The following is a 72089-nucleotide window of genomic DNA, read 5'->3' on the forward strand; positions in this document are numbered from 1 at the left end:
ACTTTTGATATAAAAATTTTCCTTTATGCATACTTCTATGCATGAAAATTAAAAATGATAAAAGTAACACTTTTGATATAAAAATTTTCCTTTATGCATACTTCTATGCATGAAAATTAAAAATGATAAAAGTAACACTTTTAATATAAAAGAATTATCCTTTATGCATACTTCTATGCATGAAAATTAAAATTTGATAAAAGTAACACTTTTATGTTAAAATAATAATCTTTTATGCATACCTCTATGCATGAAATCCAAATATGATAAAAATAACACTTTTATGTTAAAATAATAATATTTTATGCATAGCTCTATGCATGCATATCAATAATGCATAATATAAAACAATTAATCTAGGATGATAATTCCTAGAATATGGTAGGAAGTCCTCTTTTTATGATTTGGATGAAATTATTTTATGCATAATTTTTATAAAAATTTTGCCATAGCTCCGCTGCTGCTATGACTGATAAATCTCAATTTTTCTAAGGGATAAAGCTTATCATTAACAAAATAAATAAAATGATCTCTAATTGGATCATTAATCCATAATGGATTGAATCATCAATTAACATAAACTAAAAGCATAGAAAAAAGCCATTAATTTGGCCTCAAGCATAGCTTAATCTTGGGTTAAGGAAAAGCTTTATGAAAAGCTTGATTTGGATTGAGACTGGGTCATGAGTATGACCATTTCTTGAGTGAGATAGAGAATTTACATAAAAACCATTAGAATTTAAACATAAATGAAAATTAACTTCAATAGCATTTATTAAATTATGTAACTCTTCACTACTATTCACCAATTAACTTCAATAGCATTTAAAAAACCATACCAATTAAGCTTCTCAAGCTTGAGAGGGGTTGAGAAGAGAGAAACATTGAGAAATTATAGAAAAGATCAATATTCACTAATTACCTTACAAATTGCTTGATTCTTTGTTCACGGTAGAGGCCCCCAACCAATCAATTGGTTAAGTATGTTGATGGAGCCACTAATGGGGATTGAAGAAAGAGGGAAGCTCCAAAAACTAGTGAATTATTAAATGAATTCACAGTTCTTGGCTTAGGTGGAGTAGAGTAACGATGCATAAACACTATCTATTTTTTAACAAGGGGGAGGCTTCTATTTATAGGAAAAATTGAGCTCCTAACTAAACAAACTGATTCTAGAATTTTCTAAATCAGTTTGGTCAATATTTGACCATTTTTAGGTCAGTTAAGCTAACTTTTTGGAACTAGACTTGAATGAGGAGAGAGGAGAGATGAAATATCTCAATTTTTATGAGTTTAAAACTCATTCAAGCATGTGAAATATGCACCTCCTTTAAAGAACTCCCCTTCCTTACATATGTGTCATAATGGAATCATTTTAATATTGCTCATAGTTTTTTTACTAATAAACCTTGTACATTTTCAACTCTTCATCTTATGTGAAATATGCACCTCCTTTAAAGAATTCTCCTTCCTTACATATGTGTCATAATGGAATCATTTTAATATTGCTCATAGTTTTTTACTAATAAACCTTGTACTTTTTCAACTCTTCATCTTATGTGAAATATGCACCTCCTTTAAAGAACTCCCCTTCCTTACATATGTGTCATAATGGAATCATTTTAATATTGCTCATAGTTTTTTACTAATAAACCTTGTACATTTTCAACTCTTCATCTTATGTGAGCATTTACTCATTTTTGGATACCCAAAATATCTCATATTTTTAATATTGCTCATATTTTTTTACTAATAAACCTTGTACATTTTCAACTCTTCATCTTATGTGAGCATTTACTCATTTTTGGGTATCTTCTTTTACAAAATGGATTTATCTCCTCCCTACACATGGATTGATGCTATTGGCCCATAGGAACCTTAATTGGACCATAATCCAAAAATTTCTAAAAATCTAGACCCTTAGGCTAAGGTCCTTTATACCCATTTTCAATTAATTCCAATTGCACATTGGAAAGTTCTTTTTGAATTTCTGTTTCAGGGGAACTTATTTTAATAAGATGAGTTATTTTTCTATCCAAAAATATTCATAATCTGAATATTCTCTCTCTAGAATATTTTCTCTCTCTAGGTTAAAACAGTTAGAAACAAGGTCTTTATATTTCTGAAGAGGGATTGATTACAGGGGAAGATACTAGACATCAAAAGAGGGTTGGGGGAGGAATCTTACATTCTACCCCACTTAAAAAATGCGAGATGTCCTCATCTCGCAAACTGGGATAATTTCGCAAGATGCACGAATATGAGACTTAGAGAAAAATTTTAATCAAGGTTAACCACCAAGAAAAGTCTTAAAGAGAGCAAGATTCAAAATAAGAACAAGATTTAAACTTTATTCATTCTCGGAACTTATACAGTAAGGATAGAAGAACTCTTTACACTTCCATAAGCCCGTCCATCATATGATCACAAAAGCAGCACTCACAAGCTGCGCAAGTATAGGGTAACTCATCTATGGGAATGATTCTGCTGGTTATTGCTGCACCTATCTCAGTGGTATGAGGTGATCTAACAAAAGGACCTCTGAGAGGTAAGCCAAAAACAGGGTAAAGGCATATCTTCTCATGAGGAAGAAAACACGCCAGTAAGAAGAGCCACTCAGAAAACCCAAGATGTCTTGATCTCATGACGCAGTAGTATCGAGAACCCAAACCCAAAGCTTCAATAACCATGGCCAAGCGGACATTGTTACGAAAGTGCCTGCTGACCCCAAGGTGTTACCCTAGTTATGTTTTGATAGGTCCGCCATTTGGTCTGAGCTACAGAAGTTCCCAAGTGAGGGAAAAGTGAGCGCTCATACTGTTCTATAAAATCCTTCTTCACAGACTCGCTTGCGTCTTGAAGGTGAGAAATCATCATGGATAAAACTAATTCTTGTTGCCAAGCCATGAAGGAGATTAAGAAAGAAGGAGATTGATGGGAGTAAGATTACTGTGAGCGATAAGTAAAGTTACGACTTATATAAAGGAAGGAGCTAGCGTAACCTAGAAGCCAACAGTATCTTGCCACTAAAGTTTTACCGTCTTTCCATGATTTGGGTTTAGCACATATTTCTATGAAATACATTAAGAACTTTGAGATGAGGAGATAAAAGAAGCTCGTAAGCTAAGTCACCTACTCACAATATCTGGGGGATAACTTCTTATACTCCCCAAGAGATAAAGAACTTCTTTTTGGGCCGTACTCGAATGAAAACCAAAACCGTGGTATCCAAAACACTGATTTTCACTTCTGAACTCATTGTTCTGAATCCTTAAAACAGGTAGGACTCCTGAGAAGTATTCTAGGAAAAGGATCTTCTTTTTTTTTTCTTTTTTCTTTTTTTTTTAAAAACAGAATCTTTCTTTTATTTTAGAGAGGGAATAATTATAAGATCAAAAGGGAGATTCTTACTCCTATATACCTCGAAGGTTGGGGAGGAATCTTACATTCTACCCCACTTAAAAAAGTGCGAGATGTCCTCATCTCGCAAGATAGAGGATAACTCTTTTTCTTAAGATCCAATTTTATTCTGGGGTTCCTTATATTCTGGTCAACCCAACAGAATACTGGGATAAATATCCCTTAGAACTCATCAACAATTCATTCAGATTATATCATTCATATCTTTAACATAATGGTCCATTAGACCGAAAAATTTTCTTCTGAACATTCCTCCACGGGAATTTTAGTCAAGTAAGTTCCCAATTTGTCATCCCTTAACTTGATCTAACGGTCAAGTATTAATAGTAGCAATCTGACAGCACAATCCACTAATCTCATAGTGATTTGCTGAAATCATTATCATCATTCCAGTTATGAATATCATCACAGGGACTCGTCCCATTCATCCTCATTGAGGTTTCGCTCAGCTTATTACATTTCAACCAAATTTCAAGGATCATCATTTTTCAATCAGAATCCAATTCAATTCATCAATTCTCAAACAGAATCCAATTCAATTCATCAATTCTCAAACAGAATTAAAAATCATATCAACCACATTCGAAATCATCCTCTGGATAGCATTAACGCTTATAATTTCAAGTCTTAGATTTACTCGTATATACTGTCAGTAAAGAGCTGCAGTATACTCTCAGTATATACGGGTAGTCACGGCCCTTGGAATTATAAGGTAAATACCATCATGTTTAAGCCTCAAGCAAGTTAGGGATTCTATATAATTGTGGTACTTCCATCTGAAGACCCAATTACCAAATTACAAATTTTAGTTTGAATATCAAATTGTATGACTTATATCACACAATTACAAACTTCTTGTATTTCTTGATAAATTTTTGACATATTTGTCTTCTCAGTTGATCTTTATTAACCAAATGCTCGGATACCAACTGTGAGATCCCTGTCCCCACCATGCGACGGATTCGGGGTACTAGCAACGGAAGTAGCACTTCATGCGTGAGGTAGGGATCCACACTCGGGGCCTCGCCCACGGATATCCGGACAAGAGACTAATCCGTCGGTTTGTCCAAAACCGAAACCGGAAAAACTTCCTTTACCCGGAAAGAATGGGCGATTCCACCAGGATAACTCTTTACTCTATCGTAGTCAAGATCATTACGGATCAACTAATCTGACTGCACCTTTAACGGTACTTGGTCAATTCAAGGAAGAAACTTGCACTTGGATCATTGGGATCAACGCTTTTTTCCCCATCAAGAGGCACAGCCGTTGATTCCTATCCATAGAACAATTTCTATCCGGGATTTACTTCATCTATCGTAATAATAGAAATTAAATCTCGATTTATGGATCCATCAGTCCAGCCTAACCCCATTCGATCCCACGGGTTAGCCAACCGCCCAACCACTGTAGTGATGGGATCCAATTTGGAATTTGGTTAGGTTTTGTCCCGGGTACCAAGGAAAAGAGTTCCGAGGCCCCCTAGCCGGAAGTTCATGCAAACATAAAACTAGCCACACCACTTACACACCCAATATGAAATTGCCTTTTTCTTAGCATCACCTAACTTTAAAACATAAAAATAGCCATTTACACACCCAATATGAAATTGCCTTTTTCTTAGCATCAGCTAACTTTAAAACAATCCTTTAATGAAACCATAGTACCACTGATCACAATCTTCCAATTTATCCGGTTGATTCATAATTTCCCATCAATCCTTTATCAGAGTATCTATGGCATCATTGGCAACTAGAACGCTCACCACCTGTCCACACAGGGGCCTTTTCAATAGTTCCTAGCCCATAATACTCGGCAAGATAATCACTTATAAAAATCAAGATGGACTCTCATTGAAGATCAGCAAGATCAACCAACAGATCCATATAAAGAGCCATGGACTCATCCATTGAAGACCAGCAAGGTCAGCAACCAGATCCATGCTCGGTTTCACAAAACAACTCTTACTCCTTGTTCCAATATCTTCCTCGACGCACGTGTGGGTATCCCAGAGCCCGAGCACCGTATGGTCAGCACCCTCTAGGATCCTTTGCAGGTGACCTAGCGCTTCACTCATAGGCCGCTTCCTTGGTCCCTCATCCACCGTACCGGAAGCTCACCATTTTAATCAAACCGAGGCTGGTCAAGACCTCGGTCGACCTTGCTACGCAAGACGTCCTCCATTGACTCTCCGTCAGCAGTTGCAACTTTATCAGTTAGGTCTCCACGACCTTAATCACAAGACGGTCAAAATGCTTTCCCAGCATTCTTGACATAAAACAGCCATTTACAAACAGCATTTACAAACAGTTTACAAATACAATTTCTATATTAACTCTCATTTTTCCACATTTCCCTCATTAATCCACATTACTTATTCCACATTCCATTTATATGTGTACTCATCCAATCACATCATTTTCCATCTCTTCACTTCAGATTCCTTCACATCACATATCATATATTCACATCCATATCCACATCCATATCCACATCCATACATCCACATCCACATCCACATTCACATCCAGACATCCACATCCACATCCACATTCACATCCATACATCCATATCCACATCCATACATCCACATCCACATCCACATCTACATTCATACATCCATACCTCCTTATCCACATCCATACATCCACATCCACATCCACATCCACATTCACATCCATACATCCACATCTACATGCTTACCTCCATTTTCACATCCTCATTTATACATCCACATTCATACATACACATCCATACATCCACATCCACATGCATACATCTACTATCACTTTCTCATTCATACATCCACATCCACATACATACATACATCCACATCCACATTCCCATTCACATCTATACATCCACATCTACATCCACATACATACATACATCCACATCCATATTCCACATTCACATCTATACAGCCACATCTACATCCACATTCACATCTATACATCCACATCTACATCCACATTCACATACATCCACATCCACCTTCCCATTCACATCTATACATCCACATCTACATCCACATACATACATACATCCACATCCATATTCCACATTCACATCTATACAGCTACATCTACATCCACATTCACATTCATACATATACATCTACATGTATACATCCACATCACATTCATACAACCATATTACATCCATTCTCGTCCTAACACATCCCATATGCATCTTAACACATCCTAACTCATCTTAACACATTCTATCACATCTCATACACATCTTATCACATCCTATCACTTTCCATACGTATCTTATCAAATCTTATCACATCTCATACACATCTTATCACATCTTTTTACATCTCATACACCTCTTATCACATCCTATCACTTTCCATACGCATCTTATCAAATCTTATCACATCTCATACACCTCTTATCACATCTTATCACATTTCATATCTTTTTTTTAGCAAGAGAATTCTTATATTTCATATAAGATTTCTCTACACATTTATTTATGTATAAATTCCATTTAAGGAGACTAACACTTTCGAAATTAAAATCAATCTTTTATGCATCTTCTTATGCATAAATTCAATTTGGTAGGAAATTACACTTTTAGAATAAAAGAATTTCTCTTATGCATCTAAGTTATGCATAAAATCCATTTATGAGGAAAATCGCACTTTTAGTATAAAAAGAATATCTTTTATGCATACCTATATGCATGAAATCCAATATGATAAAAGTAACACTCTTACAATAAAATAATCAACTTTTATGCATACCTCTATGCATGAAATTCAATTATGATAAAAGTCACACTTTTATAATAAAATAATCAACTTTTATGCATACCTCTATGCACGAAATCCAATATGATAAAAGTAACACTTTTGATATAAAAAATTTTCCTTTATGCATACTTCTATGCATGAAAATTAAAAATGATAAAAGTAACACTTTTGATATAAAAATTTTCCTTTATGCATACTTCTATGCATGAAAATTAAAAATGATAAAAGTAACACTTTTGATATAAAAATTTTCCTTTATGCATACTTCTATGCATGAAATTAAAAATGATAAAAGTAACACTTTTAATATAAAAAAATTATCCTTTATGCATACTTCTATGCATGAAAATTAAAATTTGATAAAAGTAACACTTTTATGTTAAAATAATAATCTTTTATGCATACCTCTATGCATGCAATCCAAATATGGTAAAAGTAACACTTTTATGTTAAAATAATAATATTTTATGCATAGCTCTATGCATGAAAATCAATAATGCATAATATAAAACAATTAATCTAGGATGATAATTCTTAGAATATGGTAGGAAGTCCTCTTTTTATGCTTTGGATGAAATTATTTTATGCATAATTTTTATAAAAATTTTACAATAGCTCCGCTGCTATGACTGATAAATCTCAATTTTTCTAAGGGATAAAGCTTATCATTAAGAAAATAAATAAAATGATCTCTAATTGGATCATTAATCCATAATGGATTGAATCATCAATATAAATAAACTAAAAGCATAGAAAAAAGCCATTAATTTGGCCTCAAGCATAGCTTAATCTTGGGTTAAGGAAAAGCTTTATGAAAAGCTTGATTTGGATTGAGAATGGGTCATGAGTATGACCATTTCTTGAGTGAGATAGAGAATTTACATAAAAACCATTAGAATTTAAACATAAATGAAAATTAACTTCAATAGCATTTATTAAATTATGTAACTCTTCACTACTATTCACCAATTAACTTCAATAGCATTTAAAAAACCATACCAATTACGCTTCTCAAGCTTGAGAGGGGTTGAGAAGAGAGAAACATTGAGAAATTATAGAAAAGATCAATATTCACTAATTACCTTACAAATTGCTTGATTCTTTGTTCACGGTAGAGGCCCCCAACCAATCAATTGGTTAAGTATGTTGATGGAGCCACTAATGGGGATTGAAGAAAGAGGGAAGCTCCAAAAACTAGTGAATTATTAAATGAATTCACAGTTCTTGGCTTAGGTGGAGTAGAGTAACGATGCATAAACACTATCTATTTTTTAACAAGGGGGAGGCTTCTATTTATAGGAAAAATTGAGCTCCTAACCAAACAAACTGATTCTAGAATTTTCTAAATCAGTTTGGTCAATATTTGACCATTTTTAGGTCAGTTAAGCTAACTTTTTGGAACTAGACTTGAATGAGGAGAGAGGAGAGATGAAATATCTCAATTTTTATGAGTTTAAAACTCATTCAAGCATGTGAAATATGCACCTCCTTTAAAGAACTCCCCTTCCTTACATATGTGTCATAATGGAATCATTTTAATATTGCTCATAGTTTTTTTACTAATAAACCTTGTACATTTTCAACTCTTCATCTTATGTGAAATATGCACCTCCTTTAAAGAATTCCCCTTCCTTACATATGTGTCATAATGGAATCATTTTAATATTGCTCATAGTTTTTTACTAATAAACCTTGTACATTTTCAACTCTTCATCTTATGTGAAATATGCACCTCCTTTTAAAGAACTCCCCTTCCTTACATATGTGTCATAATGGAATCATTTTAATATTGCTCATAGTTTTTTACTAATAAACCTTGTACATTTTCAACTCTTCATCTTATGTGAGCATTTACTCATTTTTGGATACCCAAAATATCTCATATTTTTAATATTGCTCATATTTTTTTACTAATAAACCTTGTACATTTTCAACTCTTCATCTTATGTGAGCATTTACTCATTTTTGGGTATCTTCTTTTACAAAATGGATTTATCTCCTCCCTACACATGGATTGATGCTATTGGCCCATAGGAACCTTAATTGGACCATAATCCAAAAATTTCTAAAAATCTAGACCCTTAGGCTAAGGTCCTTTATACCCATTTCCAATTAATTCCAATTGCACATTGGAAAGTTCTTTTTGAATTTCTGTTTCAGGGGAACTTATTTTAATAAGATGAGTTATTTTTCTATCCAAAAATATTCATAATCTGAATATTCTCTCTCTAGAATATTTTCTCTCTCTAGGTTAAAACAGTTAGAAACAAGGTCTTTATATTTCTGAAGAGGGATTGATTACAGGGGAAGATACTGGACATCAAAAGAGGGTTGGGGGAGGAATCTTACATTCTACCCCACTTAAAAAATGCGAGATGTCCTCATCTCGCAAACTGGGATAATTTCGCAAGATGCACGAATATGAGACTTAGAGAAAAATTTTAATCAAGGTTAACCACCAAGAAAAGTCTTAAAGAGAGCAAGATTCAAAATAAGAACAAGATTTAAACTTTATTCATTCTCGGAACTTATACAGTAAGGATAGAAGAACTCTTTACACTTCCAGAAGCCCGTCCATCATATGATCACAAAAGCAGCACTCACAAGCTGCGCAAGTATAGGGTAACTCATCTATGGGAATGATACTGCTGGTTATTGCCGCACCTATCTCACTGGTATGAGGTGATCTAACAAAAGGACCTCTGAGAGGTAAGCCAAAAACGGGGTAAAGGCATATCTTCTCATGAGGAAGAAAACACGCCAGTAAGAAGACCCGCTCAGAAAACCCAAGATGTCTTGATCTCATGACGCAGTAGTATTGGGAACCCAAACCCAAAGCTTCAATAACCATGGCCAAGCGGACATTGTTACGAAAGTGCTGCTGACCCCAGGGTGTTACCCTAGTTATGTTTTGATAGGTCCGCCATTTGGTCTGAGCTACAGAAGTTCCCAAGTGAGGGAAAAGTGAGCGCTCATACTGTTCTATAAAATCCTTCTTCACAGACTCGCTTGCGTCTTGAAGGTGAGAAATCATCATGGATAAAACTAATTCTTGTTGCCAAGCCATGAAGAAGGAGATTAAGAAAGAAGGAGATTGATGGGAGTAAGATTACTGTGAGCGATAAGTAAAGTTACAACTTATATAAAGGAAGGAGCTAGCGTAACCTAGAAGCCAACGGTATCTTGCCACTGAAGTTTTACCGTCTTTCCATGATTTGGGTTTGGCACATATTTCTATGAAATACATTAAGAACTTTGAGATGAGGAGATAAAAGAAGCTCGTAAGCTAAGTCACCTACTCACAATATCTGGGGGATAACTTCTTATACTCCCCAAGAGATAAAGAACTTCTTTTTGGGCCGTACTCGAATGAAAACCAAAACCGTGGTATCCAAAACACCGATTTTCACTTCTGAACTCATTGTTCTGAATCCTTAAAACAGGTAGGACTCCTGAGAAGTATTCTAGGAAAAGGATCTTCTTTTTTTTTTCTTTTTTCTTTTTTTTTATTTTTACAGAATCTTTCTTTTATTTTAGAGAGGGAATAATTATAAGATCAAAAGGGAGATTCTTACTCCTATATACCTCGAAGGTTGGGGAGGAATCTTACATTCTACCCCACTTAAAAAAGTGCGAGATGTCCTCATCTGGCAAGATAGAGGATAACTCTTTTTCTTAAGATCCAATTTTATTCTGGGGTTCCTTATATTCTGGTCAACCCAACAGAATACTGGAATAAATATCCCTTAGAACTCATCAATAATTCATTCAGATCATATCATTCATATCTTTAACATAATGGTCCATTAGACCGAAAAATTTTCTTCTGAACATTCCTCCACGGGAATTTTAGTCAAGTAAGTTCTAAAATTCCTCCACGGGAATTTTAGTCAAGTAAGTTCTTAATTTGTCATCCCTTAACTTGATCTAACGGTCAAGTATTAATAGTAGCAATCTGACAGCACAATCCACTAATCTCATAGTGATTTGCTGAAATCATTATCATCATTCCAGTTATGAATATCATCACAGGGACTCGTCCCATTCATCCTCATTGAGGTTTCGCTCAGCTTATTACATTTCAACCAAATTTCAAGGATCATCATTTTTCAATCAGAATCCAATTCAATTCATCAATTCTCAAATAGAATTAAAAATCATATCAACCACATTCGAAATCATCCTCTGGATAGCATTAACGCTTATAATTTCAAGTCTTAGATTTACTCGTATATACTGTCAGTAAAGAGCTGCAGTATACTCTCGGTATATACGAGTAGTCACGGCCCTTGGAATTATAAGGTAAATACCATCATGTCTTAGGCCTCAAGCAAGTCAGGGATTCTATATAATTGTGGTACTTCCATCTGAAGACCCAATTACCAAATTACAAATTTTAGTTTGAATATCAAATTGTATGACTTATATCACACAATTACAACCTTTTTGTGTTTCTTGATAAATTTTTGACATATTTGTCTTCTCAGTTGATCTTTATTAACCAAACGCTCTGATACCAACTGTGAGATCCCTGTCCCCACCATGCGACGGATTCGGGGTACTAGCAACGGAAGTAGCACTTCATGCACGGGGCAGGGATCCACACTCGGGGCCTCGCCCACGGATATCCGGACAAGAGACTAATCCATCGGTTTGTCCAAAACCGAAACCGGAAAAACTTCCTTTACCCGGAAAGCATGGGCGATTCCACCAGGATAACTCTTTACTCTATCGTAGTCAAGATCATTACGGATCAACTGATCTGACTGCACCTTTAACGGTACTTAGTCAATACAAGGAAGAATCTTTCAATATGAAATTGCCTTTTTCTTAGCATCAGCTAACTTTAAAACAATCCTTTAATGAAACCATAGTACCACTGATCACAATCTTCCAATTTATCCGGTTGATTCATAATTTCCCATCAATCCTTCATCAGAGTATCTATGGCATCATTGGCAACTAGAACGCTCACCACCTGTCCACACAGGGGCCTTTTCAATAGTTCCTAGCCCATAATACTCGGCAAGATAATCACTTATAAAAATCAAGATGGACTCTCGTTGAAGATCAGCAAGATCAACCAACAGATCAGCAAGATCAACCAACAGATCCATATAAAGAGCCATGGACTCATCCATTGAAGATGTACTCTCGTTGAAGATCAGCAAGATCAACCAACAGATCCATATAAAGAGCCATGGACTCATCCATTGAAGATCAGCAAGGTCAGCAACCAGATCCATGCTCGGTTTCACAAAACAACTCTTACTCCTTGTTCCAATATCTTCCTCGACGCACGTGTGGGTATCCTAGGCGACCCAGAGCCCGAGCACCGTATGGTCAGCACCTCTAGGATCCTTTGCAGGTGACCTAGCGCTTCACTCATAGGCCGCTTCCTTGGTCCCTCATCCACCGTACCGGAAGCTCACCATTTTAATCGAACCGAGGCTGGTCAAGACCTCGGTCGACCTTGCTACGCGAGACGTCCTCCATTGACTCTCCGTCTCAGCAATTGCAACTTTATCAGTTAGGTCTCCACGACCTTAATCACAAGACGGTCAAAATGCTTTCCCAGCATTCTTGACATAAAACAGCCATTTACAAACAGTTTACAAATACAATTTCTATATTAACTCTCATTTTTCCACATTTCCCTCATTAATCCACATTACTTATTCCACATTCCATTTATCTGTGTACTCATCCAATCACATCATTTTCCATCTCTTCACTTCAGATTCCTTCACATCACATATCATATATTCACATCCATATCCACATCCATACATCCACATCCACATCCACATTCACATCCAGACATCCACATCCACATCCACATTCACATCCATACATCCATATCCACATCCACATCCACATCTACATTCATACATCCATACCTCCTTATCCACATCCATACATCCACATCCACATCCACATCCACATTCACATCCATACATCCACATCTACATGCTTACCTCCATTTTCACATCCTCATTTATACATCCACATTCATACATACACATCCATACATCCACATCCACATGCATACATCTACTATCACTTCCTCATTCATACATCCACATCCACATACATACATACATCCACATCCACATTCCCATTCACATCTATACATCCACATCTACATCCACATACATACATACATCCACATCCATATTCCACATCCATATTCCATATTCACATCTATATTCCACATACATACATACATCCACATACATACATACATCCACATCCATATTCCACATTCACATCTATACAGCCACATCTACATCCACATTCACATCTATACATCCACATCTACATCCACATTCACATACATCCACATCCACCTTCCCATTCACATCTATACATCCACATCTACATCCACATACATACATACATCCACATCCACATTCCACATTCACATCTATACAGCCACATCTACATCCACATTCACATTCATACATATACATCTACATGTATACATCCACATCACATTCATACAACCATATTACATCCATTCTCATCCTAACACATCCCATATGCATCTTAACACATCCTAACTCATCTTAACACATTCTATCACATCTCATACACATCTTATCACATCTTATCACTTTCCATACGTATCTTATCAAATCTTATCACATCTCATACACATCTTATCACATCTTTTTACATCTCATACACCTCTTATCACATCCTATCACTTTCCATACGCATCTTATCAAATCTTATCACATCTCATACACCTCTTATCACATCTTATCACATTTCATATCTTTTTTTTAGAAAGAGAATTCTTATATTTCATATAAGATTTCTCTACACATTTATTTATGTATAAATTCCATTTAAGGAGACTAACACTTTCGAAATTAAAATCAATCTTTTATGCATCTTCTTATGCATAAATTCAATTTGGTAGGAAATTACACTTTTAGAATAAAAGAATTTCTCTTATGCATCTAAGTTATGCATAAAATCCATTTATGAGGAAAATCGCACTTTTAGTATAAAAAGAATATCTTTTATGCATACCTATATGCATGAAATCCAATATGATAAAAGTAACACTCTTACAATAAAATAATCAACTTTTATGCATACCTCTATGCATGAAATTCAATTATGATAAAAGTCACACTTTTATAATAAAATAATCAACTTTTATGCATACCTCTATGCACGAAATCCAATATGATAAAAGTAACACTTTTGATATAAAAAATTTTCCTTTATGCATACTTCTATGCATGAAAATTAAAAATGATAAAAGTAACACTTTTGATATAAAAATTTTCCTTTATGCATACTTCTATGCATGAAAATTAAAAATGATAAAAGTAACACTTTTGATATAAAAATTTTCCTTTATGCATACTTCTATGCATGAAAATTAAAAATGATAAAAGTAACACTTTTAATATAAAAAAATTATCCTTTATGCATACTTCTATGCATGAAAATTAAAATTTGATAAAAGTAACACTTTTATGTTAAAATAATAATCTTTTATGCATACCTCTATGCATGAAATCCAAATATGATAAAAGTAACACTTTTATGTTAAAATAATAATATTTTATGCATAGCTCTATGCATGAAAATCAATAATGCATAATATAAAACAATTAATCTAGGATGATAATTCCTAGAATATGGTAGGAAGTCCTCTTTTTATGCTTTGGATGAAATTATTTTATGCATAATTTTTATAAAAATTTTGCCATAGCTCCGCTGCTATGATTGATAAATCTCAATTTTTCTAAGGGATAAAGCTTATCATTAACAAAATAAATAAAATGATCTCTAATTGGATCATTAATCCATAATGGATTGAATCATCAATATACATAAACTAAAAGCATAGAAAAAAGCCATTAATTTGGCCTCAAGCATAGCTTAATCTTGGGTTAAGGAAAAGCTTTATGAAAAGCTTGATTTGGATTGAGAATGAGTCATGAGTATGACCATTTCTTGAGTGAGATAGAGAATTTACATAAAAACCATTAGAATTTAAACATAAATGAAAATTAACTTCAATAGCATTTATTAAATTATGTAACTCTTCACTACTATTCACCAATTAACTTCAATAGCATTTAAAAAACCATACCAATTAAGCTTCTCAAGCTTGAGAGGGGTTGAGAAGAGAGAAACATTGAGAAATTATAGAAAAGATCAATATTCACTAATTACCTTACAAATTGCTTGATTCTTTGTTCACGGTAGAGGCCCCCAACCAATCAATTGGTTAAGTATGTTGATGGAGCCACTAATGGGGATTGAAGAAAGAGGGAAGCTCCAAAAACTAGTGAATTATTAAATGAATTCACAGTTCTTGGCTTAGGTGGAGTAGAGTAACGATGCATAAACACTATCTATTTTTTAACAAGGGGGAGGCTTCTATTTATAGGAAAAATTGAGCTCCTAACCAAACAAACTGATTCTAGAATTTTCTAAATCAGTTTGGTCAATATTTGACCATTTTTAGGTCAGTTAAGCTAACTTTTTGGAACTAGACTTGAATGAGGAGAGAGGAGAGATGAAATATCTCAATTTTTATGAGTTTAAAACTCATTCAAGCATGTGAAATATGCACCTCCTTTAAAGAACTCCCCTTCCTTACATATGTGTCATAATGGAATCATTTTAATATTGCTCATAGTTTTTTTACTAATAAACCTTGTACATTTTCAACTCTTCATCTTATGTGAAATATGCACCTCCTTTAAAGAATTCCCCTTCCTTACATATGTGTCATAATGGAATCATTTTAATATTGCTCATAGTTTTTTACTAATAAACCTTGTACATTTTCAACTCTTCATCTTATGTGAAATATGCACCTCCTTTTAAAGAACTCCCCTTCCTTACATATGTGTCATAATGGAATCATTTTAATATTGCTCATAGTTTTTTACTAATAAACCTTGTACATTTTCAACTCTTCATCTTATGTGAGCATTTACTCATTTTTGGATACCCAAAATATCTCATATTTTTAATATTGCTCATTTTTTTTTACTAATAAACCTTGTACATTTTCAACTCTTCATCTTATGTGAGCATTTACTCATTTTTGGGTATCTTCTTTTACAAAATGGATTTATCTCCTCCCTACACATGGATTGATGCTATTGGCCCATAGGAACCTTAATTGGACCATAATCCAAAAATTTCTAAAAATCTAGACCCTTAGGCTAAGGTCCTTTATACCCATTTCCAATTAATTCCAATTGCACATTGGAAAGTTCTTTTTGAATTTCTGTTTCAGGGGAACTTATTTTAATAAGATGAGTTATTTTTCTATCCAAAAATATTCATAATCTGAATATTCTCTCTCTAGAATATTTTCTCTCTCTAGGTTAAAACAGTTAGAAACGAGGTCTTTATATTTCTGAAGAGGGATTGATTTACAGGGGAAGATACTGGACATCAAAAGAGGGTTGGGGGAGGAATCTTACACTTGCACTTGGTCCATGGAATCACCTCTTTGCCGCGCTGATCTCCTCCCACAGAACAAGGTCTTCTCAGGATTTAATTGGTCAGAAAGTTTTTGTGTTTAGGAACTAGAATTGGTTACGAAGTTTTTGCTTGATTCAGATCGAGAGATGGACAAGTAGGTTTACTGTCCATCCCTCTCGTAGTCTAACCAATTTCATTTGGTTTAGTTCTAACAAGGATTTCCTTCAGATAAACATCAAGTTTTGGGTAAATATCAATTTAGTGATTTTTTCAATTAAAATATCCAAAGATATTCCTTATGCTATATAATTTCTCGACCTTAATTCATTAGGTAGAATTATGGTGGAAATTCATCTTTTGACACTAAGATTTAATTCAAATCCATCTTTTCTTAAATATCATAAAAATCCTTCTTTTAACTAAATACTAATACCTTTTTTTGAATAAAATAAAATCCCTCTTTTCCTCATTTAATGAGTGCAATCCAATTATCATGGGAATTTCTCTTTTACCATAAATTAAATCTATCTAAAATTCTTCTTAAAAATTACATAAAAATATCCATTAATTCCATTAAGCTAGAAATTTCACTTTTCTCAATCAAATGATTGAATTCCAAATATGGTAAGAATTCTTCTTTCATCATTTAAATTTATCTATGCAAAAAGATAAATTTAACTAAATTTTCTCTAAAAAATTAAATAAAAATCTCCATTAATTCCTTTACACTAGAAATTCCACTTTTCTCATTTAAATGGTTGAATTCCAATTATGGTGGGAATTCCTCTTTCATCATTTAAATTTATCTATGCAAAAAGATAAATTTAACTAAATTTTCTCTTAAAAATTAAATAAAAATCTCCATTAATTTCTTTACACTAGAAATTCCACTGTTCTCATTTAAATGGTTGAATTCCAATTATGGTGGGAATTCCTCTTTCAAAATTTAAATTTTTCTATGCATAAAAATAAATTTAACTAAAATTCTTCTTTAATTTTGAAATAAAATATCCATTATTTTAGTATTCCAAAATTTTCTCTTTCCTCATTGGAATACATGGAATTCTATTGTTATAGGAATTTCTCTTTTATCATAAAAATGAATTACTAGAAAGTCTCCTTTTTCCTAATTAACTATTTATGTATAAACATAAAAATCAGTTTTTCCATGGTTATGATGAGAATTATTCAATTAACCTAGGATGATTAATCCTAGAATATGGTCGGAAGTCCTCTTTTCATACTATGTATGAAAATGATTTATGTGTTAATTTTTTAGAAATTTTTCCATAGCTCTGCTGCTATTACTGATAATTTTTAATAATTTTAAAAACATAACGTTTTAGTTATACTATATGATAGAATAACTATTATTTGGATCAATATCCAATTATGGACTTGATTCCTAAGTTTTTCATAAATTAAATAGCATAAAAGCATTAAAAGCCACTTCTTTGGCCTCTAATTTGACAAGCATAGAAATTACTTTTAGATTTGAGAATTGCTTCATGAGAAGCATCATTTGAATATAGAATAGGTCGTAGGAATGACCATTCTTTGGGGGAGAGAGATATATGCTTAAAAAATATTTTTAATTTAAGCATAAATGCAAACTTTATAAGATTTATCACTAAAATTCATTAGAGAGCTCCAATTGCATTGAAGAGCCATTCAATTGAATGCTTCTCAAGCTTAAGAGATGTTAAGAAGTGAGAAACATTTAGAGTGCGCAGACTTATGGCATAGACTATGAGGAGACATTCAGCCCGGTTGCAAGAACTGTGAGAGCAGTCATTGCTATGGCTGCAACGAAGGGTTGGTCTTTACTTCAAATAGATGTAAAGAATGCCTTCCTGCATGGTGATTTGCAAAAAAAAGAAGTGTACATGATGTAGCCACCAGGTTATGAGAGTGATGCACATCTAGATTTTGTGTGCAGGTTATGTAAAGCCTTGTATGACTTGAAGCAGGCACCCAGACCATGGTCAAACAAGATCGGGGAGTATCTTGTTACCATTGGATTTTAGATATCCAATGTAGATTTTTCACTATATGTGAAAAAAACAGATAGAGGAATCATGCTCTTAGTCATCTATGTGGATGACTTGATTATCACTGGTGATAGTGATGCAGACTTATATAATGTCAAGATGCTTTTGAAGGAGAAGTTTGAGATGAAGGATTTGGGTGAGCTGCGGTATTTCTTGGGTATAGAGATGGTGAGATCACCTCATGGCATTTTGCTATTGCAGAGGCAAGTATGACTTGGACATGCTGTCCAAGTATGGTATGACAGGCTGTAAGCCTATTTCAGTGCCATTGGAGCATAACACAAAGCTTTTCGCAGATAGAGATGAGCTTTTGGAGGACCCCACTACATACAGGTGCATAGTGGGTAGTTTGATCTACATGACCATTACAAAGCCAGTAGACTTGAGCTATGCTGTTGGACTTGTGAGTCAGTTTATGCAGGCCCCTAGGAAGCCACTTGGATGCGGCTAGACGGATCCTCAGGTACATAAAGTCCACAGTTGATTATGGACTTTTCTATGAGGCTGGTACAGAGATACAGTTGCATGGGTACATAGATGCTGATTGGGTTGGTAGTATTAGAGACAGGAGATCTACTAGTGGTTTTATGTTCTCATTTGGGAGTGTTGTTGTGAGTTGGGGTAGTGAGAAGCGGCCAACAATTGCCTTGTCGAGTATAGAGGCAGAGTACAGGGGTGTTGCTATGGCAGCTTGTGAGGTAGCTTGGTTTCAGAAGCTACTTGGTGACATGGGAGAGCTTGTGGATAGGGCAGTTGTCATATATTGTGACAACATGAGCAACATTGAGGTGCATTATCACTTTGTGAGAGAGAAGGTTCTAGCAGGAGATGTAGATCTAGTATATGTCAGCACAGAGGATCAGGTGGCTGACATCTTCTCACGAAGGCATTGGGCATAGAGAAGCTCCACAGGTTTAGGATTTTACTTGGAGTGCAGTGTGTGGAGTTGAGCTCAAGGGGGAGTTTTGAGATATCGAGCTCAACTAGTGCTACGACGGACATTGATGACCCGCCTGGGTGATAGCTTCCCCATCTACACCACTAGCATGGTTGGTGAGATTATGGGTGATATGCGGCCAATGGGATGATAGGCTATGTGACAGTCGTTTTGGATTACTAAAGACTGGCATAGTTATAGCACCAGCTCATTTAGTCGGGTTCACATTATGGACCGACCCTTGTATGTTGTAGTAGTTGAGTACTAACCCATATAGTGTGTACTCTTATCTTTATGTTATGTTGGTTGAGTAGAGAAGAAGAAGATAGAAGAAAATTCAGCTATCTATCTCTCTCTTGTGTCTTGCTCTCTCTTGTGTGTGTGTGTGTTTGCTTGCTAGGGTTTAAAACTCTCCCTCTCCCCCACATTCTCTTTAACACACACACACACACACACACAAAATCAAACCCCAAACACACACACACACTCTCTCTCTCTCTCTTACACACGCTCTATACTTTACAACGAACCAATTTAAAAAAAAACTTTGGCCTAGCCTTTCAAAAATTGGCTTTATTCTACAATTGAGCATTTGAATTGAAAGCTATTTTATGAATTATTGAACTTTTTTTTTGAAATATACGTAGACAGGGGCCACTGAGCGAGCAATCAATGGAGGCTCCTATTGCATGCTCTCCACACCTCACACCCTTTAACCTTGCCCCAAGGCTCTAAAGAAGAAGGAAAAAAAGATAGAGCCTAATTACATGGGCCCAGTATTATCTTCATTTTAGTGTAATTCTATTATCCCTCTATTTTGCCTCTACTTTTGGAAGCTTTGGAGCTTCACAATTCTCCATCCTCTCTTGGAGATTATCCTCCCCAACTTGGTGGCCAAATCTTGCTTTGTGGGCTTCACTTCTTTCTTTAAAGAATCAAGTCAAAATCAAAGGTAAGCCTTAATCCCAAGGTTTTTGACTTGATTCTTTCTTTAAAGAATCAAGTCAAAATCAAAGGTAAGCCTTAATCCCAAGGTTTTTCTATCTTTCTCAATGGTTATCTCCTTCCCAACCCCTCTAATGCTTGGGAAGCTTTCAATAAAATGGTTTTTTTTTAAATCAAGCTTCTTAATGATTCATAATGTTTAAATGGTTTAATACTAATCTTTATGCTTAATTATAGTGTTTTTATTAGTAAATCTCTCTTTTTGGAAAGATTAATCATCTTTATGGTTAGATCCTTATTTAGAAGGATGGTTCTTAATGATAAACTCATTATCTTAAACAAAACTCTAGGCTTGACAAATGGATATGAGAAATGGATATTTAAGAATAATCAAGAGATTTAATCATAATTATGCTTATAATTATAATTATGCTATGTATGCATAATAAAATTTTAGTTTAAAAGAGGAGTTCCTATTACATTTCATAATGAAATTTTAGTTTAAAAGAGTTCTTATTACATTTCATAATTATGGGTCGGCGACTCCAGTGCATAGAGAAGCCTGGAGGTCTCTGAGTACCTGGGACATTCGATGCAGAGGGCAGCGATTGCAAGACTGCTACGCATGGAGAAGGCAACGGTTGCAGGAGTGCTACTATGCAAGGACCCTCCATGCAACTAAAAAACACGACACGTGGCACATGGAGGATTCCCCGTTATATATAATAAGATATAAATATATACATTGGGTCGGCGACTCCAATGCATGGAGAAGCCTAGAGGTCTCTGAGTACCTGGGACATTCGATGCAGAGGGCGGCAATTGCAGGACTGCTACGCTTGGAGAAGGCAACGGTTGCAAGAGTGCTATATATATATATATTGATTTCAAAAAAAAGCTTGCCTGTGTAACTCCTAGTGACTAGTCTCCTTCCTCTAATACTGTCGTAAATCTACGTTCATTATTTCAATCATATTGGCAGATAGCTAAGACAAAAACCCATCAAAAAATCTTGAATGCAAATGGCGTAAGATCCTATGATGGAATCGGTGCTTGAAAAAAAAAACCAATTACACTGCACAGCAGGTGTAATTACAAGTTCAAAATTTAGAAAATACCCCCAAATTTTGAGTGTGAAGGTTTGTTTTTTTAAAGAGGTGCTAGTAATAGAACCTATTAATTTTGTAAAAATTGAGACCTTGAAGCTCTGTCAGATGGAGGGTTTTCCACCTGTAAATGAAAAAGTTTTTTTGTGTATGATGCCATTACACCATGTGATGTTAAAAAAAGGCACGTCGCATAGCAATGTGAGAAATAGTAGCTAAAGGGTACCAATAATAACTAGTCAAGAAACACGAGGTATAGCCTTTGAATGGGACCAGTGTTAGGAAAAAACCATCTTTTAGTGTAATTTTCACGGTTGAAATTGACAAAAACCAGTTATAATTTTACCTAGCCTTGAATTTAAAGGTTCGAATCTTTGAAGTTTTAGTTATAAAAAAAAGTTTGTTTCTGACCTTGAATGGGACTCAGGAGGCGACAAGAAGGTTGATAATTGAGAGTGTGGATCCCCCGCACGGGGCGGGGATCCACACTTGGGGCCTCGCCCGCGGATGTCTAAACGAGAGGCTAGCCTGGGCGGTTCCTCCGAAACCCGAGCCCAGAAAAAACTCCCCTCACCCAGAAGGCACGGGCGATTCCTCCATGGGAAAATATTTATACGGGGAAATTACTCTAACGAGTCAAAGTCTTAACTAGTTAAACTGATCTGACGGAACCTTAAGTCACATGGTCAGATCAATAAGAGACTTGCACTTGGTCCATGGAATCACCGCTTGTTGCCGCTGATCTCCTCCCACAGAACAAGGTCTTCTCGGGATTTAATTGGTCACGAAGTTTTTGTGTTTAGGAACAAGAATTGGTTTACGAAGTTTTTGCTTGATTCAGATCGAGAGATGGACAAGTAGTTTTACTGTCTACCCCTCTCGTAGTCTAACCAAATTCATTCGGTTTAGTTCTAACAAGGATTCCCTTCAAATAAACATCTAGTTTTGGGTAAATATTAATTTAGTGATTTTTCTAATTAAAATATCCAAAGATATTCCTTATGCTATATAATTTCTCGACCTTAATTCATTAGGTAGAATTATGGTGGAAATTCATCTTTTGACACTAAGATTTAATTCAAATCCATTTTTTCTTAAATATCATAAAAATTCTTCTTTTAACTAAATACCAATACCTTTTTTTTGAATAAGCTAAAAAATCCCTCTTTTTCTCATTTAATGAGTTCTCTTTTACCATAAATTAAATCTATCTAAAATTCTTCTTAAAAATTACATAAAAATATGCATTAATTCCATTAAGCTAGAAATTCCACTTTTCTCATTCAAATGATTGAATTCCAAATACGGTAAGAATTCCTCTTTCATCATTTAAATTTATCTATGCAAAAAGATAAATTTAACTAAATTTTCTCTTAGAAATTAAATGAAAATCTCCATTAATTCCTTTACACTAGAAATTCCACTTTTCTCATTTAAATAGTTGAATTCCAATTATGGTGGGAATTCCTCTTTCATCATTTAAATTTATCTATGTAAAAAGATAAATTTAACTAAATTTTCTCTCAAAAATTAAATAAAAATCTCCATTATTTCCTTTACACTAGAAATTCCACTTTTCTCATTTAAATGGTTGAATTCAAATTATGTTGGGAATTTCTCTTTCAACATTTAAATTTATCTATACATAAAAATAAATTTAACTAAAATTCTTCTTTAATTTTTAAATAAAATATCCATTATTTTAGTATTCCAAATTTTTCTCTTTCCTCATTGGGAATACATGGAATTCTATTGTCATGGAAATTTCTCTTTTATCATAAAAATAAATTACTAGAAATTCTTCTTTTTTCTAATTAACTATTTATGTATAAACATAAAAATCGAATGTTCCATGGTTATGATGAGAATTATTCAATTAACCTAGGATGGTTAATCCTAGAATATGGTAGGAAGTCCTCTTTTCATACTATGTATGAAAATGATTTATGTGTTAATTTTTTAGAAATTTTGCCATAGCTCCACTGCTATTATTACTGATAATTTTTAATAATTTTGAAAACATAACGTTTTAGTAATACTATATGATAGAATAACTATTATTTGGATTAATATCCAATTATGGACTTGATTCCTAAGTTTTTCATAAATTAAAATAGCATAAAAGCATTAAAAAGCCACTTCTTTGGTCTCTAATTTGACAAGCATGGAAATTAATTTTAGATTTGAGAATTGCTACATGAGAAGCATCATTTGAATATAGAATAGGTCGTAGAAATGACCATTCTTTGGGGGGGAGAGAGATATGCTTAAAAAACATTTTAATTTATAAGATATGCATAAAAAATATTTTAATTTAAGCATAAATGGAAACTTTATAAGATTTATCACTAAAGTTCATTAGAGAGTTTTAATTACATGAAAGAGCCATTCAATTGAATGCTTCTCAAGCTTGAGAGGGGTTAAGAAGTGAGAAACATTTAGAGATTAAGAAAAAAGACCATAAATCACCCTTTACCTCTTAATTTGCTTGACTCTTTAGTCTATGGAGAGGCCCCCAACCAATAAATTGGTTTATTATGTTGATGAAGACTCCAAGGAAGGTTGAAGAGAGAGAGAAGCCCCAATCTCTTCAATTTGTAGCGGATTTTTAGAGAATAATAGAAAATATACTTATTTTAGAGTAATACCGATATAGTTTATTTCACAGATGAGAATACAAAAGAATGAGGGTCTATTTATAGGTGAGGGAGGCCACTAACTGAGTCCAACTGAGTTCTAGAATTTTCGAGCTTCAGATTTGGTTGAATTTGGACAAGATTTGGACCAGTTTGGCTCCCTTTTTGATTTGGTTTTATCCAGGAGAGAGGAGAGATAAAAATATCCTATTATTTTTTAGTTTAAAACTTCTCCACACATGTGAATTAGGCACCTCCTTGAAGGCTCCCCCTTTCCTTACCAAGGTGTCAAAAATGAATAATTACTCTAAAATATCTCATTTTTTAGTAATATTTCATAATTTTTAACTAATAAATCTTATACTCTTGTCAACTCTTCATCTTATGTGGGCATTTACTCATTTTTGGATATTTCATTTTATTCATTGGATTTATCTCATCCAAACACTTGGATTAATCTTATTGGTCCATAGGAACCTTAATTGGACCATAATCCAAAATTTTCAGAAAATCTTAACCCTTAGGCTAAGGTCTTCTAAATCGTTTTTAATTAATTTCAATTGCACCTTGGAAATTTTTTTTTGATTTTCTATTTTAGGGAAACATATTTGTGATATTTGTAGTTATATATCTAAAAATATCTCAATATTGATTTACCACTCTCTAGAAATTTTTGTTATATTTGTAGGGAAACATATTTGTTATATTTGTAGAAGTTATATATCTAAAAATATCTCAATATTGATTTACCACTCTCTAGAAATTTTTATCTCACTAGGCAAAACAAGAAAAAATAATATTTTCTTGTATTCAAAAACAGGGAATGATTACAAGGGATTGAAGTGAAGGCTTATTCATTATTCAGGCGCGCTGAGGAGAAATCTTACACAGTAGAAGCAATTGTTGTGTACATTATGAATAGGACACTCACTGCAGCTATTCATGGTATGACTCCTGAACATAAGTTTATAGACATAAGACCGGCGGATGTGTCTTCATTGGTTATGCTATGGAGCAAAAAGGTTATAGATGCTATAACCTTACCACTCTTGAGATGCGAGTAAGCAGAGATGTTGTCTTTGATGAGATGAGCAGCAGGCTGGTATGCACCAGTACTACTGAAGGCAACAGAAGATGCAGATGTAAGAAGTGCTGATGTTGCACCACATGTAGAGCATCAATCACATGTGCTAAGTGGACCTGGGGAGTCCTTTAGCAAATGTTAGCCCATGGTCAGGCAGGGCTGAGGAATGATGCAGGTATACATGTATCACGAAAAGGGAAGGAAAAGGTAAATCAACCTTTTGTGCTTGATCTGTCATCAGCAGGTCACTCATATGTGGATGGTGACTCTAGTGGCTCTGAGCAGAGTCTTGATGAGGGGTTTGGCATTCCATCTATGGTTACTCCTAGTGTAAGGAGAACCAAGGTTGTTTTGAGGACACCTGGCAGTGATCTAGGTGTATGCAGGTCTATGAGGGTTAGATACCCTGTTTTGACAGGTTGAGATATGATGGATATATAAGCCATCATTATGCTTACATGGTAAAAGCAATATAGGAGGTTGAGCCCACTTGCTTTGAGTAGGCAATTTGAAATAAGGAATGGGAAGATACCATGGATGAGGAGATGGCAGCATTGGATGCAAATGCAACATGGGAGTTAGTGCCTTTACCTAAGGAAAAGAAGGCATTGGATGTATAAGCACAATGCTGATGGTTCAGGCAAGATTGGTTGCCAAGGGCTGTGCACAGACTTATGGCATAGACTATGAGGAGACATTCAGCCCGGTTGCAAGAATGGCAACTGTGAGAGCAGTCATTGATATGGCTGCAGCAAAGGGTTGGTCTTTACATCAAATGCATGTAAAGAATGCCTTCTTGCATGGTGATTTGCAAAAAGAAGAAGTGTACATGATGTAGCCACCAGGTTATGAGAGTAATGCATATCTATATTTTGTGTGCAGGTTATGTAAAGCCTTGTATGACTTGAAGCAGGCACCCAGACCATGGTCAAACAAGATCAGGGAGTATCTTGTTACCATTGGATTTTAGATATCCAATGTAGATTTTTCACTATATGTGAAAAAAACAGATAGAGGAATCATGCTCTTAGTCATCTATGTGGATGACCTGATTATCACTGGTGATAGTGATGCAAACTTATATAATGTCAGGATGCTTTTGAAGTAGAAGTTTGAGATGAAGGATTTGGGTGAGCTGAGGTATTTCTTAGGCATAGAGATGGTGAGATCACCTCATGGCATTTTGCTATTGCTGCAGAGGCAAGTATGACTTGGACATGCTGTCCAAGTATGGTATGATAGGCTGTAAGCCTATTTCAGTGCCATTGGAGCATAACACAAAGCTTTCCACAGATAGAGATGAGCTTTTGGAGGACCCCACTATATACAGGTGCATAGTGGGTAGTTTGATCTACATGACCATTACAAGGCCAGTGGCACTTGAGCTATGCTATTGGACTTGTGAGTCAGTTTATGCAGGCCCCTAGGAAGCCACTTGGATGTGGCTAGACGGATCCTCAGGTACATAAAGTCCACAGTTGATTATGGACTTTTCTATGAGGCTGGTACAGAGATACAGTTGCATGGGTACACAGATGCTGATTGGGTTGGTAGTATTGCAGACAGGAGATCTACCAGTGGTTTTATGTTCTCATTTGTTGTGAGTTGGGGCAGTGAGAAGCGGCCAACAGTTGCCTTGTCCTACAGAGGCAGAGTACAGGGGTGTTGCTATGGCAGCTTGTGAGGTAGCTTGGTTTCAAAAGCTACTTGGTGACATGGGAGAGCCTATGGATATAGGGCAGTTGTCATATATTGTGACAACATAAGCAGCACGCAGTTGGCCAGTAACCCAGTTTATCATGCTAGAACAAAGCACATTGAGGTGCATAATCACTTTGTGAGAGAGAAGGTTCTAGCAGGAGATGTAGATCTAATATATGTCAGCACAGAGGATCAGGTTGCTGACATCTTCACGAAGGCATTGGGCATAGAGAAGCTCCACAAATTTAGGAGTTTACTTGGAGTGTAGTGTGTGGAGTTGAGCTCAAGGGAGAGTTGTTAAGATATCGAGCTCAACTAGTGCTACGGCGGACATTGATGACCCACCTGGGTGATAGCTTCCGCATCTACACCACTGGCATGGTTGGTGAGATTATGGGTGATATGCGGCCAATGGGATGATAGGCTGTGTAAGAGTCATTTTGGATTACTAAAGATTGGCATAGTTATAGCACCAGCTCATTTAGTCGGGTTTACATTATGGACCGACCCTTGTATGTTGTAGTAGTTAAGTACTAACTCATATAGTGTGTACTCTTATCTTTATGTTATGTTGGTTGAGAAGAGAAGAAGAAGATAGAAGAAAATTCAGATATCTATCTCTCTCTTGTAGGCTTGCTCTCTCTTGTGTCTTGCTCTCGTGTGTGTGTGTTTGCTTGCTAGGGTTTAAAGCTCTCCCTCTAACTTGGTGGCCAAAGCTTACTTTGTGGGCTTCACTTCTTTCTTTAAAGAATCAAGCCAAAATCAAAGGTAAGCCTTAATCCCATGGTTTTTCTATCTTTCTCAATGGTTATCTCCTTCCCAACCCCTCAATGCTTGGGAAGCTTTCAATTAAATGGTTTTTCTATCTTTCTCAATGGTTTTTTTTTAAATCAAGCTTTCTAATGATTCATAATGTTTAAATGGTTTAATACTAATGATTCATAATATTTAAATGATTTAATACTAATCTTTATGCTTAATTATAGTATTTTTATTAGTAAATCTCTCTTTTTGGAAAAATATCCTTATTAGAAGGATGGTTCTTAATGATAAACTCATTATCTTAAACAAAACTCTAGGCTTGACAAGCTAGAGAAAAAGATTAGGTATTTTTATGATTTTAATCTAGTAAAAAATGATGATTAATTTCTTTAAGCTTGTTTATGATTAAGAAAAATCATATTAATTCATTTAAAGTTGAAAGAGGGTTATGCTAACATTTTTGGAAATGAGAAATGGATATTTAAGAATAATCAAGAGATTTAATCGTAATTATGCTTATAATTATAATTATAATTATGCTATCTATGCATAATAAAATTTTAGTTTAAAAGAGGAGTTCCTATTACATTTCATAATTATGGGTCGGCGACTCCAATGCATGGAGAAGCGTGGAGGTCTCTGAGTACCTGGGACATTCGATGCAGAGAGCGGTGATTGTGCAGGACTGCTACGCATGGAGAAGGCAACGGTTTGCAGGAGTGCTACTACGCAGGAACCCTCCATGCAACTAAAAAACACGACACGTGGAGTCTAATATTACCTTAGTTAAGTGGTATGATTAGTTGGGTCATGTTGGACTCAAGTTTGGATGAAAACTACAGGAAGTCTAATGTTATCTTAGTCAAGTGGTATGATTAGTTCGGTCATGTTGGACTCAATTACGAGTGTTTAGGGTAACATGGGCCTATTACCTTAGTCAAGTGGTATAATTAGTTGGGTCATGTTAGACTCAATTTATGTGTGTTTCACTATAGGCGACATGGGCATAGACCATCATTGGGAGCCTATATATAGACCAATAGTGTAGCTCCCTATTCATCATTCACTCATCTACCTTCACTTCTTGTACACCCTTTATTCTCTATGCATGAAATTAAAGTTGTTTCCACTAGAGAACATGGGTATTATAAAATCAATTTTTCATCAACAACGATTTAGTAATACTCCCCTCTAACTTTGTTCATTTGAAAGTTATGCATTGTTTTGCCTATGGAAGAGTTTCTATGTTCACATCATGTATTTATCACATTCTCTAACTTCTTATAGCTAGAAGCAACATGATGCCCTTGCTTATTTTGCCCTTACTTAAATAAGCAAGCACCAAGGCCATTTTGTAAGAATGTATGATCAAGTTACAACTCCACAAATAGTTTGGTTGATGGTGATGCTCATAACATTCCCCTTCTTTTAGTTGTTTTTGTAAGAATCTGTGTGATCAAGTAACAATGCAATAAATAGTTTGTTGGTGCATGCCCATAATTATCCCCCTCTTTTAGTTATTTTTGTAAGAATGCATGATTAGGTAACAGCTCCAAAAATAGCTTGTTCAAGGGTGCCTCTTTTAGCTATTTTTGGAATGTATGATTAAGTAACAAGTCCACAAATAGTTTGTTTGATTGTGCATGCTCATGATAACCCCCCTTTTCTAGTTATTTAGAAGGAATTTGTAATAAGGTTCACATTCATGTGTTGAAAAAATCCTTCATCTATAGCAAGAAATCCATTTGTAAGGTTGTCACTCCCTTCCCTCTCTCTCTCTCTCTCTCTCTCTTTCTCACACACACACACACACACACACACAGAGTTAGATAGTTACAATTCTGTTAGTGGACAATAAGGTTAGTTGTCTCTACAATGTAATGTAAAGGAAGAAAGTGCATTAATTAGATTACAAGAACATAGAAAAACTCTCAATAATTTCTATTTTTGCCTTAGCCTAAGGCCTTACACACAAAGAAATACAAATGCACTCACTATAAATCGAGCGCATTGGGTTGCTTTAAACACATGATTTAACCGTGCATCAATTTTAGTGGGCTAATTATTATGGTTTGCTTGTTGGCAACAACAAGCAAACCATCAACCTATGTAGAACATGGGGTTGGGCAGCTTGAAGACACGGTTGCCAACAGAGTAGCCTGTAATGTCACTCCACTGGTCCCCAATGTTGCCCACTATGATGTAGCCTTGGTCCTCTAGGGCCTTGCGTTTCCCTGACTTGTACAACTCTGCCTTCACACCATGGTCCGCGCTTTGCCTGTTGCAAGTAATTAGCCATACCCCTGTCAACTAATTGTATACATTATTTACCGCCGTCATTAGTGATAGTAATGGCATTGATTTACCTTAGCTGCAAAAGGCTTAAAATTAGCTTATCGGAAGCAAACGAGTAAGGTTTGCTAAGAGAGAGAGGGAGGGGTCATAACCACTCCAGCCATATTTAGTAGCTTAATTTTGACAATTAATAAGGTGAATGTTCGGACCCCAAAAAAAAAAAAAAGGCAATCTTGGTAAGGGGAATCTGACCTTGAGATTTAAGCCCTCCCATAGAGGTCAAGTTCAAGAGATTGTCAAGAGAAAAGAAGCTACTCTTAATAACCTCAGAAGATTAAGCTTCTCAATAAGGAGATTACCTCGGGGGTAAGCTTCTCAATAAGGGGATTACCTCAAGATTAGGCCTTTCCAGCCTTTATAGCCTGCTTTGAGGAGATTCTTAACAGTCAAATTGCGTTGGCTCTCGTCGCGCCCAGTCAAGAAGAACACAGAGTATCCGAGCTCTTTGAGCTTGTAGAAGAGCTTGAGCGATGCAGGGAGAGGGGTGGCAATGCCTTTTTCAACCCAAGCCTCAAATGAGGTGTCATTGAAGGCTTCAGCTCTGCAGGCAAAAGAGGAACAGACGGAGTTATGGGGATAATGAATGTACAGGACGTGTACATATCAACACAACATGGGGCGGTTTCATATTTATCTGAGTGGCCGCTGCCCAAGTGAGAAAGGGACAACAGGCTTGTTTTTTTTTTTTTGGCGGGTTGCTTTCAGGGGGGGAAGCGTACCCGAAACTGTGTTGGGCGTAATAGGCGACAGTGGAGAGGCTGGTGTCGTCGATATCAAAGACCCAAATGTATTTGCCACCATCGCTCGTCTTGTTGTAGGCTTCGGCGTAGGCTATGGCCTGCTGTGTGGCAGCTTCAGAGTCGTCAAGGTAGGCGGAGCCCGTCATGTAGGCCGCCACGTAGGCTTCACACTTTTCCGGCACCTCGGCCCACCCCCTCAGATTGTTCACGTCCACGTTGAAACGCCAGCTATGGCACAGCTGCTCCCTGTGAGAGCCCGCCCATGTGGCGGCAGGCAGCAGAAGCACAGAGGGCAAGACGAAGAAGAAGACGAAGAAGCAGCAGCAGGAGCATAGTGGGGATGCCATGGATGCGCATCACCAACCAACGCTCAAGCTTCTGCTTTTGTAGGCTAGCTTGCCCTTTCGTACGCGCCACACGTGTTGCGTCACCCCACGTCAGTCTCTCCGGGTCTCTTGTCTTTTTGGAGTACACACAGTGCGCACATCATTTTTGGCCGGGTCTCTTGCCTTTTTGAAGTACACACAGGGCGCGGCCTGACGTTGTTATCTGTTGCGAGTCTTGGTCCCGTTCTCTCCTCCATTCAGCAAAAATTCGAACCTTTAAATTCAAGGCTAGGTGAAATTATAACCGGGCTTTCTCAATTTCAGCCGTGAAAATTACAAGCAAAGGACGGTTTTTTCCTAACACTGGTCCCATTCAAAGGCTGTATTATTGGTACTATTTCTCACATTGCTGTGCGACGTGCCTTTTTATAACATCACATGGTGTAATGGCATCACGCACCAAAAACTTTTTCATTTACAGGTGGAAAACCCTCCATCTGACAGAGCTTCAAGGTCTCAATTTTTACAAAATTAATAGGTTCTATTACTAGCACCTCTTTAAAAAAAACAAACCTTCACACTCAAAATTTGGGGGTATTTCCTAAATTTTGAACTTGTAATTACACCTGCTGCACTATACACGTTTTTTTTTTTTCAAGCACCGATTCCATCATAGGATCTTATGCCATTTGCATTCAAGATTTTTTGACGGGTTTTTGTCTTAGCTATCTGCCAATATGAAATAATGAGCGTAGATTCCTTTATTATTACGACAGTATTAGAGGAAGGAGACTAGTCACTACTAGGAGTTACACAGGCAAGCTTTTTTTTGGAAATCATATATATATATATATATATCTTATTATATATAACGGGGAACCCTGGCCTTCAACGACCACCTTGTGGATCTAAACATGGTCTTGTTAAGCATTCACACTACTCAACCATGGCAACTCCTCAGAAAGGAAGCCTTACATAATAGAGCTAGCCAATACCCATGCATTTACAAGTAGAGGTTGAGCAATGATTCTCAAGAATTCTCCTCATTGTTAATTGTAGGTGAAGTATCTCTTTAATTTTATCCCAAGCCAAAAGAGATGCCATTGCGCATATAAAGTGAAACGTAGAGATCTCATTGTTCTTTGTGCAAGCATTTTTCTTTATCATATAGCTCTGGTTGTAGTAGCACAACTTCATTGGCTGCTCCTACAAGTGTTATGCCTATGTCTCCTGAAATCCTCATGAACCATATTGCTTTACATAAATATGAGAAAGCTACCTTATACTCACTCTTCATAGATGAAAAGGCCATGCTAGGATATCCTTTGTTGATCTAAGATACACCAAGAGAGAATTAGTAACATATCATTGGGTGTTTTGTGTTTGAATTACCTACCTAATTTGAGTCGTAATAGTTTAATAGTTGGTAACATTAAAGACTAGGCAACACCATGCATTATTATACATTTAATATATATTTTAACATTTCCCTACATTCTAATGGTTGTCTTAGGGATTATTTGAGAATGTAAGGACCCCTACCCGTAGGGCGGCGGGGGAATCCTTTTGATAGGCGGTTAAGTCTCGTGTTATTTTTCGATTGACGACACCTCGATCTCGTAGAAATACGAGGTTACGAGCAAACGGAGGGACCTAACTCTATCTCGCAGGGGAAGCATAGTCATCCTAAAGGAAATTCTAATCCCCCCAGCACGGAATGTGCGTGGAGATGGAACAAGACCCACACTTGGTTCAAGGAAGCCAACGCCTTTTTCCCCCGTATTTCATGAGGCACGGTCGCTGGCTCGGTCCCCTAAAGCAAGTCTTGTTCGGGACTCTACTATTTCCTAAGTATCGTAAGTTACGACTAGTAGAAAGCTACCCGACTGATCGGGTCCACCCATCCTTAGAATGGTGCCGTCAGGGCATCCATTCTCCCACTTTCCACACACTCACCCGTTCAATTGTTTTCTAATTAAGTCCTACCACACTATGAAACACTTAAAAAGAAATTCCTTTGTTAATTAATTACACTTGATTCCTTAAAAGAAATCTGCCTTAGCACAACATTGAAATCAACAAACATACTTACAATGAAAAATATTTACAAAGATCCTGGAACCGGTCCGATATTCCACACTTGGGGCCTCGCCCGCGGATGTCTGAACGAGAGGCTAGCCTGGGCGGTTCCTCCGAAACCCGAGCCCAGAAAAAACTCCCCTCACCCGAAAGGCACGGGCGATTCCTCCATGGGAAAATATTTATACGGGGAAATTACTCTAACGAGTCAAAGTCTTAACTAGTTAAACTGATCTGACCGAACCTTAAGTCACATGGTCAGATCAAGAAGAGACTTGCACTTGGTCCATGGAATCACCGCTTGTTGCCGCTGATCTCCTCCCACAGAACAAGGTCTTCTCGGGATTTAATTGGTCACGAAGTTTTTGTGTTTAGGAACAAGAATTGGTTTACGAAGTTTTTGCTTGATTCAGATCGAGAGATGGACAAGTAGTTTTACTGTCTACCCCTCTCGTAGTCTAACCAAATTCATTCGGTTTAGTTCTAACAAGGATTCCCTTCAAATAAACATCTAGTTTTGGGTAAATATTAATTTAGTGATTTTTCCAATTAAAATATCCAAAGATATTCCTTATGCTATATAATTTCTCGACCTTAATTCATTAGGTAGAATTATGGTGGAAATTCATCTTTTGACACTAAGATTTAATTCAAATCCATTTTTTCTTAAATATCATAAAAATTCTTCTTTTAACTAAATACCAATACCTTTTTTTTGAATAAGCTAAAAAATCCCTCTTTTTCTCATTTAATGAGTTCTCTTTTACCATAAATTAAATCTATCTAAAATTCTTCTTAAAAATTACATAAAAATATGCATTAATTCCATTAAGCTAGAAATTCCACTTTTCTCATTCAAATGATTGAATTCCAAATACGGTAAGAATTCCTCTTTCATCATTTAAATTTATCTATGCAAAAAGATAAATTTAACTAAATTTTCTCTTAGAAATTAAATGAAAATCTCCATTAATTCCTTTACACTAGAAATTCCACTTTTCTCATTTAAATAGTTGAATTCCAATTATGGTGGGAATTCCTCTTTCATCATTTAAATTTATCTATGTAAAAAGATAAATTTAACTAAATTTTCTCTTAAAAATTAAATAAAAATCTCCATTATTTTCTTTACACTAGAAATTCCACTTTTCTCATTTAAATGGTTGAATTCAAATTATGTTGGGAATTTCTCTTTCAACATTTAAATTTATCTATACATAAAAATAAATTTAACTAAAATTCTTCTTTAATTTTTAAATAAAATATCCATTATTTTAGTATTCCAAATTTTTCTCTTTCCTCATTGGGAATACATGGAATTCTATTGTCATGGGAATTTCTCTTTTATCATAAAAATAAATTACTAGAAATTCTTCTTTTTTCTAATTAACTATTTATGTATAAACATAAAAATCGAATTTTCCATGGTTATGATGAGAATTATTCAATTAACCTAGGATGGTTAATCCTAGAATATGGTAGGAAGTCCTCTTTTCATACTATGTATGAAAATGATTTATGTGTTAATTTTTTAGAAATTTTACCATAGCTCCACTGCTATTATTACTGATAATTTTTAATAATTTTGAAAACATAACGTTTTAGTAATACTATATGATAGAATAACTATTGTTTGGATTAATATCCAATTATGGACTTGATTCCTAAGTTGGTAACATTAAAGACTAGGCAACACCATGCATTATTATACATTTAATATATATTTTAACATTTCTCTACATTCTAATGGTTGTCTTAGGGATTATTTGAGAATGTAAGGACCCCTACCCGTAGGGCGGCGGGGGAATCCTTTTGATAGGCGGTTAAGTCTCGTGTTATTTTTCCATTGACGACACCTCGATCTCGTAGAAATACGAGGTTACGAGCAAACGGAGGGACCTAACTCTATCTCGCAGGGGAAGCATAGTCATCCTAAAGGAAATTCTAATCCCCCCAGCACGGAATGTGCGTGGAGATGGAACAAGACCCACACTTGGTTCAAGGAAGCCAACGCCTTTTTCCCCCGTATTTCATGAGGCACGGTCGCTGGCTCGGTCCCCTAAAGCAAGTCTTGTTCGGGACTCTACTATTTCCTAAGTATCGTAAGTTACGACTAGTAGAAAGCTACCCGACTGATCGGGGCAGGCAGCAGAAGCACAGAGGGCAAGACGAAGAAGAAGACGAAGCAGCAGCAGCAAGAGCATAGTGGGGATGCCATGGATGCGCATCACCAACCAACGCTCAAGCTTTTGCTTTTGTAGGCTAGCTTGCACGGCGCCACACGTGTTGCGTCACCCCACGTCAGGTCTCTCCGGGTCTCTTGTCTTTTTGGAGTACACACAGTGCGGACGTCGTTTTTGGCCGGGTCTCTTGTCTTTTTGAAGTACCCACAGTGCGCGGCCTGACGTTTTTTATCTGTTGCGAGTCTTGGTCTCCCTTCTCTCAATCCCATTCAGCAAAAATTCGAACCTTTAAATTCAAGGCTAGGTAAAATTATAACCGGTTTTTCTCAATTTCAGCCGTGAAAATTACACCAAAGGACGGTTTTTTCCTAACAGTGGTCCCATTCAAAGGCTGTTCCTCGTGTTTCTGGACTAGTTATTATTGGTACTATTTCTCACATTGCTGTGCGACGTGCCTTTTTATAACATCACATGGTGTAATGGCATCATGCACAAAAAACTTTTTCATTTACAGCCCTCCATCTGACAGAGCTTCAAGGTCTCAATTTTTACAAAATTAATAGGTTCTATTACTAGCACCTCTTTAAAAAACCAAACCTTCACACTCAAAATTTGGGGGTATTTCCTAAATTTTGAACTTGTAATTACACCTGCTGCACTATACACGTTTTTTTTTTCAAGCACCGATTCCATCATAGGATCTTATGCCATTTGCATTCAAGATTTTTTGACGGGTTTTTGTCTTAGCTATCTGCCAATATGAAATAATGAGCGTACATTCTTTTATTACGACAGTATTAGAGGAAGGAGACTAGTCACTAGGAGTTACACAGGCAAGCTTTTTTTTGGAAATCAATATATATATATATATATATATCTTATTATATATAACGGGGAACCCTCCATGTGCCACGTGTCGTGTTTTTTAGTTGCATGGAGGGTCCCTTCGTAGCACTCCTGCAAACCGTTGCCTTCTCCATGCGTAGCAGTCCTGCAACAACAATCGCCATCGAATGTCCCAGGTACTCAGAGACCTCCACGCTTCTCCATGCATTGGAGTCGCCAACCCATAATTATGAAATAGTAATAGGAACTCCTCTTTTAAACTAAAATTTTATTATGCATAGATAGCATAATTATAATTATAATTATAAGCATAATTACGATTAAATCTCTTGATTATTCTTAAATATCCATTTCTCATTTCCAAAAATGTTAGCATAACCCTCTTTCAACTTTAAATGAATTAATATGATTTTTCTTAATCATAAACAAGCTTAAAGAAATTAATCATCATTTTTACTAGATTAAAATCATAAAAATACCTAATCTTTTTCTCTAGCTTGTCAAGCCTAGAATTTTGTTTAAGATAATGAGTTTATCATTAAGAACCATCCTTCTAATAAGGATAATGAGTTTATCATTAAGAACCATCCTTCTAATAAGGATATCTTTCCAAAAAGAGAGATTTACTAATAAAAATACTATAATTAAGCATAAAGATTAGTATTAAACCATTTAAACATTATGAATCATTAGTATTAAACCACTTAAACATTATGAATCATTAGTATTAAACCATTTAAACATTATGAATCATTAGAAAGCTTGATTTAAAAAAAAACCATTTAATTGAAAGCTTCCGAAGCATTGAGGGGTTGGGAAGAAGATAACCATTGAGAAAGATAGAAAAACCATGGAAGGCTTACCTTTGATTTTGGCTTGATTCTTTAAAGAAAAAAGTGAAGCCCACAAAGCAAGCTTTGGCCACCAAGTTAGAGGGAGAGCTTTAAACCCTAGCAAGCAAACACACACACACAAGAGAGCAAGACACAAGAGAGAGCAAGCCTACAAGAGAGAGATAGATAGCTGAATTTTCTTCTATCTTCTCTACTCAACCAACATAACATAAAGATAAGAGTACACACTATATGGGTTAGTACTCAACTACTACAATATACAAGGGTCGGTCCATAATGTGAACCCGACTAAATGAGCTGGTGCTATAACTATGCCAGTCTTTAGTAATCCAAAATGACTGTTACACAGCCTATCATCCCATTGGCCGCATATCACCCATAATCTCACCAACCATGCCAGTGGTGTAGATGCGGAAGCTATCACCCAGGTGGGTCATCAATGTCCGCCGTAGCACTAGTTGAGCTCGATATCTCAACAACTCTCCCTTGAGCTCAACTCCACACACTACACTCCAAGTAAACTCCTAAACTTGTGGAGCTTCTCTTTGCCCAATGCCTTCGTGAAGATGTCAGCAACCTGATCCTCTGTGTGCTGACATATATTAGATTTACATCTCCTGCTAGAACCTTCTCTCTCACAAAGTGATAATGCACCTCAATGTGCTTTGTTCTAGCATGATAAACTGGGTTACTGGCCAACTGTGTGTTGTTCATGTTGTCACAATATATGACAACTGCCCTATATCCATAGGCTCTCCCATGTCACCAAGTAGCTTTTGAAACCAAGCTACCTCACAAGCTGCCATAGCAACACCCCTGTACTCTGCCTCTGTAGGACAAGGCAACTATTGGCCGCTTCTCACTGCCCCAACTCACAACAGCACTCCCAAATGAGAACATAAAACCACTGGTAGATCTCCTGTCTGCAATACTACGAACCCAATCAGCATCTGTGTACCCATGCAACTGTATCTCTGTACCAGCCTCGTAGAAAAGTCCATAATCAATTGTGGACTTTATGTACATGAGGATCCGTCTAGCCGCATCCAAGTGGCTTCCTAGGGGCCTGCATAAACTGACTCACAAGTCCCAACAGCATAGCTCAAGTCTACTGGCCTTGTAATGATCAAACTACCCACTATGCACCTGTATGTAGTGGGGTCCTCCAAAAGCTCATCTCTATCCGCGGAAAGCTTTGTGTTATGCTCCAATGGCACTGAAATAGGCTTACAGCCTGTCATACCATACTTGGATAGCATGTCCAAGTCATACTTGTCTCTGTAATAGCAAAATGCCATGAGGTGATCTCACCATCTCTATGCCCAAGAAATACCGCAGCTCACCCAAATCCTTCATCTCAAACTTCTACTTTAAAAGCATCCTGACATCATATAAGTATGCATCACTATCACCAGTGATAATCAAGTCATCCACATAGATGACTAAGAGCATGATTCCTCTATCTGTTTTTTTCACATATAGTGAAAAATCTACATTGGATATCTAAAATCCAATGGTAACAAGATACTCCCCGATCTTGTTTGACCATGGTCTGGGTGCCTGCTTCAAGTCATACAAAATCTTCTTAGGTGGCCACTCACCTGCTATTATGTGAAGATGGTAGCATGAGAACATGTGAATAGCTTATTCCCATGTGTAGCCAAGCTTTTAAGGGGTTCCCAAATGGCAAGTGACCTGTTATTTTGTGAACGGTAACATGAGAACATGTGAATAACTTGTTCACATGTGTTATTATCACAAAAAATCTTGTGATCACGTGAATATTAAATCCCTGCCTGCACACAAAATCTAGATGTGCATCACTCTCATAACCTGATGGCTACATCATGTACACTTCTTCTTTTTGCAAATCACCATGCAAGAAGGCATTCTTTACATCCATTTGATGTAAAGACCAACCCTTCGCTGCAGTCATATCAATGACTGCTCTCACAGTTGCCATTCTTTACATCCATTTGATGTAAAGACCAACCCTTCGCTGCAGCCATATCAATGACTGCTCTCACAGTTGCCATTCTTGCAACCGGGCTGAATGTCTCCTCATAGTCTATGCCATAAGTCTGTGCACAGCCCTTGGCAACCAATCTTGCCTTGTACCTTGCAACAACCGAAATCTTATTCTAGGAATTGATTGTGGAAAAGTAGAGAATTAATTCAATCATAAAAACCATTGCTTGTAAGCTTCAACTAAATCAAATCGATTGGAATTTAAAACACTTAAACAAAAATTAAAAAATACTTAGCTCATAGACCATATTGGGTGCAATCTTCCCCCCTCTTGTGCGTGGCCTCTCCCCACACGAGTATTTCTTTATTAGCTTTCTTTTTCCACCAAAATTAGGCCATAGCCCCCAAAATATACAAGATGTGCTTTTTAGAGAGCATGGCACTCTTCTTTAACAAAAATAGAGTGTCAAATTGGGACTAGGGTAAAGCCATAGGCTTTAATAAATTCCACATAAATAAATGTATCTTTCCTAAAGTTCAAAATGGAAAAATCATTTGATAAGGTTACAAGCTACTATGCTTGCCAAAAATGAAATGTGATGATCCAAGACATTTCTTCCAAAGTAAACTCTTCAATTCCCCTAGTCTTCATCACCTGAAAATATAAGCCCAATTAATTATTAAATTAATCCCACAAATATTAAACAGGCACAAATCATCACCAACTCATGACTACCAGGCGTAAGTACCCCAGGAATCACCCTGCTATATAAACCTAACTCAACATAATCATAGGTGGCCTCAAATGAAATGTGATGATCCAAGACATTTCTTCCAAAGTAAACTCTTCAATTCCCCTAGTCTTCATCACCTGAAAATATAAGCCCAATTAATTATTAAATTAATCCCACAAATGTTAAACAGGCACAAATCATCACCAACTCATGACTACCAGGCGCGTAAGTACCCCAGGAATCACCCTGCTATATAAACCTAACTGAAATAATCATAGGTGGCCTCAAACATACGTCATATACCGCACGTATTAATATTTATAGTGGTGTCACCCACGATATTAACCTAGCCGGCATGACGCAAGAGTAATCTAGGCGTCCCCAAATTACTCAAGAGGGGATAAATAATATTTTTCTAGAGGACCTAAAATATATTCTCATGACATCCCTCTTGCTTGAGTTTGCAATTGTCCTCAATTGCGGATTTGCTGGGTTTGAAAAGAATGAAGAATTTCAGGGTAAACTCGGAAAAATTTCTCAGGCATCCATTTAGCATCTTCTTGTGGATGATTCTTGAAAGTCAAAAGATACTTGAAGTATTGATTACCTGTCCTTGTTGTTGTTATCTCTTGGTCAATGATTGCATCAGGAACTAGTACTTCTTCCTCTCCTTCAATAAGAGGTGGTTCCTCATATGTTGGGTGAGTAGGAAGTGTTCTCGAAAAGGTTTCAAGAGATGGATATGAAAAGAATTGTGGATATTCCAATTAGATGGAAGCTCTAGTCTATAGGCCACATCATTAATCTTTTTGAGGATTTTAAATGGCCCATAATATCTAGGCGCTAGCTTCACTGCTGCAGGGAATTTTTCCACACTCTACTTTTCAATTCTCAAAAGTACATAATCACCTTCTTGAAATGAAAAATCTTTGCGCTTCCTATTTGCTTGAGATGTATACTTCTCTTGAGCTCTTGAAATACAATCACGCACTTCAGATAGAATGCGATCAAAGTCTCTAACATATTGGTCGGCTGCTTCAATCTTATGAGAGAGTCTAGTAGCCGGAATAGGCAATGCTCTTCCATAGATAATCTCAAATGGTGCTCGACCAGTAGCAGTATGAGGAGTATTATTATAAGCAAATTGGAGTAGGTGTATGTACTTTTCCCATGCACTAGGTTGCTGGAAAACATAGGCTCTAAGCATATCTAAGATAGTGCTATTTGTAACTTCGGTTTGTCCATTCGATTTCGGATGGAAAGCCGTGGAAAAATCTAACTTAGTGCCTAAGTTTGAGAAAAGAGCAACCCAAAAGTGACTACAAAATTTAGAATCTCTATCAGAAACTATGACTTTGGGTAGTCCATGATGAACAAAAATTTGCTTAACAAATATGTTCGCGGCTTGCTGAGAAGTTAGTGTCTTTTTACATGGAATAAAATAGGCTTGCTTACTAAATCTGTCCACTATTATCCAAATCATGTCATGGTGACTGGAAGTAGTAGGGAAGCCAGTAATGAAGTCCATAGACACTTGTTCCCATGGTCTATCAGGAATAGGTAGAGGCATAAGCAATCCTAAAGCTTTGCCTTTGTAGCTTTTGATTGTTTGACAAATGTTACATTCAGCTACAAACTTAGCTACATCATTCTTCAAATGAGGCCAATAGAATTCTCGAGAAACTACTTGAAGTGTTGCAGAAACTCCTCTATGTCCCACAAATGGTGGTTGGTGCATCTCTTCCAAGACAAGTTGTCTATAAGGTTGAGTAACACACAATCTCTTCTCATCAAAGAAAAGATAGCCATCATTATGAGAATAACTTCCTTGAGGTGTCCAATTGTTTTCACGCAATTTGATCCATATTTGAGAAAAATCTGGATCAACTTCGTAAGTTTCTTTCATAAGTACAAATGGTTCACTTTCAATTATAGAAATGTTGTTGATATTTGGTCTTCGACTCAAAGCATCGGCAACAACATTTTCTTTTCCAGGTTGATATTGAATCATAGGTTGGAAACTTTGAATGAAAGCTGCCCATTTGATATGCCTATCTGAAATAAGAGGTTGCGTAAGCAAATGCCTAATGCTTTGTTGGTCTGTCTTGATAAGAAATTTAGAGCCCATTAGGTAATGCTTCCAGATTTTCAAAGCATGGACTACTGCTGCTAATTCCTTATCATAAGTGCTATAATTTTGCTCTGCAGGCTTAAGCTTTCTACTTTGATAAGCAATAGGATGGTTGTCTTGCATAAGAACAGCTCCAAATCCTTTGCCACTAGCATCAGTCACTACTATAAAGAATGGTCTTTGAAAATCAGGTAGTGTTAGAACTGGTGCTTGTGTTAAAGCATTCTTGAGTGTTGCAAAAGATTTATCTTGCTTATAGGTCCAATTGAAATTTGTAGCTTTCTTAAGGAGTTCAGTCAAAGGATGAGCAATACAAGCAAAATTCTTGACGAACTTCCTATAATAACTACATAGGCCAAGAAAAGATCTAAGATCATGTATGTTTCTAGGCGTAGGCTAAGAAGCTATACACTCAATTTTCTTAGGATCTACACGAATCCCTTCAGCCGACACTATATGACCTAAGTATTCAATCTCCTCTTGAAAGAAAGAACTCTTTTGAGGATTGACATACAATTCATTTTCTCTCAAAAGGTTGAACACTTGTTCCAAGTGTTGTTCATGCTCTTGTCGATCCTTGCTGAAAACAAGAATGTCATCAAAGAACACTATAACAAAACTTTGAAACTTAAGGAATATGCGATTCATCATATGGCTGAAAGTAGCTGGAGCATTGGTCAAACTAAATGGCATAACCAAAAACTCATAATGACCAGTTTGGGTTCTAAAAGCTGTCTTGAAAATGTCAGATTGAGTCATACGGACTTGATGATACCCAGACTTTAGGTCAATCTTGCTAAAGACCTTTGATCCTCTAAGCTTATCAAGAAGATCATCTACCCTAGGAATAGGATATCTGTTCTTGACAGTAATCTTATTCAATGCACAATAGTCTACACACATTCAGTAAGTTCCGTTCTTCTTCTTAACAAGAAGTATTGGAGCTCCAAAAGGTGAACTACTAGGTCGAATAAGGCCTCTCTCTAGCAAGTCTTCTATTTGGCTTTGGATTTCTCTTTGCTCTAAATTGTTGACTCTATAGGGAGCTTTACAAGAAGGCGGGGAATTTCCAGGCAATAAGTCAATACTATGATCCTCAGGCCTAGACTTAGGTAATCCTGGAGGCAGATCTTCCATGAAACAGTCACTAAATTTGGAGATAAAAAGATCAAACTTTGGTCTTTTGGATGTGTCAGACTCAGCATCAAGCTGGTTAACCCATACCATACAAGTCTTGTCTCTTTTTCTTAGAGCTCTCTTTGCTTGAGTGTGACTCAACAAAGGACTCATTTCTCCTTTGACTTGACACTGGAGGATAATATTTTCACTGTCCTTCCTTAGAGAAATGCTATGAGTGTCATAGTCTATAATCAGATTGTATTTGTGTCTCCAAGACATACCCAAAATCATATCTACCCCTTGTAAAGGTGCAACTAAGAAATCCCTCTTTTCTGTTAAAGGTTTGATGCATAAATCCAAACTTTTCACCTCTTGCATGCAATTATACTTTGTTCCAGTAAATGCTACTTTGACTTTATAGTGCGTAGGTGAAGAATGAAGATTTAGTGCTCTAAGTGCCTTTTCAGAAATGAAATCATGTGTACTACCATCATCATGCAAAATAAGAACATGTCCATTTATCGTTCCTTTTATTTTAAGCAAAGAATGAACATGAGGTTTTCCTTCTTGTTCTGAGTAATCTAGATCGGAATTACCCTCTTGCTCGAATGATTCTTCTTCATTGTCGTCTTCTTCAATCATGTTGACTCGAGCTGCTGTTGCTGCTGGTGTTGAATTCTTGGTACGCTCTGGATAATTCGGTGCTATGTGACCTTCTTTGTGGCACTTGAAACATTTGATAGGAGATGTCTTCGGTTTGCCACCATTGACTTTCTTATTGGTACTCATGTTACCTTTAGCCTCATCCTTGCCTTTGTCATAACCTGGTTTATACATCTTCTTTGAAGCATAAAAAGATTTAGTAAATGGTTTAGAAGAAGTAGCCTCATGTGCTTTAATCTCTTTAGGAAAACCATTTTTACGTTCTAAATTAGTTGCCAAAGATATTGCAGAAGATAGTGAATGAGGTCGAAACATATTCACATCGGCCCTAATGGTAGATCTAAGGCCCGATATGAACTTCCTTTTTTGATCCTTCTCGCTGACTCTATCCACAACCTGCACCTGTAATAAAGTATTCCAGAACTTTTCTACATACTGTGACATAGTCTCCTTTTCCAATTGATGCAAAGTGTCCCATTGGTGCCTAACTTTGGACTTGAATTGTGAGGGTAAAAAGTGCTTTTTAACTAGCCATTGAAATCTTTTCCAAGAATGTGGCTTGTCACGACCTTGCTTTACTACACTCCACCATAAAGCTGCACTGTCTTGATTGACTGCACATTTAATCTTATCACTCTCTGAAAATCTTTCTCCAGAAAAATAGTCATCTAGTTGACTAAGCCAAGCTAAAATGACCCTAGCATCCTTCTTTCCATCATAATTTTGAAATGTGAAAGCTTTCCGACTAATCTTGCATTCTTTTTGTGACCTTTGTGCTTGCAATGTAGCATTTACAGCCCTTTGAATAGTGTCATCTTCGTCATCAAAAGATAGCGAAGAGTCACGCTTGCGTCTACGACTCGCGAGCTGTCTCTCCAATTCAATACGCTTCTCTCTTTCTTCTACAATTTGATGTTGTAAAGAAAGGAGTTGCTCTTGAATTGATGGCGAGATAGGCAAATCTGCCATAGTACTTGTGCAAATGATGTAGATAAATAAAATTTTACTTTATTTGATGTAAATAAATAAAGCAAAAATGAGTACTTATCTTGTTTTTCTCCCGCAATTTGATCTTGGTTGAAGCTAAACAAGACGTTGTTCAATGGCTGAATTGAATTCTCGTCGCCTCAAACAAATCTCGAACGATTCCGCGTGAAAACAGGCACAAATCATCACCAACTCATGACTACCAGGCGTAAGTACCCTAGGAATCACCCTGCCATACAAACCTAACTGAAATAATCATAGGTGGCCTCAAACATACGTCATATACCGCACGTATTAATATTTATAGTGGTGTCACCCACCCACGATATTAACCTAGCCGGCATGACGCAAGAGTAATCTAGGCATCTCCAAATTACTCAAGAGGGGATAAATAATATTTTTCTAGAGGACTTAAAATATATTCTCATGACAAACCTGCTCACTGAACCATCAGCATTGTGCTTGACTTTATACATCCAATGCCTTCTTTTCCTTAGGCAAAGGCACTAACTCCCATGTTGTATTTGCATCCAATGCTGCCATCTCCTCATCCATGGTATCTTCCCATTTCTTATTTCAAATTTCCTACTCAAAGCAAGTGGACTCAACCTCCTGTATTGCTTTTACCATGTAAGCATAATGATGGCTTATATATCCATCATATCTCAACCTGTCAACAACAGGGTATCTAACCCTCATAGACCTGCATACACCTAGATCACTGCCAGGTGTCCTCAAAACAACCCTGGTTCTCCTTACACTAGGAGTAACCATAGATGGAATGCCAAGCCCCTCATCAAGGCTCTGCTCAGAGCCACTAGAGTCACCATCCACATATGAGTGATCTGCTGACAAATCAAGCACAAAAGGTTGATTTACCTTTTCCTTCGCTTTTCGTGATACATGTATACCTACATCATTCCTCAGCCTTGCTTGACCATGGGCTAACATTGGATCCACTGCTCGAGGACTCCCCAGGTCCACTTAGCACATGTGATTGATGCTCTACATGTGGTGTAACATCAGCACTTCTTACATCTGCATCTTCTGTTGCCTTCAGTAGTATTGCTGCATACCAGCTACTCATCTCATCAAAGACAACATCTCTGCTTACTCGCATCTCAAGAGTGGTAAGGTTATAGCATCTATAACCTTTTTGCTCCATAGCATAACCAATGAAGATGCATTTCTCTACCTTTGGATCCAACTTTGTTCTCACTTCATTAAGAACATGTACATATGCAATACACCCAAACACTTTCAAGTGAGACACATCCGGTCTTATGTCTATAAACTTTTGTTCAGGAGTCATACCATGAATAGCTGCAGTGAGTGTCCTGTTCATAATGTACACAACAATTGCTTCTACTGTGTAAGATTTCTCCTCAGCGCTTGAATAATGAATAAGCCTTCACTTCAATCCCTTGTAATCATTCCCTATTTCTGAATACAAGAAAATATTATTTTTTCTTGTTTTGCCTAGTAGTGAGATAAAAATTTCTAGAGAGTGGTAAATCAATATTGAGATATTTTTGGATATATAACTTCTACAAATATCACAAATATATTTTCCTAAAATAGAAAATCAAAATAAATTTTCCAAGGTGCAATTGGAATTAATTAAAAACGATTTAGAAGACCTTAGCCTAAGGGTCAAGATTTTCTAAAAATTTTGGATTATGGTCCAATTAAGGTTCCTATGGACCAATAAGATTAATCCAAGTGTTTGGATGAGATAAATCCAATGAATAAAATAAAATATCCAAAAATGAGTAAATGTCCACATAAGATGAAGAGTTGACAAGAGTATAAGATTTATTAGTTAAAAATTATGAAATATTACTAAAAAATGAGATATTTTAGAGTAATTATTCATTTTTGACACCTTGGTAAGGAAAGGGGGAGCCTTCAAGGAGGTGCCTAATTCACATGTGTGGAGAAGTTTTAAACTAAAAAATAATAGGATATTTTATCTCTTCTCTCTCCTGGATCAAACCAAATCAAAAAGGGAGCCAAACTGGTCCAAATCTTGTCCAAATTCAACCAAACTGAAGCTCGAAAATTCTAGAACTCAGTTGGACTCAGTTAGTGGCCTCCCTCACCTATAAATAGACCCTCATTCTTTTGTATTCTCATCTATGAAATAAACTATGTCGGTATTACTCTAAAATAAGTATATTTTCTATTATTCTCTAAAAATCTTTTGTATTCTCATCTGTGAAATAAACTATGTCGGTATTACTCTAAAATAAGTATATTTTCTATTATTCTCTAAAAATCCGCTACAAATTGAAGAGATTGGAGCTTCTCTCTCTCTTCAACCTTCCTTGGAGTCTTCATCAACATAATAAACCAATTTATTGGTTGGGGGGCCTCTCCATAGACTAAAGAGTCAAGCAAATTAAGAGGTAAAGGGTGATTTATGGTCTTTTTTCTTAATCTCTAAATGTTTCTCACTTCTTAACCCCTCTCAAGCTTGAGAAGCATTCAATTGAATGGCTCTTTCATGTAATTGAAACTCTCTAATGAACTTTAGTGATAAATCTTATAAAGTTTTCATTTATGCTTAAATTAAAATATTTTTTAAGCATATCTTATAAATTAAAATGTTTTTTAAGCATATCTCTCTCCCCCCCAAAGAATGGTCATTCCTACGACCTATTCTATATTCAAATGATGCTTCTCATGTAGCAATTCTCAAATCTAAAATTAATTTCTATGCTTGTCAAATTAGAGACCAAAGAAGTGGCTTTTTAATGCTTTTATGCTATTTTAATTTATGAAAAACTTAGGAATCAAGTCCATAATTGGATATTAATCCAAATAATAGTTATTCTATCATATAGTATTACTAAAACATTATGTTTTCAAAATTATTAAAAATTATCAGTAATAGCAGTGGAAATATGGTAAAATTTCTAAAAAATTAACACATAAATCATTTTCATACATACTATGAAAAGAGAACTTCCTACCATATTCTAGGATTAATCATCCTAGGTTAATTGAATAATTCTCATCATAACCATGGAAAATTTGATTTTTATGTTTATACATAAATAGTTAACTAGGAAAAAGAAGAATTTCTAGTAATTTATTTTTATGATAAAAGAGAAATTCCCATGATAATAGAATTCCATGTATTCCCAATGAGGAAAGAGAAAAATTTGGAATACTAAAATAATGAAATTTTTATTAAAAAATTAAAGAAGAATTTTAGTTAAATTTATTTTTATGCATAGATAAATTTAAATGTTGAAAGAGGAATTCCCAACATAATTTGAATTCAACCATTTAAATGAGAAAAGTGGAATTTCTAGTGTAAAGGAATTAATGGAGATTTTATTTAATTTTTAAGAGAAAATTTAGTTAAATTTATCTTTTTACATAGATAAATTTAAATGATGAAAGAGGAATTCCCACCATAATTGGAATTCAACTATTTAAATGAGAAAAGTGAAATTTCTAGTGTAAAGGAATTAATGGAGATTTTCATTCAATTTCTAAGAGAAAATTTAGTTAAATTTATCTTTTTGCATAGATAAATTTAAATGATGAAAGAGGAATTCTTACCATATTTGGAATTCAATCATTTGAATGAGAAAAGTGGAATTTCTAGCTTAATGAAATTAATGCATATTTTTATGTAATTTTTAAGAAGAATTTTAGATAGATTTAAATTATGGTAAAAGAGAAATTCCCATGATAATTGGATTGCACTCATTAAATGAGAAAAAGAGGGATTTTTTAGCTTATTCAAAAAAATAGGCATTGGTATTTAGTTAAAAGAAGAATTTTTATGATATTTAAGAAAAGATGGATTTGAATTAAATCTTAGTGTCAAAAGATGAATTTCCACCATAATTCTACCTAATGAATTAAGGTCAAGAAATTATATAGCATAAGGAATATATTTGGATATTTTAATTGGAAAAATCACTAAATTGATATTTACCCAAAACTAGATGTTTATCTGAAGGGAATCCTTGTTAGAACTAAACCGAATGAATTTGGTTAGACTACGAGAGGGGCGGACAGTAAACCTACTTGTCCATCTCTCGATCTGAATCAAGCAAAAACTTCGTAAACCAATTCTTGTTCCTAAACACAAAAACTTCGTCGTGACCAATTAAATCCCTAGAAGACCTTGTTCTGTGGGAGGAGATCAGCGGCAACAAGCGGTGATTCCATGGACCAAGTGCAAGCCTCCTCTTGATCTGACCATGTGACTTAAGGTTCGGTCAGATCAGTTTAACTAGTTAAGACTTTGACTCGTTAGAGTAATTTCCCCGTATAAATATTTTCCCATGGAGGAATCGCCCGTGCCTTCCGGGTGAGGGGAGTTTTTTCTGGGCTCGGGTTTCGGAGGAACCGCCCAGGCTAGCCTCTCGTTCGAACATCCGAGGGTGAGGCCCCGAGTGTAAATCCTCGCCCCGTGCGGGGGATCCACACTCTCAATTATCAACCTTCTTGTCGCCTCCTGAGTCCCATTCAGGGTCAGAAATAAACTTTTTTTATAACAAAAACTTCAAAGATTCAAACCTTTAAATTCAAGGCTAGGTAAAATTATAACCGGTTTTTGTCAATTTCAACCGTGAAAATTACACTAAAGGACAGTTTTTTCCTAACACTGGTCCCATTCAAAGGCTCTACCTCGTGTTTCTTGACTAGTTATTATTGGTACCCTTTAGCTACTATTTCTCACATTGCTATGCGACGTGCCTTTTTATAACATCACATGGTGTAATGGCATCATACACAAAAAAACTTTTTCATTTACAGGTGGAAAACCCTCCATCTGACAGAGCTTCAAGGTCTCAATTTTTACAAAATTAATAGGTTCTATTACTAACACCTCTTTAAAAAAACAAACCTTCACACTCAAAATTTGGGGGTATTTTCTAAATTTTGAACTTGTAATTACACCTGTTGCACTGTACACGGTTTTTTTTTCAAGCACCGATTCCATCATAGGATCTTACGCCATTTGCATTCAAGATTTTTTGACGGGTTTTTGTCTTAGCTATCTGCCAATATGACTGAAATAACGAACGTAGATTTACGAGACAGTATTAGAGGAAGGAGACTAGTCACTAGGAGTTACACAGGCAAGCTTTTTTTTTGAAATCAATATATATATATATATCTTATTATATATAACGGGGAACCCTCCGTGTGCCACGTGTCATGTTTTTTAGTTGCATGGAGGGTCCCTGCGTAATAGCACTCCTACAACCCTTGCCTTCTCCAGGCGTAGCAATCCTGCAATTGCCGCTCTCTGCATCGAATGTCCCAGGTACTCAGAGACCTCCAAGCTTCTCCATGCATTGGAGTCGCCGACCCAATGTATATATATATATCTTATTATATATAACGGGGAATCCTCCATGTGCCACGTGTCGCGTTTTTTAGTTGCATGGAGGGTCCCTGCATAGTAGCACTCCTGCAACCGTTGCCTTCTCCATGCGTAGCAGTCCTGCAAATCGTCGCCCTCTGCATCGAATGTCCCAGGTACTCAGAGACCTCCAGGCTTCTCCATGCATTGGAGTCGCTGACCCATAATTATGAAATGTAATAGGAACTCCTCTTTTAAACTAAAATTTTATTATGAAATGTAATAGGAACTCCTCTTTTAAACTAAAATTTTATTATGCATACATAGCATAATTATAATTATAATTATAAGCATAATTACGATTAAATCTCTTGATTATTCTTAAATATCCATTTCTCATTTCCAAAAATGTTAGCATAACCCTCTTTCAACTTTAAATGAATTAATATGATTTTTCTTAATCATAAACAAGCTTAAAGAAATTAATCATCATTTTTTACTAGATTAAAATCATAAAAATACCTAATCTTTTTCTCTAGCTTGTCAAGCCTAGAGTTTTGTTTAAGATAATGAGTTTATCATTAAGAACCATCCTTCTAAATAAGGATCTAACCATAAAGATGATTAATATTTCCAAAAAGAGAGATTTACTAATAAAAATACTATAATTAAGCATAAAGATTAGTATTAAAACATTTAAACATTATGAATCATTAAAAAGCTTGATTTAAAAAAAACCATTTAATTGAAAGCTTCCCAAGCATTAGAGGGGTTGGGAAGGAGATAACCATTGAGAAAGATAGAAAAACCATGGGATTAAGGCTTACCTTTGATTTTGACTTGATTCTTTAAAGAAAGAAGTGAAGCCCACAAAGCAAGCTTTGGCCACCAAGTTGGGGAGGATAATCTCCAAGAGAGGATGGAGAATTGTGAAGCTCCAAAGCTTCCAAAAGTAGAGGCAAAATAGAGGGATAATAGAATTATACTAAAATGAAGATAATACTGGCATGTAATTACTCAAAGATGAGAATACAAAGGAATGAGGGTCTATTTATAGGTGAGGGAGGCCACTAACCAAGTCCAACAACTGGGATCTAGAGGCTTCCAGCTTCAGTTTGATCCATTTTGGACAAGTTTTGGACCAGTTTGGCTCACTTTTTGGACCAGTTTGGCTCACTTTTTGATCCAATTTGAAGGAGGAGAGACAAAATATCCCAATTTTTTTGAATTAAAAATGCAAAGTAATGATGAAAAAAGGCACCTAGTTCATGAGCCCTTTCCCTCCTTACTGAGGTGTCAAAATTTGATTTTTTTACTAATAAACCTTAATTTTTAACTAATAAACCCAGTACTTGGTTAACTCTTCATCTTATGTGAGCATTTACTCATTTTTGGGAGATTTTCTTTTATTCTTTAAATTTTTTTTATTGAAACACTTGGATTAATCCTATTGGCCCTTTAGAACCTTATTTGGACCTTAGTAAAAAATTTCTGAAAATGTGGACCCTTAGGCTAAGGTCTCTAATTCATATATTCAGTTAATTTCTAATGCACATTGGAGAAATCTCTTTGAACTTCTGTTTTAGGGGAATTTATCTTAAATATAAGGAGAAATTTTACACCCAAATCTATCTCAAAATTGAATTACCTCTCTCTAGAATATTTTCTCTCTCTAGGTAAAAAAACAAAGGAAAATACTATTTTCTTGCATTCTGAAATAGGGGATGATTACATAGGACTGATAGGAGAGCTTATACATCTTTTAGGGCTAAGGAGGAACCTTACATAGAGTGTGCGTGAGATAGGCGTATGCATGTGTGTGTCCTAGGCTCTATCGTTTTTTCCTTCTTCTTTAGAGCCTTGGGGCAAGGTTAAAGGGTGTGAGATGTGTGGAGAGCATGCAATAGGAGCCTCCATTGATTGCTCGCTCAGTGGCCCCTGTCTACGTATATTTCAAAAAAAAAGTTCAATAATTCATAAAATAGCTTTCAATTCAAATGCTCAATTGTAGAATAAAGCCAATTTTTGAAAGGCTAGGCCAAAGTTTTTTTTTTAATTGGTTCGTTGTAAAGTATAGAGCGTGTGTAAGAGTGTGTGTGTGTGTGTGTGTGTGTGTTTGGGGTTTGATTTTGTGTGTGTGTGTGTGTGTGTGTGTGTGTTAAAGAGAATGTGGGGGAGAGGGAGAGCTTTAAACCCTAGCAAGCAAACACACACACACAAGAGAGAGCAAGACACAAGAGAGAGATAGATAGCTGAATTTTCTTCTATCTTCTTCTTCTCTACTCAACCAACATAACATAAAGATAAGAGTACACACTATATGGGTTAGTACTCAACTACTACAACATACAAGGATCGGTCCATAATGTGAACCCAACTAAATGAGCTGGTGCTATAACTATGCCAGTCTTTAGTAATCCAAAACGACTGTCACATAGCCTATCATCCCACTGGCCGCATATCACCCATCATCTCACCAACCATGCTAGTGGTGTAGATGGGGAAGATATCACCCAGGCATGTATTATAATAATCGGCTATGTATCCCCAATGATGAGGGAATAAAGGAAAGAATTTTGAGAGAAGCCCATGATAGCCTGATAGCTGGACATCCAGGGTTTATAAAAACCTATATGTCTGTGAAGAAAAGCTTCTTCTAGATAGGACTCATAAAGGATGTACTTGATCATGTGCGGAAATGCTTGATATGTCAAAGAGTCAAGGCAGAGAGAGTCAAGATGCCAGGGAAACTACAGCCTCTAGACATTCCACAGATGAAGTGGGAATGTATCAGTATGGACTTTGTCACTGGATTATCTTCAATACAGGTTACAACTCCATTTTTGTGGTAGTTGACAGGCTAACCAAAGTTGCCCATCTGATTCTAGTGAAAGAAACATACTCTGCAATGGATGTTGCTAGAGTTTTCCTTAAGGAGATCTTCAGATTGCATGGTTTACCGAAGACGATAGTAAGTGACAGAGATCCCAAATTCACATCAAAATTCAGGACTGCATTCTTCGAAGCAGTAGGAACTTTCTTGGATCTCAGCACAACAGCCTATCACCGCGCATGAAATAGATGGCTAGACTGAAAGAGTGAACCAAGTAATTGAAGATATCTTTCGGTCATGCTGTGGGTAGGGAACCCAAAAAGTGGTTAAGCCATTTGCATCTGGTCGAATTTGCATCTAGTCGAATTTGCATCTAGTCGAATTTGCTTACAATGCTTCTTATCATCAAAGCTTTGTATGGACAAGATTGCCTTACACCGTTAACTTGGTCTGATCCATTGATGAGAGTTGAAATGTCCAGACAAATGCTTGATGTCATGGACCAGCAAATGCAATCAATCCGTAAAGATATAAAGGCAACCCAAGACAGACAAAATCAATATGCAGATAAAAAGAGATGAGAGAGAGAGTTTGAAGAATTAGACATGGTCTTCATTCGAGTACGACCAAAAAGAAGTTCCTTATCCTTAGGGAATTACAAGGAGCTCTCTCCCAGATACTCTAGGAGAGAGCTTCTTGTACTCTGGGCCATATGCTGTCATAAAGAAAGTGGGTGATCTAGCCTACAAACTTCTTCTACCTCCCCATCTCAAGGTACATAATGTATTCCATGTCAGGTTGCTTAAGAAATATGTACCCAGCCCGAGTCACATGCTTGATGATGAACAATTGATCTCTCCAACTCAAGGCTAAATGGTACTCCAACCTGAGGAAATCCTTGATGTTCGGGAGAAGATTCTCAGGAGCAAAGTCCTCAGAGAATTCTTAGTAAAGTGGAAGTTCTTCCCTCTAGAAGACGCCACCTGGGAGAAAGAAGAAGAGTTGGCGAAGGATTACCCCCACTTTGCGAGATGAGGAGATCGCGCGTTTTTCAAGTGGTGGGAGAGGATGTAAGATTCCTTCTCAGCCTAAATAATGAATAAGCCTTTACTTCAATCCCTTGTAATTATTCCTTGTTTCTAAATATAAGAAAATATTATTTTTCCTTGTTTTGCCTAGTGAGATAAAAATTTCTAGAGAGTGGTAAATCAATATTGAGATATTTTTGGATATATAAATTTTACAAATATCAAAAATATGTTTCCTTGAAATAGAAAATCAAAATAAATTTTCCAAGGTGCAATTGGAATAATTAAAAATGATTTAGAAGACCTTAGCCTAAGGGTCAAGATTTTTTGAAAATTTTGGATTATGGTCCAATTAAGGTTCCTATGGACCAATAAGATTAATCCAAGTGTTGGGATGAGATAAATCCAATGAATAAAAGAAAATACCCAAAAATGAGTAAATGCCCACATAAGATGAAGAGTTGACTGAGTACAAGATTTATTAGTTAAAAATTATGAAATATTACTATAAAAAATAAGATTTTTTAGAGTAATCATTCATTTTTGACACCTTGGTAAGGAAAGGGGGAGCCTTCAAGGAGGTGCCTAATTCACATGTGTGGAGTTTTAAACTCAAAAATAATAGGATATTTTTATCTCTCCTCTCTCCTGGATCAAACCAAATTAAAAAGGGAGCCAAACTAATCCAAATCTAGTCCAAATTCAGCCAAACTGAAGCTGAAAAATTCTAGAACTCAGCTTGACTCAGTTAGTAGCCTCTCTCACCTATAAATAGACCCTCATTCTTTTGTATTCTCATCTCTGAACTAAACTATGCCGGTATTACTCTAAAATAAGCATATTTTCTATTATCCTCTTAAAATCCTCTATAAATTGAAGAGATTGGAGCTTCTCTCTCTCTCTCTCTTCAACCTTCCTTGGTGTCTTCATCAACATACTAAACCAATTTACTGGTTGGGGGCCTCTCCATAGACTAAAGAATCAAGCAAATTAAGAGGTAAAAGGTGATTTATGGTCTTTTTTCTTAATCTCTAAATGTTTCTCACTTCTCAACCCCTCTCAAGCTTGAGAAGCATTCAATTGAATGGCTCTTTAATGCAATTGGAACTCTCTAATGAATTTTAGTGATAAATCTTATAAAGTTTCCATTTATGCTTAAATTAAAATATTTTTTAAGCATATCTCTCTCTCCTCCAAAGAATGGTCATTCCTATGACATTCAAATGATGCTTCTCATGAAGCAATTCTCAAATCTAAAAGTAATTTCTATGCTTGTCAAATTAGAGGCCAAAGAAGTGGCTTTTTAATGCTTTTATGCTATTTAATTTTTGAAAAACTTAGGAATCAAGCCCATAATTGGATATTGATCCAAATAATATTTATTCTATCATATAGTATTACTAAAATGTTATGTTTTCAAAATTATTAAAAATTATCAGTAATAGCACGGAGCTATGGTAAATTTTTTAAAAAATTAGCACATAAATCATTTTCATACATAGTATGAAAAGAGGACTTCCTACCATATTCTAGGATTAATCATCCTAGGTTAATTGAATAATTCTCATCATAACCATGGAAAAATTAATTTTTATGTTTATACATAAATAGTTAATTAGAAAAAAGGAGAATTTTTAGTAATTCATTTTTATGATAAAAGAGAAATTCCCATGACAATAGAATTGCATGTATTCCAACGAAGAAAGAGAAAAATTTGGAATACTAAAATAATGGATATTTTATTTAAAAATTAAAGAAGACATTTAGTTAAATTTATTTTTATACGTCGATAAATTTAAATGTTGAAAGAGGAACTCCCACATAATTGGAATTCAACCATTTAAATGAGAAAAGTGAAATTTCTAGTGTAAAAAAATTAATGGAGATTTTTATTTAATTTTTAAGAGAAAATCTAGTTAAGTTTATCTTTTTGCATAGATAAATTTAAATAATGAAAGAGGAATTCCCGCCATAATTGGAATTCAACCATTTAAATGAGAAAAGTGAAATTTCTAGTGTAAAGGAATTAATGGAGATTTTTATTTAATTTTTAAGAGAAAATTTAGTTAAATTTATCTTTTTGCATAGATAAATTTAAATGATGAAAGAAGAATTCTTACCATATTTGGAATTCAATCATTTGAATGAGAAAAGTGAAATTTCTAGCTTAATGGAGTTAATGGATATTTTTATGTAATTTTTAAGAAGAATTTTAGATAGATTTAATTTATGGTAAAAGAGGAATTCCCATTATGATAATTGGATGCACTCATTAAATGAGAAAAAGAGGGATTTTAAGTTTATTCAAAAAATAGGTATTGGTATTTAGTTAAAAGAAGAATTTTTATGATATTTAAGAAAAGATGGATTTGAATTGAAAGATGAATTTCCACCATAATTCTTCCTAATCAATTAAGGTCAAGAAATTATATAGCATAAGGAATATCTTTGGATATTTTAATTAGAAAAATCACTAAATTGATATTTACCCAAAACTAAATGTTTATCTGAAGGGAATCCTTGTTAGAACTAAACCGAATGAATTTGGTTAGACTACGAGAGGGATGGACAGTAAAACTACTTGTCCATCTCTTGGTCTGAAAATCAAGCAAAAACTTCGTGAGTGACCAATTCCAGTTCCTAAACACAAAGAATAGACTACCGGAACTAAACTAGTTTTTCCTTTGACCAAACTCACCAAAAATCTGGTTGGACAAAATAGACAAAATGATGGGTAGATTACCCTCATGAGAGATCAAGGATCCTCATTATGAAACCGAGAATTATTGAGAAAAGGGTTTTGTGAACTAATCTCAAATTGGAAAGTTTACTTGCATTGGAACCTATGTTTTTCATTCAAAGGACTATTTTATGCCAGAATGCTGGAGGAAGCATTTGGCATATTTTTTTACTAAGAAGAGGTTCGTTGGAATCATCAAGGGATGTCACTCACGGCAAAGCTTGCCGAGGTCTTGACCAGCCTCGGTACGGTTAAAATGGTGCGCTTTTGATACGATGGGCGAGGATCGACGAAGCGATCTCTGAGTGAAGTGCTAGGACATGTAAGGAGGATCCTAGAGGGTTATGACCAGGCGATGCATGGGCTCGCGGTTGCTAGGACACCCATGCGTACGTCGAGGAAGATTTCGGATGGACTAAAAGGAAAGATTTTTGGGAACCAAATTTTGATACTGGATCTTGTTGGTTGGCTAGCTGGTCTTCAACAGAGAGTCTAGAGGACACATTTTGTAATACAATGGACTCGAAATTTTGGAAAATGATGATAAAAAATATTATGATTTCTATTGAAGGATTGTTTAAAGCCACTTGAATATGTTATAAATGGCAATTTCATATTGGGTGTGTACGTGGTATGCCTACCTTAATTTTTGCATGAATTGCCGGCTACTAGGGGGCCTAGGAACTCTTTTCCTTGGTACCCGAGTAAAAACACAACTAAGTCTTTATAAAGGAATCCCACCAATATAGTGGTCGGGTGGTTGGCGGATGGGGTTAGGCTGGATTGGAGGATTCCTGTGAAACAACTAGATACGACTAGTTACGTTAATTCAATTAAATCCTGAGAAGACCTTGTTCTGTGGGAAAAGATCAGCGAGTGTGCCTCGTAAATGAGGAAAAAAGTGGTGATTCTATGGACCAAGTGTAAGTCTCTTCTTGATCTGACCATGTGACTTCAGGTTCGGTCAGATCACTTTAACTAGTTAAGACTTTGACTCGTTAGAGTAATTTCCCTATATGAAGATTTTCCCATGGAAGAATCGCCCGTGCCTTCCGGGCGAGGGGAGTTTTTTTCGAGCCCAATTTCAGAGGAACTACTCAGGCTAGCCTCTCGTCCAGACATCCGCGGGGGCGAGGCCCCGAGTGTGGATCCCTGCCCCGCGCGGGAGGCCGATGGCACTGCCGGCCGCCCCGCCGCCGGCGCGCGAAGGGGGCAGGGGTCTCACATACTGCTTCTACCCAAAAGTAATGTGGCATATTCTTTTCAACCATCAAGGCACATGCCACTTCTGCAACGTGCTTGTTTTTTCTTTCTGCAACACCATTCTATTGTTGTTGGGGAGTGTACCTACATGTAAATTGTCTCTTGATTCCTTGCTTTCTCAGGAAATCACTGAACTCATTAGAGAAATATTCTCCCCACCATCTGATCTTAGGCATTTTATTTGCATGCCTTTTTCCTTCTCGACCAAGGCTTTAAATCCTTGAAAGTGAGCAAACACCTCACTTTTCTCCTTCATGAAATAAACCCCCACTTTCCTAGTGTGGTCATCATCACAATGAATGTAACGTAGTACTTGCATTTTGCAATTGTTGCAGTCTTGGTCGGTCCCCATACATCTAAATGTATGACATCCAATGGCCTTGCACTGACATGCTTTTCATGTGGGAAAGCATGTTTGTCTTGCTTACCAAATTGGCATGCTTTACATATCTTATGCATACCATCAACCTTAAACTTTGGCAAACCTGCAACAATATTTTGGGCATGCATAGACTTCAGTCGCTGTACATTCACATGACCAATGCGCTTGTGCCATATGTTAATATTTGCAATAACACATGTTAATATTTTGGGCCTACATAGACTTCAGTCGTCGCTGTACATTCACATGACCAATGCGCTTGTGCCATATGTTAATATTTGCAATAACACATGTTCCATGCACAAACATGGCTGCCTTTATCTCAGGTATGTTCATATCCAAAGTAAACATTCTGCCATTTCTATTACCCTTTGCAACCAAGTGACACTTATTTTTGAAGTCTTCTACAAAACATCCTTGAGGATTAAACCTCACTTGCAGACCCTGCTCAACCATCTGTCCAACAGAAACTAGGTTCTTTGTAATATTCGGAACATGAAGTACCTAAGACAAGTACTTCATTTTGTCATCTTGCATAGACAATGGCACTTTACAAACATGCACAATGGGATGTGCAGTATCATCACCTGTTTCTACATAACTTGGTTTTTTCATTTTTTGCATATCTCCTAAACCACTTAGCATGACTGGTCATGTGGTTAGAGGCACCAGAATCCACATACCATATATCTTAAGATCTTGACACATCCCTTGTTATGGAACTAAGCATGTACTACACCACAAATAGCTGCTCACATCACCTCCATGTTTGCTAGATGATGCATAGTTGTCTTGTTGTAACTTCCCACTTTTAATGTCATTCTACTTTTTGTAGCAGTCCTTTGCCATGTGTCCTGGTTTTCCACAGTAATAGCACTCTATGCTATTTGCATTTTGATTTCTTTGCTGACCACCTCGGCCTCTTTGGCTTCTCTTGCTTCTAGATTGGCCTCTTCCACCTGTGTATGATTGTTGTTGTTGTGAATCATTGGACTATTGTTATCCAGAATTCTGATTTCCTTGTCGGCCACCACCTTGGCCTTACCACGGCCTCTGCCTAAATTAGAGTAGAAGGCCTGTTTCGATGTGTTCTTGCTTAGTGAAGAAGAATCCTCACCTAAAGCCTTTTCTTCTATGATCAGCATAGATATTAAGTCTCGAAAGTTGGGAATATTCTCCCTAACTGCAATGGAGGTCTTGAATGGCTTATACTCTTTGCCAAATCCATTCAGAGATAGATACTCACCAAATCATCATCCTCCACCACCACTGATACATTGATAGACCCAAGGGATTCAACAATGCCCTTGATCTTTAAGGCATATTCATTGATGGACATGCTTTTCTTTTCCATAGTATGAAACTCTTGCTTTAGCTGCAACTTCCTTGCCTTTGTGTTAGTTTAGAACATTTGAACTAGATTCTGCATGCAATTGCTGGTGAACTAGATTCTGCCATGGTGAACTAGATTATGCCATGCAATTGCTGGAGTGCTTGCATCTTATATTCGTCCTACCATAGTGTCTGTGACACTAATTGAAAGCCAGCACATGACTTTTCTTGCACCCTGATTCCAATCCTTAAATGCCTTTATATCTGCAGGTGTGGCATTCTCCAAAAAATAACTCTAGAGGCCCCTCATTGTCTCCTTCTACATAATCCCAAAATCCTTTACCCATTAGGAAATTGGTCATTCTGAAATTCCAGGCATGAAAGTTATTCTTATCCAGCTTCTCACTAACAATCTGATTAATTCCATCAGACATGTTTTCTTGCGGCAATCAAATAACCTGGAAATAGAAAACTTATGTATGCAACCTGTAATACAGCAGCATCTCCTGTAACTGCTATAGTAGTGGTACTTCAGCACAGCCTTTGTGTCACCAAATGTGACTAGAGTACATGTACATACACCCAGTATCAACAATACATGTGTAAACCTTGTCTGCAGCACTTCCAAAATGCACTGCTGCACTATAATAACCAGATTTTGAGCAGAAATAGTTTTTTACTAGAACTTTCAGAAAACTATCAAAAATACCCTCCAGTGACGAAACGGGGCCTGTAACACACCCGAAACACGAATCTGGCCGGCTGAAAAAATGATGTCTAATAAGATAGTATACCTGCCCTCCTGTAGCTCCGCTCCTGCGAAGACAGCTCCTCAATTGGAGATGTGTAGCTCCCAGAGCTACTGAAGGGGTATTATACCTAAACCAAGAACGGGAAAGAGATGATGATTCTCTTACCTATGTAGTACTGCTTTCTTCCTTGCTTGTTCTTGCCTCTTTCTTGCCTCCTTAGCTCTCACACAAACTAGGCTCTGATACCATAAAGAGAATGTGGGGGAGAGGGAGAGCTTCAAACCCTAGCAAGTAAACACACACACACAAGGGAGAGCAAGACACAAGAGAGATATGGATAGCTGAATTGTTTTCTATCTTCTTCTTCTCTACTCAACCAACATAACACAAAGATAAGAGTACATACTATATGGGTTAATACTCAACTACTACAACATACAAGGGTCAGTCCATAATGTGAAACTGACTAAATGAGCTGGCGCTATAACTATGCCAGTCTCTATTAATCTAAAATGGCTCTCACACATCCCACTGACTGCATACAACTCATAATCTCACCAACCATGCCTGTGGTGTAGATGTGGAAGCTATCACCCAAGGTGGGTCATTAATGTCTGTCGTAGCACTAGTTGAGCTCGATATCTCAACATGTATGTGTGTATGAGAGAGAGAGAGAGAGAGAGAGAGAGAGAGAGAGAAATATTTTAGTGAAAGTGCTTAAGGAAAGAGAGAGAGAGAGAGAAAGAGAGAGAGAGAGAGAGAGAGAGAGAGAGTGAAAAAATTTGATTTGAATAACAAGTGTATGTGTGTGTGTGCATGTGCGAGAGAGAGAGAGAGAGAGAGAGAGAGAGAGAGAGAGAGAGTGAAAGTATCGTGTGTGTGTGTGTGTGTGTGTGTGAGAGAGAGAGAGAGAGAGAGAGAGAGAGAGAGAGAGTATCGTGTGTGTGTGAGAGAGTATCGTGTGTGTGTGTGTGTGTGTGTGTGTGTGTGTGTGTGTGAGAGAGAGAGAGAGAGAGAGAGAGAGAGAGAGAGAGAGAGAGTATCGTGTGTGTGTGTGAGAGATTATCGTGTGTGTGTGTGTGTGTGTGTGTGTGTGTGTGTGTGTGTGTGTGTGAGAGAGAGAGAGAGAGAGAGAGAGAGAGAGAGAGAGAGAGTATCGTGTGTGTGTGAGAGAGTATCGTGTGTGTGTGTGTGTGTGTGTGTGTGTGTGTGTGTGAGAGAGAGAGAGAGAGAGAGAGAGAGAGAGAGAGTAAAAGTATCATGTGTGTGTATCATGTGTGTGTGAGAGAGACAGAGAAAGAGAGAGAGTGAAAGTATTATCTCTGTGTGTGTGTGTGAGAGAGAGAGAGAGAGAGTGAAAGTATTATCTGTGTGTGTGAGAGAGAGAGAAAGTATTATCTGTGTGTGTGTGTGAGAGAGAGAGAGAGAGAAAGTGAAAGTATTATGTGTGTGTGTGTGTGTGTGAGAGAGAGAGAGAGAGAGAGAGAGTGAGTGAAAGTATCACGTGTGTGTGAGAGAGACAGTGTGAAAGTATCATGTGTGTGTGTGAGAGAGAGAGAGTGAAAGTATCATGTGTGTGTGTGTGTGTGTGTGTGTGAGAGAGAGAGAGAGAGAGAGAGAGAGAGAGAGTATTATGTGTGTGTGTGTGAGAGAGAGAGAGAGAAAGAGAGAGAGAGAGAGAAGTTTATTAAAATGTTTTTTTGTGTTTGTGTTTGTGTTTGGGGTGTGCTTGTGTGTTTGTGTTTGTGTTTGGGGTGTGCTTTTGTGTTTATGTTTGGGGTGTGATTGTGTGTGTGTGTGTGTGTGTGTGTGAGAGAGAGAGAGAGAGAGAGAGAGAGAGAGTTTTTGCATTATCTTGCCATGTGTGTGGTTGTGTTTAAGGGGTGTGTGTGTGTGAGAAAGAGAGAGAGAGAGAGAGAGTGAAAAATTTTGATTTGAATAACAAGTGTGTGTGTGTGTGTGTGTGTGTGTGCGAGAGAGAGAGAGAGAGAGAGAGAGAGAGAGAGCGAGAGAGAGAGTGTGAAATTATCATGTATGAGTGTGTGTGTGTGTGTGAGAGAGAGAGAGAGAGAGAGAAGATTATTAAAATGTTTATAAAAAAAATCCATATTATGGAAGTATCAAAATATGGGAGCTTATAATTTTTTTGAATAATTTGAAATATGTTGAAAGTTTTTAGAAAACGTTTTTTTTTAATTTGACTAGGAAGTGTATTTGTGTTTATGTGTTTGGGGTTGATTGTGTGAACGCAAGTGTGTGTGTGTGAGAGAGAGAGAGAGAGAGAGAGCGAAGAGAGAGAGAAAGAGAGAGAGAGAGAGAGAGCGAAGAGAGAGAGAAAGAGAGAGAGAGAGAGAGAGTTATAGCATTATATACATACATACATACATACACACACATATATTTACATACATTATTTTATACACACACACACACACACAATGTCAATAGATACAACCCTAAACATTATAGTCCATACTTAAATCCCTAAACAATAATCCATAGAGCATGGAGTAAATAACAAACCCTAATCTTAAGCGCCTAAAACTTACAAACCCTATAACATGTAAAAGCATAAGAGAAAAAACATACAAGAAAGAGATATCTTACCTTGTGAGGCTTGTATGCGTTGAAAACTTACAAAATCAAACCAAATTAAGGAAAAAAAGTATTACTAAAACAAAACCTAATCTTAAAATCCCTAAACCTTACAAACCCTATAAACATGTAAAAGCATGAAAAAAGAAACATACAAGAAAGAGATCTCTTGTGAGGCTTGTATGTGTTGAAAACCTACAAAATTAAACCAAGTTAAGAAAAAAAAATAAAAAAATCAAGATCTTTACCATATGAAATCTTAATGGAGATCTCTTAATTAGGAAGAAAGAAGAAAGAAAAATACTTGTAATGGTTAAGCTTCAATAAGAATAAAAAAAGAAGAAAATAAAAACTTAAAAGAGAGGAAAGAGAAAGGAAATACTCACAAGAAAGCTTTCATGGAAAGCTTGTTTGCATAAGAGATAAAGGAAAAGATTAGACATACCTCGTTTGAGTTTGAGGAGGATAGGGGAAGAGAGGTAGAGAGAGAAGAGAAGAGGAAAGAGAAGAAGAAGGAGAGAGAGATAAGAGAAGTGGGAAAGAGAAGAAGTATTTAAAAAAAACAACAATATATATATATATATATATATATATATCTTTTGAAGGGGTATATTTTTCCAATTCTTATTTTCTCTACATTCCCAATTTCTACCAAGCATTTACAGCCATGGATTTTGATGATAAAATTTTACTTTTTTGGATGGAAATTTCACTGTTTTACGATAGAAAAGTAAGTCTGTCTCACGGAATTTTGGACTTCAGAATCCACTTTGTCTAGAATCCAAATTTCCATTAATTTTTTAAAACAACAATTGTTATCATTTTCATGGCTCAGAATCTTACCGTTATAAACTAAAAACTATGTTTTTGCAAAGGCTATAACTTTAAATCGAAGTGTTAGATATAAAAAAATAAACTAATAAATTGTAGTACTCACTATCTTCTTGAATTTGATCGTTTGGATCGTTCAATTTCTATCTAAATCTAGAGATATATTTGCTTTCAACAATAAACCTCTTCTATGGCCATAGACTCCATAATATACCTACCTATCGTAATAAACCTCTTCTATGGCCATAGACTCCATAATATACCTACCTATCGTAATATCAAAATATCCTTAAATTCAACCCCATTGGAGCAACTTTTGTATACAAAGAAAATTTATTTCTTAGACAATGGACTAGTCCCATGTAAGAGAGTTTCATCAAATTATATTGGGTTTAAAAGTAACTTCAATTTTACCACCCCCATCAGTTTGTGGATAGGATATTACGTACAACACGCAGCCTAGAAAGATGTATTGGTACAAAACTTATCCATGTTCAGGGGAAAGTATGATCTAGAGATGCTTAAACAAAGAAAAAAATGGAAAGAAAAGTACAATTCGGTGACATGTGAACATGCTTAATTTGCATGATATAGAAATTCTCATGTCTAGATTTGAGTTAAAAATTTCTGAACACTCATGCCACAAAACAACTGATATTTTAAAGAAAAAGGTCCAATGGCTCTCCTAGTTGATTGGAAGAGTTTCTTCTCGCTTGTAATTTATCATGTTTTCCAAATTGAAGAAGAGAACTCTTTTTTCAATTGATAATATTGGACGTTTTTGGATTTAGAGTACAATATAAGTAATGTTTTATGCATTCTTTTTTCACAAAAGTAGTGGCTTTTTTAAAATGTTTGACATGAAAGTGTCTTTCGTCCCCATAAATTTAGAAAAAGGTACATTTTTTGGTTTTTCTTTCTTCCAAAAATGGATTTGAGTTGTCATTTGCATGATTTTGTTGTCGTTTTTCATGACTCGCCTGTTGATTAGGTGCATAATGTTGCTAAAAGACTAGGAAAACAAAATCACTACAATGTCCTAAGGGTCCAACAATTGGATATGACGGCCTCTATCACGTTGTAGGTGATTGGGCAAAGTTTCTAAATCACTATGCAAAATCACTAAAATGTGATAAGGATCCAACAATTGGACATGATGGTCTTTATGGCCTTGTAGTGATTCGGAAAAGTTTCTAAATCACTACAACAATGGCAGAAGCATTAGGCCCTAAAATTTTTAAATCACTACAACACTGGCAAATGCATTAGGTGCATAATGTTTCCAAAAGACTAGGAAAACAAAACAACTATAATAGAGCATTTTTTGGTAAGCATTTTCTATAGGGAGCACTTTTTTGGGAATTGGGCGAGTGGATTTTAAAAAGATATCATCCCCACCCTCCATGAAGAGATATCATCCCCACCCTCCTCCATGAAGAGAGAGAGGGGCAAAGACAGTCGGAGAGAGTTTCATGACATAATTATTTGAGATGGAGAGGGCAATAGACAGCTAGAGGGAGTGAAAATAGAAAAACATGACAAAATAAGTATCCTATTCCTAGGATTGATGAACTTTTAGATCGGTTAAGTGGGACCCAAATGTTCACAAAGATAGATCTCAAATCTGAGTACTACCAGATCAGAATCAAGAAGCAAGACATCCAAAAGACAGCATTTAATACTCGCTATGGACATTATGAGTTCGTAGTCATGCCATTTGGATTGACTAATGCCCCGACGACGTTTAATCGTCTTATATGCAGGATATTCTCAGAGAATACTTGGATGATTTTTTTCTTGTCTTCTTTGACGATATCTTGGTATACTCAAAGAATGCTGCAGATCATGAAGATCATAGATCATGAAGATCATAAATCATGAAGATCATGTGCGCAAGGTCCTGGAAATCCTAAGGAAACACCAACTCTTTGCAAAAAGAGCAAGTGTTCTTTCTCCTGACCTCGCCAAGATCCAAGCAATCGTAGAATGGCCAGAATCCAAGACAGTAAAGGAAGTCAGAGGATTCTTAGGACTAACCGAATGGTATAGGATCTTTATACCTAGGTATACTCAAATAGCATCCCCTTTAACTAACCTTCTCAAGAAGAGTACACTTTTTTCAGTGCAAGGTCCTGGAAATCCTAAGGAAACACCAACTCTTTGCAAAAAAGAGCAAGTGTTCTTTCTCTGTTGACCAGGTGGAATACTTGGGATTCATAGTATCAAAGGATGGGATTTCTCTTGACCCCGCCAAGATCCAAGCAGTCGTAGAATGGCCAGAACCCAAGACAGTAAAGGAAGTCAGAGGATTCCTAGGACTAACCGAATGGTATAGGATCTTTATACCTAGGTATGCTCAGATAGCATCCCCTTTAGCTAACCTTCTCAAGAAGAGTACACTTTTTTTCAGTGGACTGCAATGTGTTAGAGTGCCTTTGACAAGCTAAAAACAACCTTAATAACCAACCTTGTCCTTAAATTGCTAGATTTTACCAAACCCTTTAAGGTAGTTTACTAATCCTAGTGGGTTTGCCTTAGGTGGTGCTCTTATGCAAGAAGCCCATGGAGTGGCCTATGAATCTGGAAAACTCAGAACACATGAGAAAACTTATGCCATCCAACCATGACTTGGAGTTACTCTCAGTAGTAGTGTATGCTCTGAAGTTGTGGAGACATTATCTTTTGGGACAGAGGTTCACCTTGATGAACAGATCATCAAAGTCTGAAGTGGATCTTCACCCAAAGGGATCTCAACATGCGTCAAAGGAGATGGATGCAGATCCTGTAGGAATTTGATTTTAAAATTAAGTATCAGCCCAAGGAAAGAAAATGTGGTTGCAAATGCGCTCAGTAGAAAAGCCTCCTTGCTTGCAATTACAATGGTGTCAAATCCATTGTGATCAGTGAAGCAAAGGAGAAAATCATGCAGGACAAATTCTTTGCCCCTATTTCTACCCTTCTAATGCAGGAAAGCAAGACTCCTCAGGAAATGAGTCGAGTTCTTGGGTACAAATTAGATGAAGGATGCATGTATTATAATAATCGGCTATGTATATCCAATGATGAGGGAATAAAGGGAAGAATTTTGAGAGAAGCCCATGATAGCCTGATAGCTAGACATCCAGGGTTTATAAAAACCTATATGTCTGTTAAGAAAAGCTTCTTCTAGCCAGGACTCAAAAAGGATGTACTTGATCATGTGCGAAAATCCTTAATATGTCAGAGAATCAAGGCAGAGAGAGTCAAGATGCCAAGGAAATTGCAGCCTCTAGTCATTCCACAGATGAAGTGGGAGTGTATCAGTATAAACTTTATCACTGGATTACCTTCAGTGCAATCAGGTTACAACTCCATTTTTGTGGTAGTTGACAAGCTAACCAAAGTTGCCCATCTGATTCCAGTGAAAGAAACATACACTGCAGTGGATGTTGCCAAAGTTTTCCTTAAAGAAATCTTCAGATTGCATGGCTTACCCCCAGGAGGATAGTAAGTGGCAGAGATCCCAAATTCACATCGAAATTTTGGACTGCATTCTTCGAAGCAGTAGGAACTTTCTTGGATCTCAGCACAGCCTTTCACCCCAAAACAAATGGCCAGACTGAAAGAGTGAATCAGGTAATAGAAGATATCCTTCGGTCATGCTGCAGAGAGCAGTAAGGAACCCAAGAAGTGGTTAAGCCATTTGCATCTGGTCGAATTTGCTTACAATAATGCTTCTCATCATCGAAGCATTGGGATGAGTCCTTTCAAAGCTTTGTATTATGGAAGATTGCCTTACACCGTTGACTTGGTTTGAACCATTGATCAGAGTCAAAATGTCTAGACAAATGCTTGATGACATGGACCAGCAAATGCAATCAATCCATAAAGATATAAAAGCAGCCTAAGATAGGCAAAAACAGTATGTAGATAAAAAGAGATCAGAGAGAGAGTTTGAAGAATTAGATATGGTCTTCATTTGAGTATGACCAAAGAGAAGTTCCTTATCCTTAGGAAAGTACAAGAAGCTCTCTCCCAGATAGTGTGGGCCATATGTTGTTATAAAGAAAGTGGGCGATCTAGCCTACAAACTTCTTCTGCCTCCCCATCTCAAGGTACATAATGTATTCGATGTCAATTTGCTTAAGAAGTATGTACCTAGCCCGAGTCACGTGCTTGATGATGATGAACAATTGATCTCTTCGACTCAAGGCCATATGGTACTCCAACCTGAGGAAATCCTTGACATTCGAGAGAAGATTCTCAAGAGCAGAGTCCTCAGAGAATTTTAAATAAAGTGGAAGTTCTTCCCTCTAGTAGACGCCACCTGGGAGAAAGAAGAAGAGTTGGCAAAAGACTACCCCCACTTTGCGACATGAGGACATCTCGTGTTTTTTAAGCGGGAGAGGATGTAAGATTCCTCCTTAGCCTGAATAATAAATAAGCCTTTACCTCAATACCCTATAATCATTCTCTCTTTTTGAATACAAGAAAATATTATTTTCCCTTGTTTTTGCCTAGTGAGATAAAAATTTCTAGAGAGTGATAATTTAATATTGAGATATTTTTGGATATATAAATTCTACAAATATCAAAAATATGTTTCTATGAAACAGAAAATCAAAATAAATTTTCCAAGGTGCAATTGAAATTAATTAAAAATGATTTAAAAGACCTTAGCCTAAGGGCCAAGATTTTTTGAAATTTTTGGATTATGGTCTAATTAAGGTTCCTATGGACCAATAAGATTAATCCAAGTGTTGGGATGAGATAAATCCAATGAATAAAAGAAAATATCCAAAAATGAGTAAATGGCCACATAAGATGAAGAGTTGACTGAGTACAAGGTTTATTAGTTAAAAATTATGAAATATTACTAAAAAAATGAGATATTTTGGAGTAATCATTTAAATTTGACACCTTGGTAAGGAAAGGGGGAGCCTTCAAGGAGGTGCCTATTTCACACATGTGAAGGAGTTTTAAACTCAAAAATATTAAGATATTTTTATCTCTCTTCTCTCCTGGATCAAACCAAATCAAAAAGAGAGCCAAAAAAAAAGGTCTAAATCTTGTCCAAATTCAGCCAAACTAAAGCAGGAAAATTCTAGAAATTAGTTGGACTCAGTTAGTGGCCTCCCTCACCTATAAATAGACCCTCATTCTTTTGTATTCTCATTTGTGAACTAGACCATGCCATTATTACTCTAAAATAAGCATATTTTCTATTATCCTCTAAAAATCCTCTACAATTTGGCGAGATTGGAGATTCTCTCTTCAACCTTCTTTGGAGCTTTCCTCAACATACTAACAAATTGATTGGTTGGGGGCCTCTCCTAAGACTAGAGAATCAAGCAAAACAAGAGGTAAGGTGTGACTTTATGATTTTTTTTCTTAATCTTCTAAATGTTTTTCACTTCTCAACCCCTCTCAAGCTTGAGAAGTATTCAATTGAATGGTTTTTCAATGCAAATGAAGCTCTCTAATGAATTCTAATGATTAACCATAAAAAGTTTACATTTATGCTTAAATTAAAATATTTTTTAAAGCATATCTCTCCCCCCCAAATAATGGTCATTCCTATGACCAATTCTATATTCAAATGATGCTTCTCATGAAGCAATTCTCAAATCTAAAAGCAAACTCTATGCTAGTCAAAGCTAGAGGCCAAAGAAGTGGCTCTTTAATGCTTTTATGTTACTTAAATTATGATAAACTTAGGAATCAAGTCCATAAATTGGATATTGATCCAAATTATTGAAAATTATCAATAATAGCAGGCAGAGCTATGGCAAAATTTTTAAAAATTAACACATAAATCATTTTTATGCAAAATATGAAAAGAGGACTTCCTACCATATTCTAGGATTAGTCATCCTAGGTTAAATGAATAATTCTTATCATATTCATGGAGAATTAATTTTTAATGTTTATGCATAGATAGTTAATTAGAGAAAAATAGGAATTTCTAGTAATTTCATTTTTCTGATAAAAGAGGAATTCCCATGATAATGGAGATCCATGTATTCCAATGGAGAAAAAGAAAAATTGGAATATCAAAATAATGGATATTTTATTTAAAATTAAAGAAGAATTTTAGTTAAATTTATTTTATGCATAAATAAATTTAAATGATGAAAGAGAAATTCCCACCATATTTGGAATTCAATCATTTAAATGAGAAAAGTGGAATTTCTAGTATAATGAAATTAATGGATATTTTTATTTAATTTTTAAGATAAAATTTAGTTAAATTTTTATGCATGAAATATTTAAACAATAAAAGAGGAATTCCCATCATAATTGGAATTCAATCGTTTAAATGGAAAAAGTGGAATTTTTATCATATTTGGATTAATGGATATTTTTATTTATTGAATATTTTTATTTAATTTATAAAAGGAATTTTAGACAGATTTAATTTATGATAAAAGAGGAATTCCCATGATATTTGGATTGCACTCATTAAATGAGAAAAAGAAGGATTTGAATTAATTTTTAGTATCAAAAGATGAATTTCCACCATAATTCTACCTAGGGAATTAAGGTCGAGAAATTAATTTCTCGACCTTAATTTTACCTAGGGAATTAAGGTCGAGAAATTAAATCACTAAATTGGTATTTACTCAACAATAGATGTTTATCTGAAGGGAATCCTTCTTAGAACTAAACCGAATGAATTTGGTTAGACTACGAGAGGGACAGATAGTAAACCTACTTGTCCATCTCTTGATCTGCATCAAGAGATGGACAAGTAAAAAAACTTCGTGAGGTGAGTGACCAATTCCAGTTCCTAAATACAAAGAATAGACTACCGTTGTGGCTCAACAACATTGGCTCCCCTTTTTCTTTTTGTTTCACCTACAAGCCCACAAACAAGCTTAGGAAAAACAAATATCATTCTTCACATTAAGATCTCCACAAATTGCTCTACTTGCCTTATGCTGACAATGGGGGATCATCCACAACTGGCTTTCTCATCATAGACTGTGTCTTGAACACCTCTTTCTCTCATTCCAGGATGTGGCCTTTCTCCATGTCCAACCACCATGGACAATTATCCAACTCCCAACAGCTGAGGGAATGGAAATTTTGAGGGTACGTTGTTGGTTTCCATGTTAGCCAAAGAGATTCATTGCCTTGTCTAGATAGGCATAGCACCCACAAATCAGATTTCCTTTAACTAGAGTAAATATCTGTTGAAAATACAATACACAGAAAGGTTGCTTGCAACACTCAACCAAAACACAATCAATATTTAAAGCCATGGAAAGAGGGTTCCAAAGTGAAGAGCCGAGGTTGTATGTACCTGAACACTAGACGCTGTCACAGCCATCTGCACCATATCCACTTTCTTTAGAGCCTGCACCTCTTTGTCTCTTGATTTCACCTTAGCCTTTCTCACCAACGGAAACATGTATCTCCTTGCCTCTATCTTCACCTCCTCATAGTAATCCTATAGTGTATAATCTGATGGCAACAAAATCCCATCTGGGATGGACACATAGTCTGCCAAAATCTCAAGAGCATGTTTCTGGATTTTGTCTAGAACGAGCTCCCTTGGGAGCCACCTGAATTCACCACACCAAAACACATGAAACCATGACGCAACAACAATTCATGAAAAGACACCATTCATATAGCCATTGAAGTTGGAAGATCACATTTTGTACTTGTGGTCACCTCTAAGAAGAGTAAACATAATTGTTGTAGTCTTGTTTGCTTCAAAAAGTGATAGCCATCGCAACCTCACATTCGTGCTCACATCACACAAAGAAAGTAAATTAAGCTTCTCTAATGAAACAAAACTATCTTCACTCCATCTCAAAGAGAGTACGACTTTCTTCCATTCATCACCCAACTTTGGATCCAAAATATTCAAGATCTGCTAAGGCCAAGACAATCTTCAACTCTAGGGTAGAAGTCAATGAATACACCAATGTTATACCTTGCCTATTATGTCTGAATACTTTTAAGACATACATTTCATGGCAAAAGCCAATGAATACACCAATGTTATACCTTGCTTATTCTGTCCGAATATTTTTGAGTAAGGTTTTCAATTTCTTTCTTTTGCAACTTAGCAAACTCATGGTGGACAATTGACCTTTGAGCGGACCAAGCATCTTTTCCAGTGCATTTTGAAATTTCACCTACACAT

General features: G+C 36.1%; 1 protein-coding gene across 1 annotated transcript; it reads right to left on the bottom strand.

Annotated features, from left to right (window-relative positions):
* Window positions 1-29785: 29785 nt before the first annotated feature.
* On the bottom strand, window positions 29786-31323 carry LOC147623259 (acid phosphatase 1-like). Its single transcript, XM_086821357.1, has 3 exons — window positions 30951-31323; window positions 30563-30772; window positions 29786-30154 (listed from the first exon to the last, which is right to left on the bottom strand). Exons 1-3 carry the CDS (start codon window positions 31316-31318, stop codon window positions 29977-29979), a joined length of 756 nt encoding a protein of 251 aa, XP_086677483.1. The 5' UTR covers window positions 31319-31323; the 3' UTR covers window positions 29786-29976.
* Between the last annotated feature and the right edge of the window lie 40766 nt (window positions 31324-72089).

This window comes from Cibotium barometz, chromosome 27 (assembly GCF_041138505.1).
Source record: "Cibotium barometz isolate CiBa-2024 chromosome 27, ASM4113850v1, whole genome shotgun sequence".
Taxonomy (NCBI): domain Eukaryota; kingdom Viridiplantae; phylum Streptophyta; class Polypodiopsida; order Cyatheales; family Cibotiaceae; genus Cibotium; species Cibotium barometz.

Coding starts and splice junctions, on each gene's coding strand:
- LOC147623259 (XM_086821357.1), bottom strand. CDS start 31,318: ATGGCATCCCCACTATGCTCCTGCTGCTGCTTCTTCGTCTTCTTCTTC. Junction 30,773..30,950: donor TACGCCCAACACAGTTTCGG/GTACGCTTCCCC, acceptor TTTTGCCTGCAG/AGCTGAAGCCTTCAATGACA. Junction 30,155..30,562: donor TGGAAAGGCCTAATCTTGAG/GTAATCCCCTTA, acceptor TACTTGCAACAG/GCAAAGCGCGGACCATGGTG.